This window comes from Miscanthus floridulus, chromosome 19, assembly GCF_019320115.1.
Source record: "Miscanthus floridulus cultivar M001 chromosome 19, ASM1932011v1, whole genome shotgun sequence".
Classification (NCBI taxonomy): domain Eukaryota; kingdom Viridiplantae; phylum Streptophyta; class Magnoliopsida; order Poales; family Poaceae; genus Miscanthus; species Miscanthus floridulus.
Window position 1 is genome coordinate 9,942,667 of NC_089598.1, and position 72,089 is coordinate 10,014,755.

At 44.0% G+C, this 72,089-nt stretch overlaps 3 protein-coding genes and 1 long non-coding RNA gene across 6 annotated transcripts; all 4 read left to right on the forward strand.

Annotated features, from left to right (window-relative positions):
* The first annotated feature begins 23,346 nt into the window (after positions 1 to 23,346).
* LOC136526876 (SPX domain-containing membrane protein OsI_21475) lies at positions 23,347 to 29,631 on the forward strand. Its single transcript, XM_066519448.1, has 11 exons — positions 23,347 to 23,602; positions 25,020 to 25,092; positions 25,443 to 25,563; positions 25,996 to 26,307; positions 26,449 to 26,553; positions 26,677 to 27,134; positions 27,549 to 27,850; positions 28,000 to 28,184; positions 28,567 to 28,757; positions 28,959 to 29,092; positions 29,171 to 29,631. The coding sequence occupies exons 2-11, from the start codon at positions 25,040 to 25,042 to the stop codon at positions 29,407 to 29,409; spliced, it is 2,100 nt and encodes a 699-aa protein (XP_066375545.1). The 5' UTR covers positions 23,347 to 23,602; positions 25,020 to 25,039; the 3' UTR covers positions 29,410 to 29,631.
* Positions 29,632 to 32,568: 2,937 nt separating this feature from the next.
* On the forward strand, positions 32,569 to 35,270 carry LOC136527254 (UV-stimulated scaffold protein A homolog). Of its 2 annotated transcripts, none has more exons than XM_066519905.1 (2): positions 32,569 to 33,143; positions 33,231 to 35,270. In XM_066519905.1, exons 1-2 carry the CDS (start codon positions 32,712 to 32,714, stop codon positions 35,088 to 35,090), a joined length of 2,292 nt encoding a protein of 763 aa, XP_066376002.1. In that variant the 5' UTR covers positions 32,569 to 32,711; the 3' UTR covers positions 35,091 to 35,270. The 2 variants fall into 2 exon arrangements, with proteins under 2 accessions (XP_066376002.1, XP_066376003.1); XM_066519906.1 differs by having other exon boundaries at positions 32,721 to 33,139.
* A 2,857-nt stretch (positions 35,271 to 38,127) lies between these two features.
* Positions 38,128 to 39,646, forward strand: LOC136527256 (uncharacterized). Its single transcript, XR_010776739.1, has 3 exons — positions 38,128 to 38,723; positions 38,809 to 38,991; positions 39,083 to 39,646. It is a non-coding gene; the product is annotated as an uncharacterized lncRNA (long non-coding RNA).
* A 9-nt stretch (positions 39,647 to 39,655) lies between these two features.
* LOC136527255 (zinc finger BED domain-containing protein DAYSLEEPER-like) lies at positions 39,656 to 42,131 on the forward strand. 2 transcript variants are annotated; one of them, XR_010776738.1, is made up of 4 exons: positions 39,656 to 40,485; positions 40,570 to 40,640; positions 40,729 to 41,102; positions 41,217 to 42,131. XR_010776738.1 is itself a non-coding variant. In XM_066519908.1 (3 exons), exons 1-3 carry the CDS (start codon positions 39,945 to 39,947, stop codon positions 40,741 to 40,743), a joined length of 627 nt encoding a protein of 208 aa, XP_066376005.1. In that variant the 5' UTR covers positions 39,656 to 39,944; the 3' UTR covers positions 40,744 to 41,319. The 2 variants fall into 2 exon arrangements, 1 of the variants encoding a protein (XP_066376005.1); XM_066519908.1 differs by having other exon boundaries at positions 40,729 to 41,319.
* Positions 42,132 to 72,089: the final 29,958 nt, after the last annotated feature.

Here is a 72,089-nt window from a genome sequence, read left to right on the forward strand (position 1 = left end):
ATCGTATGGCTTTACTGTAGTTTCATTGATCAACTCTACCCTCATCATAGGATCTTGTGTGAAAATTAAATCCATTTATGTTAAAGCTATTATACTTATATGCAGTCATCGTTAGCCCCTTTGCCAAAATGTTAATCTCATCTGCTGCTTCCTCACCCATTTCTTCCACCTGTATTCATGAAAACCTGCTATTAACCTAAATATAAAATCCATCTAAAGTTACATTTACTGAGATTTCTTCTTACTTACATGCAGCCTGAACCACTCATGAAAGGATGAATGATGCATGCGGTTGATGTCTCATTTATTTTGAACACCAATTGAGGATAGATATTGAGCATGCTTGCTGTGAATGTGTTATTTTATCAGTTTAGCAGGGGTTTAGCAGGCGATGGAAAATGATAAAATGAAATGTTAAATAATTGAGATGTCTTACTCCAAGTAAGGTCCTATATCAGCATAGTTGAATAGAAAGATATCTATGAGCTTGTAGCCATGTCTTGTGATTTATACTCACTCCACACTTTCTAGCCAATCCTCGACCAATGTTACGGAAGAAAGGAGTTGTGCTACAATCTTCATGATTTATAATTTGATGGTTCAATTGATTTGCACCATGTAGATAGCGAGAACAGAGTGTAAGGCACTTAGTAACGTAGACCACTCCATAATTGATCCTCAGGGTGACTTTTTTGTATGAATAGAACCCTCTAATCGCATTAGATATCTATATAAAAACAAAAGGCACATTGACAATGTTATAAACATAGTAGGTACTTAAACCTTCAACTATGTTACAATATTTAGATGTCTAAAAAGATTACCTCTCTATAGGCCACATGCTGCGAAAATAGACTGGACCAGCTATTTTTGCTTGGGCAGGAAGATGTACCATCAAGTGTACCATAATATCAAAAAAGGAAGGAAGGAATATAGTCTCAAGAAGGCTCAAGGTTTCAGCTATATCAGCCTCTAGACTTTCCATATCACTTATTCGAATGATAGGTGAGCTAAGTTTCTTGAAAAAAATTACTTATACGAATGACTGCAACACTGACCATTTCAGGCAATATCCTTCTCAAAGCAAGTGGCAGCAAGTGTTGTAGAATAATATGGCTCTCATGACTCTTTAGTCCAAATACTTTTTCTCATTAACATGTATATTATGTCATATATCAGATGCATAACCATCAGGAAACTTGACCCCTTTTAGTATTTGACAAAATATTTTTTTCTCATCCGAACTCATTGAGTATGGTGCGACTGGTAAATACATTTGGTCATCCACTTCAATAGGGTGAAGATCACTTCTAATACCTAGAGCTTGAAGGTCGAGGCAAGAATTCAGATTATCCTTAGACTGCCCATCAGTGCCCATGAATGTATTAAGTAAGCTTTCACTCACATTTTTTCCTATATGCATGAAATCAAAATTATGACGCAACATCAAATCTTTCCAATATGGAAGTAAGAACCAAATAGATCTCCTTTTGTAAATTACTAAGGGCTCCCCTTCCTTTCATCTTTTCCTGGTTGGTTACTTCCTAGATGGATCCTTGCCAAAACTATTACTAAGATCTTTAGTGCACTCCAAAAATTCCTCTCCAGAAAGTGGTTTAGGTGCTGGCCTAAACTCAATTGTACCACCAAATTTATTGGCATCAAACCTAAATGGGTGATTTTCATGCAAGAATCTTCTATGACCCATATAGCAAGTCTTGGTACCATTACCAAGTCTAAGTGAATCTGTAAAGAAGTGACAATCTAGACATGCAGCTTCACTAGATGTGACAGATCCGGACACATATCCTAGACCTGGGAAATCAGTAATAGTCCACAATACTGCTGCCCTCAACTAAAAATACTCGCCCCTTGAAGCATCATAAGTTCTAACACCATGTTCAAACATATCTAACAAGTCATAAATAAGTGGCTGACAATAGAGATCCATATCACTACCAGGAGCATTTCTACCAGGAATCAGATAAGATAGGATGAAATTTGATTGCTTCATGCACATTGAAGGTGGAAAGTTCAAGGGAATACATATACCAGGACAAACACTATAGCTAACATTCATGGTTCTAAATGGATTAAAACCATCAGTGGCGAATGCTAGACGTATGTTTGGGCTATCTGCAGCAAACTGTGGGTGGTCTTTATCAAAGGCCTCCCATAGAGGTGAATCTGCAGGATGCCTTAGTAGACCATCCTTTTTTCGGTCTTCATCGTGTCATATTGTTAGCCTTGCTGTTTTCGAGGACAAAAATAACCTTTTGAGTTGTTTCTTTATAGGAAAGTAACGGAGAATCTTCCTAGGAACCTTATGAATATGTTTCCCATCTAAACTCTTCCTTTCTGATTTTTATCGTGAAACCTTACATTTCGGACACGGATTCAGATCCACATTCCTCTTCCAATAGAGAATGCAATCATTTTCACATGCATGAATACTATTGTAACCAATTCCAATGGATTTCACCAATTTCTTAGCTTCATGAAATGGTCTAGGTAGTGCTGAGGAAGTGCATCATTAAGTAGATCTAAAAGCAGATTAATAGATCTATCAGACCATCCTCCAAGGAGTTTGATATGGAGCAATCTAATTAGGAACCTTAGTTGTGTATATTTCTTGCAATTTGGGTACAACTCCTTGTTATTTTCTGCTACCAACTTCTCAAGGGCAACTAGTTCAGGACAAGGCTCTAGAGTAGAACCGTTGTCCTCAAAATCTCCTCTATCATCCAAATCAGCAGCTAAGTCTCTAAGAAAATTAGATATATCATCATCCTCACTAGAATCCTCTATAAACTCAGCATCACCATAATTCCCATCATCATGATTCACATGATTCATTGAAGAGCTACCTTCTCCATGTAAGGTCCATGTTTTATACCCTTTTAAAAACCCATCACATATCAAGGGCTCACGGACTTCACTTGGCTCTTTCCAAAATGAGTTAACACACTTTCTACAAGGACATAATATCTTGCTGCCTACCGCTGAATTCTTAAATACAAAAGCTAAGAAACTGTTCACCCCTTACAAATATGTCTTGTTGTGCCTATATGAAAATTTTAGATTAAATTCCATTTTACCTAAAAATAGCACTCTCAGTAGTTGTGAAGTTATTATCTTTTACCTAGCATTATCATCAATCCATGTTTTATCCATCATCAACCTTTATGCAAGAGATCCAACAGCTTACAGTATTAAATAAAAAAACATATCACAAGCATTGAAATAGTTGCATACTTTGACAATATTGAAAAAACAGATGAATAGCTAGCGAAAGGGAATCCTAGTGATGGAAATAAGGAGAGCTGCTGCCACAATATCGTTCGAATGTCTTCTCGAGGTGCGCAAGTAGAACTACCTGTTGTCCAGCAGCAGCAACACCACGCTCAACACCTGCGCCCACACAATGAAAGTTGCTGAACAAGTTAAAATCATAGAACACAGGAACTACTACTCTGTAGCTGGCTATAAAATAACTTATTCTGTAGCCACTTTGAGTTACGATAATTACTATATTAATTTACGAGATTATAGTAACTCCGTACTAAGTGGTATACTATAACGTTATGGTAAATATCCCCATGTGTTATAGTAACCCAACTATCGTAAATATGTATTGATATTATCGTAAATTAGTACATAAAATTATCGTAAATGGAGGTGGCTACAGAATAACTTATTTTGTAGCTGGCTACTGAATATACTCTCCCTATATATATATATATATATATATATATATATATATATATATATATATATATATATATATATATATATATATATATATATATACCCTAACACAGCAGTTTAGTTCTAGAATTGTGACCTGAAATTACTGAAGGCTTGGTCCACAGCACATTACCCTAGCAAGCAACCCACACCACAGCACAAGCAGACTAAAAAGTGAGTTCCGACCAATGGAGAAGCTGCCCTTGCACGTCGCCAGGCAATGTCCAAGAAAGCAAAAAGATTCACGCATTTAGCTAAAACTAATTCACTCAGAACCAAAAATGAATCTTCAAGGCTGCCGAGACTAAAATGTGAAGAAAATCACCGAGTCACAAACCTTTCTTAAAGAACTCCGAGTGGCCGGCTGCTGAGATTGAAGTCCAGCACCACACGGGGTAGGAGACTGCGGCCCCCTAGCGTGGCCCTCCTGGCGGCGCGTCCCTCCGGCTGGGCGTGGCGGCGTGCCCCCCCCCCCTCCTGGCCGCAGAACCTGGGAGCGGCGGCGGCGCGTGACCCCTGCAGGGGCGGTGCGGGCCCCCTGCAGCGGCGTGGTGCCTGGGCGCAGCCCCTGCTGTGATCCCCTGGAGCGGCGGCGTTGTAGCACTGGAGCGGCGGCGATGGGAGAGGACCGTGCACCGGGCGACGATTTGGGATCGAAGGAAGGGGGTGGCGCGGTGTTTTGTTTCACGGAAGGGGATAAGGGAGCGCAAGCCAAGAAAAAGTGGCGGCCACGAATTTTTTTTACGCGCGCACTTGGGTTTCGGAGATTGGGTACCCAAATTTTGGGCGCGAATCGACAGCCTGCAGCGCGCTAGATTTTACCTCTAAATATACCGACTGTCTGTCTGACTTTATTACTGACCTATACCGACTCATGGTTCGACACTATCTATAGCGACCGATTTATAGCCGCCGAAGGCACCTTTACCGACCAATGTTTCGTTGGAATTCTTTACAGATCAATGTTGCATCGCTAAATACCTAGTTTTAGCGACCGATGTCTAACGCTAATTCTGGTGTGTGGTATAGTGTGACAGAATGATGGGACTGTCTTATCTTTGTAGGATTCAATGTTGAAACTGCTGAGTACAAGAACATTATATTCTCCGTTTGGAATTTTTTTCCATAACATCCATAGCATTATTCTGTTGTGATAAAATTTACCAAGGAATTACAGTTTCTTTATACTTTATATGTCAAACAGAAAAGCTAATGTGGAAGCACTACTTTCAGAACACACAGGACTATTTTAATAGCTCCAAAAAAGTTCCATTCTGCAAATATCCTGTCTATATGAGTAGCTTTGTTTGAGTCCATTCTGTAATATAGTAGTGTTATTTCAGCCCATTCTACAATTTATTAGTGTTATTTTAATTTAGAAGTGTTATTTCAGTAGCTCCACACGCTTGCTCATGTATATATTTATCAGTCCATTTGTAGAAACTGGTGCTAGCTATCTGAATTTTTTTGAAACACCTGCATATAATATTTTTTTTCTTTGGTACGCCAATTAGTAAATAAATTCTTTGTAAAAGGTGCAATTGCTTGTGTACATGAAAGTTGGTTCCTTCATGCGTGTATAAGTTTGTGGTAGAGTGTGTGATTGGATAACTTGTTAGTTTTAAATGGCATCTTGGAATTTTCGTTTTTACAATTATGGAGTGAAAAAGTAATGCAAATGAATTCTAACTTACACTGCACATATTTTACCTTTTATCTGGTTTATTGGTGCATCCATGAGTGTTGTTGGCAGTTTCATTTGTACATGCTTGTATGTAAAACTGAAAAATGTTGTGTTTTTCGCAGTTGCCTCATGCTTGGATATCAAGTTGTGCCTGCCCGACTTCACTGGATCTCAGGGTTCAGAGCAACTTCATGGATGCATACAGGCTGTGGGCATTCGTGAGCTCATGGACAAGTTCTTGGAACTGATTTCGTGGAGAGGTTGAAGAACCGTGTGCAATTGTTGTTTCTCGGCCAAATTAAATTATTTATGCTGCTTCAAAACATTTCACATGATTTGAGTTGCCTAAAATTTCGTCAATATCTGCCTAGACAATTACACACTCTGTTTTAACAATTAATATGTGCACTTATGCGGTGAAGTCAATACAAAATTTGTCCTAACAATATGCAATTTCCCTTCATTTATGAATTAATACTTATATCTAGCACATGTTAGTTTGTGAGTCCTGTCTTCTTGCGCAGGTGGGTCCCTAACTTCTTACGTAGGTGGCTAGAGCTCGGCTAGGGCGGTGATGGTCTTGGGGCACTCAAATCACAGCGCGGTGGAGATGGAGAGCTGGTAATACGAGGACTCAACTGATGTTTTCCGGTTTCGTTTGGATCCTTTTTTGTTTTCCCTTTCTGTCCTTTTTCTCTCCACGATTTTATTTGCAAAAAGCCTATAGTTTTCCGTCTCCAATGGTCGCAGCGGCTGTTAGGAATTGCATATCTTTGCTGCTGTCCCAGAAAGTTTGGAATAATCCTATTGGTACTACAAGGTACGGTCTGATTGTATGCTAGGAGCTTGTTTTTTTAAAGCGAAATATGCTAGGAGCTTGTAATAGGCAGGATTCGATTATATTCTTCTAAATGGAAGTCACTCATTAAGTTTGTTCTTGTGATGCGACACTGCAAACAGTTCTTCAGCTATGAGTTTATATTATGGTGCTTTTCTGCTTTGATTGTTGGTGCCTACTACTGGATTGGCATATGAAATGTCACGTATGAGGCTACTATTCGATTGGCATATGGAATATAGGTAGACTGTTGTCCTGTTTCTAGAGGATTAGGCTATGAGAAAGTGGTGGATTCTACCTTCAGAAAATGATCTCTAGCATTCTGGACCAGAGTGGTTGCTAATGCTTGTGGAGAAGTGTCTAGCCGAACTGCCTGAAGTAATCTCTAATTTCTTTATGCTTATGTAGCTGGTATTGAGTGTAATAGTGTCCTATAGTATGGAGATAAGAGATGGACAACCAAAATTAACTGGGTGGCGTGATATGTGTAACATTGCAGGGATGTTAAGGAAGCAAAAGTTGTACCATGCTTGTAGGGAATTCGGTACAAGCAGAAACAAAAGGTGCAGCGTGCTCGAGTCAAACACTCGTGAGTTTTCTTTCTTTCTTTTTTCTTTTGTTGACACGTGCAAGTACAACATAATCGCTCCTTGGTGGCATCGATCGCCCATGAGCTCAGAAGGAAGGTTGGTAGCTGCAAAGCTCAAGAATTGAGAAGTTTGGACTAGAGCGAAATAAAGTTGTGCATGAACGTTCATGTTTTGCCGATATGTTGAGTATTTTTTAGTTTTGTGTCAAGAGTCTTGTTTTGTAATGATATTGTTGAATCCGTGATAATAAAACTCTCTTTGGCAAAGACGTGGATGTTCTCATAGTAATATTGGATCGAGATCTTTTGAAACTCGGGGTGTTTGGTTCCCCGTCAACGCAAGCCACACACCACATGCTGCGGCGGCCACCGGTTGTGCGGCTGCTGCTTTGTTCTTATCAAAACTATAGTTGCCACTACTACTCAATAGCACAAAAACACGCCACACTTGTGTTGCCAAAGCCGAAATTCGGTGCCGCCGACAACGGCGTGGAGACCCACGGCCAGGACCAAAACATATTTACTTATACAGCTAAATCACTTTTGATTGTTTGATTTGCATTTCTAGATTTTACTGTAGTGTTAATACGGGCATTATATTAGTAGATTTAATTGGAATCATGTGCGCGGACGGTGCAGACGAACATGGCGGCATGCGACGCGCTGCAGATTCCATTGTCAGCAAGGCGGTTTAACTAGTTTATGTAGGAGTATGTACTACCGTGCTGCATGGCAAGCATCCCATGTCCGTATACGTGACGAGGGAGAATGTTTGTCTCTTCTTGATCTCGAGTCATTTTTTTAAAATTTCTGAGTTTTATTAAATATATAGATTATTAATATTTTTCTAATACATAATTAACATTGTAAGATTAATAGTAGAATATGTTTTTGTAATAGACTTATTTTGAGATATAAGTCATTTTTTTTAAAAAAATAACTCCTAGAAAAATGAGATGAGCGCTCTTTTTATGTAGTATATACTCCCTTCGTTCCAACAAAAAATACAGAGATATTGAATAACTTTACGCTAGTACGCCCTTTGTTCCAAAACAAAAAAAAATATAGAGATATGGTGTAACACACTCGGTGATACACCCTAAACAAATTACTAAACTATGTTATGAGCATCATGTTTACGTGATAATGTATGTGATGGAATGAATAGATAAAGTATTGCAACTTAAAATAATCAATAAAAATGCTAAACGAGAAGCTATTTCATAACTCAGGCAATTATCAAGTAGGGCTTTAAATCAATTTTTATGGAACAAAATACTATAGAACATATGTGTGATGCTTAAATAAAGTTTGAAGTACAAACTTTATAGATGACCATAAAATACTTGCCGTAGAAAAATAACATTGCTAGCTAATATTTCTAATAGCCTAAAAATAGAACTTGAAATCAAATTCAGCTCAAGACCTAGAAAAATTCTTAAGTCCAATAACAGTATGACAATGTTATGTTGGCGAATTAATTCAGGAAAACTTAGCTAAATGTCAGTGCTATGTTTTTGCTCCTTATGGTAGCCTGATGTACCTCCTTCAGCATGGTCAAGGTGGTTTAGACGCAACTGAGTTGGATTAGTGTTGAGAGACGCTTTAAAATCTGTGCACAAACACAGTCTCGGGTTGCCTAGCCTGTGCGCGCGGTCACCACGCGCGGCCACTCTGCGTCGCCGTGCCGTGCTTGCCCGCGCTGGCCAGCTGAGGCCAACCTGGCTCGGTCACGGCTTGGTTACGGTCTAGCTGCGGCAAGCCACCACGCCTACCGCTGGCCATTGCGCCCCGACGACCGCTGCTACCGTTCTGCCGATCTGCTGCCCCACCCGCTGCCGCACTGCTGCTGTGCTGCTACCCTCCCTGCCTCGCACTGTGGCACAGTCGCTGCCGCTACTACTCGCCTCACCGCACACATGGCCTTGTCCCTACTGCCGGCGTCGTCGCCTTGCCATTTATGGCACTGCGGCCGCACATGTCGTGCCCGGTTGTGGGCGCAAGCACGTTCCCTCTGGCCGTGATGGCCCGTAGCGCTTGCACGTGTGCCGACTTGCTAGTGGCCAGTCGCGCCCCGCCAAGGCGAGGACGAGCTGAGCTCTAACCTACCCCCTCCCCTCTCTCTTCTCTGCTGCCATGGTGGACTGAGCCGCGCCATTAAAACAAGGAGGGAGAAGTCACCATCGCCCGATTCGTCGCGTCTCTAGCTCTGCCATCAAGCCACCTAGCCGACTGTTCCCACCCCGCCTTGAATGGTGCCCGACCGAGCTTCAATTTTGGAGCTTTTCCCTACCACAGTGCCGATAAGGCCGAGTCCACCCATCACCGAGGGCACCTCCCATCTGACCACCTTGAGCCAATTGGCTGCACCGCTAGACTCGCCTCGAACCCCTCTTCGCCCTGCGCGCCTTAGCCGAACCTCTACCGCCTCACCGTCATCGCTGACGCGACCGTGCCACCGCGGTGCGCCGCCGCACGGCTCGATCGCACGTGGTCAGCCCTCCACCGTCGTCCTCCTCTCCAACCGTCGTTTTGGCTTGGTCCATGGTTGCCTCCTGATGCTTGCGCGCTAATCAATTAGGTCTGTAGCTGCCCCAACTCACCGGAACAGTGGCACCGTCATCGCGGATGGTCGCGCGTCGCTGCAGCCTTCCCCCGGCAAGTCATGTCACCCGCACCAACGCTTAGTGTAGCCGCTCAGGTCAAAAATAGTGACCGGCCCGTTAGGTGGGCCGGTGTAGGTCCTAGGTGGCCTACGCGGCCACGCTGTGTCGCCGCCGCCGCGCCGCCGTGCGCTGAGTCGTCGGTGGTGCACGCGGGGGAATTCCAGGGAAGCCATGGGGTTAAGTGAGAAGATTTGAGAGAGGGGGAAATAGTATTGTGGCTTAAGTGTGATTCAGAAGAAAATCGGGGACTCTTTTGCAAAAACACCAGCGCGCAGGCTTCCCCGCCGTGGGCCGACCTCACGTGGGTCGCGGAAGCGGGCCGCTGCGCACGCACGTCGCGTCTCGTGGGCCACGTGTGTGGGCCGCGCGAGAGATTGGTTTTTTTCTTTTCTAGGAATTTATGAATGGTTTTCTAAATTAATTCTGAGCTGATCTTTAGTAATTAATATAAATTTGTGTAGGTGTCCAAAAATTGTGAAATAAATTTTGTTAGGTTCCTAAAATTATAATCTATCTGTTGGTGTATTTAGTTTATGTTTATATGTGTTGACACTAGGAGCTATTAAATTATTTGGAAGTGCTTCATAATATTAAGTTAATTATTGTAGGATTTTTTGTGGTGAATTGATGATAGTTTTGATCCTGAAATTTTTACAGCAGTTTCATTGTATTATTATGTGCTCACTGTAATTTTTGTAGCTTTAGAATAGACTAAGCATTAGGGTAGTTAAATGCTCTTTGTTTCAATATACATTAAATCACTAGTAGAAATAAAGATATATCTTTAAATTGCTAAGCTAAGGGTTTGTTAGTTGAACCCAACACTTTGCTTGATGAAAATGATAATTAGCTTAGTACCTTAGTCATTAGAGCTAGTTTAGTATCTTAGTATGCATATTCTTAGTTTAAGAGTTGTTGTTGCCTAAATGCTAAGTGTTGCATCATCATCGTATGCATGTAGAGAACGAGTTGATGGAGATCGTGACCACCGACGATCACGAGTTCGAGAAGATCATCGAGGAGTATGAGGAGGAGATTCTCGTGCAAGAGGAGGCTCCGGAGCCATCACTGACTAACTCAGCTGACACCGCGTCTGCCCAAGACAAGCGCCAGTGCATAACCTCTATTTTATAATTCATCGTATATATATGTGTTGTGCATTTACGTTACTTGAATTTTATGGAAACCACATGCATAGATATACATGTCCTAAGAATCTTACTAGTGCAGGTTCGAGTAGATGCTACGCTTAGGTAATCGATAGCGTGAGTAACCTGTCGTTGCTCATAATAGGGGATTATTATTACTCTCATAATAAAAGGATGAATGAAAAAATGGAGACAGGGCAGGGATATGGTATGGGTATTGGTGGGTGTAACAGGTTGTATCCCACGGCTAACGGGGCTTAGCTTGATTATACTGTTTTCCCTATTCATGTCGATTAAGGCCCATCCGTTGCTGTGGATGGTAGTCAGGTCATAAACTTATTATCCTGAGCACATACTTACTTATGGGAGCGAGAAGGCTCGTTACGCTCTTGTCGTGGATTCTGGCTCTTTCTGGACCGACTGATTAGAGGAGGGAAAAGATGGAGGTCTAAGCACCATATTGAGACCGGGTCTCAAGTGTGGGGGCTTGGAGTCTAAGTTTGGACGGGGACTTGGACCCCGTGACAGGAGTGTAATGGGTTGGTCTTGTTTGTGCCTGAGGTACAAACGGGGCGTGTGTTTCGGGGTATCCAGCTAGGATACATTGGTTTGCTAATCGCCGTTTTCGTGAGATGATACGACTTGGCTATGGTCTAGCACCGTAGTAAGAACTGGAAGATGAAAGATGATGAAATGGTTCTCATTGCTTAACCCTTGCTTGAAAATAGAACATGTGCTTACCTAGAATAGTTAGCTAAGGAAGTAATCATGACTGCTGATAAAACTTGACTGTAAGGATAAACTATTAGTAATGCTTTCCGCAAATAAAAAGAAAACAGCAAACCCATATTGCCTATCATATCCTTAAGAGTCAAAAAACTATTTCCATTAGTTGGGTAAGTCTTGCGAGTACATTGTGTACTCAGGGTTTATTTTACCTCTGTTGTAGGTGCAACTTGAGGAGTAGCTCTTGTGTGGAGGATTCTTCTGGTGAGCACAGATGGATCCTTGTATCGTTTCCATTAGATGTTTATTTTTATTCCGTTGTTTAATTATCGCACTCTAAACTATGGTATTGTAATAAACAATTTTCAAGGACTCGTATTGTATGAAATGGACTAAGTATTATAAGCTCGTACTCATTATTGAATTCTGGATGTAAAAACATGGATTGTTTCGAGATCTCCCCTGGGGTATGCTCGACAGAACTGGCCGATGTAGCTCACTTTCGATGTGTTTAGTGTCTAGTGGAAGGCGAGCGCCTTCGAAAACGTGTTATTTCGGACGGTTCTACCACATATGGCTTCCTGATGATATATATGAAAATAGTAGCAAGTTTTTCTTATGCGTAATAAGCACCACAACATTAATAATAAATTCTATCTTGAATGTAAACTTTTTCAAAGATACAAATATTGATCTTATCTTATATAAATTAGTTAAATTTTGGTCGTACGATTACTTAGGAAGCTAGATTTCGGTTCTTTTGGGGAGGGAGGCATTAAGGGGGTGTTTGGTTCCTATAGGAAAATTTTAATCCCTGTCACATTGGATGTTTGGACACATACATGAAGTATTAAATATAGACGAAAAAATAACTAATTGCACAGATTGTGGCTAATTTGCGAGACGAATTTTTTAAGCCTAATTAGTCCATGATTTGACAATGTGGTGCTACAGTAAATATATGCTAATGGCGGATTAATTAGGCTTAATAAATTCGTCTCGTAAATTAGTCTCCATCTATGTAATTAGTTTTATAATTAACTCATATTTAGTTTTCTTAAATAACATCCGAACATCCGATGTGACATAGACTAAAATTTAGTCTATGAAACCAAACACCTTCTAATTCAAGTTCTTCTGCAGGCATACAGGCGGCATGGTGTAGACACAACACTACGATATTGCTATAATAGTGTGCTACTAGTCAAGCTCAATTCTGAATGATTGGAGGCTGGCAGCGCAATGATTTGCATCGAGATGCGGCCCCCCTATACCCCAAAAAGGCCCAGGCGAGAGGAGAGGCAGTGGCCTGTAGGCGCCGTCCCGTCCCGTCGTCTCGAAGTCTCTGTCGATCGCCACCGGCGCCGGACTCCGTGCGGCCGTGCGGGGTAGCCCACTTGGAGCGTCCAGCCAGTGCCAGTCAGCCCACGGCGCCCCGATCCCATCTCACCGAACGCCACCAACGGAGGGAGATGGACCCAGCGAGTGACGCGGTGGCGTGGCGGGTCCGGACTCCGGACACTGCGGCGCCGGAGCAGCACACGTCGGCTCCGCGGCGGGCAGCCGCACGCTTTGCTTTGTCGCCCGCCCGCCCGCCATAGCTTTCCGCCAGCGACCACCGTGTGCGCCGGCATCGCTGCCGAACCCGAAAGCCCCCATCCACTCATGCCTTGCTTTTCAGATCCAGCAATTATTCGTCCAGTTCGTTCGAGCTTATTCAGCACTACTTTTTAGTTATAAAACATTTTTTTTCTCGTAATATTTCAGCGTAAGCATCAGCATAAGCTAACTTTTAGCAAAAGTGATTGCTGTCGCGAGCCGAGACCCGATCGGATGCGACGGCCATGCGATACACATGAGGCCGGGGTTATTCAGCTGCGATGTCGGTTTCCGTGGTACGAGCGCTCGACTTTTGTCTCGTGTCGTGTCTGACTCTCTGACCAGATTATGACTAACATATGGAAGCCGCCCCCATCGCCGTCGCCGTCGTTGTCGTTGTCGTTGTCCCGGCCGGCCGGGAGCAGCTGCGGTCGCAAGTTTGCACATGAGGGAGGCGAGGTAGCTGCTGACGCGGGCAGTGCAGTGCGGTCCACGTTCCGAGATCCGTCCGATGGACGATTGACAAAATCATGGCAACTGTTAAGGCGTGCTGCAACTGTGGCGCCACGCGGGCGGCTAATCAACGAGCGCGTGGTTAATTAGAGGCAGAATCGGTCTGCTCGATCGAGTTGAGACCATCCATGATCGCGTCTCACGGGTGATAGATTTGCCGCTGATAGTGACAGAGAAGCTCGTAATGTTGCTTCCGTTTTACAGGAGGCCACACTCACTCTCGAGTTCCGGACTGAATCGATCGCCATTTGCTGTCGCTGTCCCGACCGTGCTGGCGTGCGTGCCGCTTTCGTTCCATACCATTCCATTCCAAGTCAGCACTTGGGTGTGGTGTTGGGTCCCCCCAGTCCACCGCTCGCCGACGTTGCTCTGCCTCTGCCTGGTGCCTGCCGCGCGCGGCCACCGCCGAGTCGAGTCGGCAGATGCCAGGCCAGGGGGCGGCGCCTGCCTCGCCGTGCTGCTCGAGGCTCCTCGTCTAGCTAAAATCCTCCATGCATGTCGGCACCTGGGTGAGGTGAGGAGGGATGGAACGGGAGGTCATCGAGGCGGGGGAGACTCGGGACTCGGGAGCTTTGGCGGGGCTCGCTCCAGGGGTGCCTCCTCAGTCCTCCCACCTGCAACGACAAACACGGGGCGGCGCCACCAGCCACGTGTACGGTGTACCAGGACCCTCCACTCCACGGCCAAAAAATCACTGACAAAGACTTTACTGTGCTTTTGTATATAGTACTACTTACCACATAAGAATACATAGGCCCTCATGGATATACCCAACTAAAATTTAGCTAGCTAAAATTTCATAACTAAATTTTAGTCAGCTAGTTCTTTCAGCTAAAGTTTAGCTAAGGTGTTTGAATCCTTCAGCTAATAGATTGGTTGAATTTTAGCTAGCTCTAACTGGGTTGAAGTAGCTAAATTTAGCTAAATTTTAATTGGTTTTTTAGCTGAGCCACGAGTCTAAGACCACAAGAGATAGACGACCACATCCACAACTGTAGCAGGATCACATAAACGTGACGTGACGTGTGCCATGCCCTTGGACTCTTTGCGAGAGAGTAAGTGTCGGCCCTAGGGATAGGGCACGAGGTGCGATGGTGGAGGGCTCAAGCAAAGGAGAAGCTCAAAACTAGGTATACAAATCCTCAAGTCTTATAGTCCATTAGGCATTAGCAAACTAATGAGAAGAGAAATATAGAACTGGCCAGACGGCCCAAAAAGACAACATCGGTATTTCTTTCCTAGTTTCCTTTCCCCACGGCTCTCAGGTAGAGAGGAGACAAGGAGTCACGCTGCACACAGCACACTCTGATCGTGAGTTTGCGACGTGCGCCTTACACACGCGGAGCTGGCAGGCCGCGCCGCGCCGCCGTGAAGAGCTAGACTACCGTAGACACGGACACGGCGCACGAGGACGACGACCAGGCAGGGCTCCACGACGACGACATCTTGATTCTTAGCTTCTTATGAATTGCGATCACTGATCTGTTGTTTAGGCCCAATGTATTTTCCTTTTTATTTTTAATTCAAATTAATTATTTGTATAGTATTCCAGACTTCTAATACTTTGTACCTATATAGTCATATTTTTCTTCTAATTTAGGTGTTAGAATTTTTAGAATGTTACCTAAGAAACATTTATCATGGGTGAGAAAAGAAAACGAATATATTGTTTTTTTAATCTATATTATTCCTCGATAATTATCATACATCTATAAATATGGCTCCGTTCGGCTTACCTTATAATCCGCACTATTTAGCTTGTTTTTTCAGCCGGAATAATGTTTTCTCTCATGACATTTCACCAGAACAATGTTTTTCAGCCAATTTAGTCATGTTTCAGCAAGCCGAACAAGGCCTATATTGCTTAATCTACACTGTTCCTCGATAATTATCAGACATATTAAATTTAAAATATATTATTGAATTTGCTTTCGTTTTGTAAATAAAATTAATATTTATATATTATAAAATTTTATACATGGTCAAGAGTTGTCGTTGCGACAAGATCGCTAGAGGACCCTTGAAATAGTAGGACAGGCACTGGACATAGTCACAGACTCACAGAGTACACGATGCAAGAGACAAATCACAAATGTCTCTATGCGGGATAGCTTCACCCACACCAAAGTTGGAGTACGGTACTACTGAAAAACGAAACCGAGACGTGCAGTTTCCAGTATATGGCTCTCTTTTTTCAGCTGCTAAGCTTTGGTGTGCTCAGTTTCTGAAACCTAACTGAAACAATCATTCATCCCACGTACTATCCCAGTATCCCACCCAAAAAAAAAGAAAATGAAAAAGAAAATGAGGAGAGCCACGTCATTGCCACATCAGACTAGAATTGTCCGCGACTGTCAAAGATACTGTTTCGGATTTCATCGTAAGAAAAATGCAGAAACAGAGAAACATTCTGGCGTTTCATACCGAACCTGACAGATTTCGGCTGTGCTTGTTCATCAGCGAGGGACTTTAAGGGCATGTGTTTGAATCGGTTAGCACTAAAAATTAGTTAGTTAATAGTTGCTACTCCGTATTTATTAGCTTGCTAATATTTAGCAGGAGACCGTTTGGATTCACCTGCTAATAGATATTAATAAGTGGTTAGATATTGAGTTAAAGGTACGTATAAATTATTAGCAACTACAAACCTGCTAATAAAACTAATAATTAGCTATCCTCCTACTAATAATTAGCAGGTTGGATCCATTAGTACTAATTTTAACTGCTAATTTTTAGTGTTAATGAATCTAAATAGCTCCTAAAAACTAAGCTTTCTTTGTCTTCTTGAAACAAAACATTAAACAAACAATTTTTTTAAGCTTCTGCTTTACCAGACTTTGTTTGTCAAACCAAAAATTACAAAAACAAAAGAAAAAGCTTCACTTTTGAATTTTGAGCGAGAAAACTCGAACCTGCTAGTGCTAGCTGAGTATTGCTGGCAATGTAGTGGCCTAAAGATGAGCAGCAAAGCGTGCCAAAAAAAAAAGTAAAAATAACGCGGACCACTAGTAGGCTAGCCGCCACGGTGCAACGGCACGGAACCGGATGCAGCCACGCGGTGCGCTGACGTGACCTACGGGCCTCGCCCAGAAATCGGGGGCGCGCACGGACCCGTCGCTCCCGTTTTTTTTTTTTTTTTTTTAAGTTTTTCATAAATATATCCCTAGATGTATTCTTTCAAAATATGAACCCTTATCTCGGCGTCATCGTTGATGGCGTCGAGTTTACACGTCTCGATGCTAAAGGATTTGACGCCTAAGTCTTATGCTGACATAGGCATCGATGCAGACGTAGCGATACTTGGCAGCCACCTTGGCGCCGTAAATCTTGACGCCTTAGATTTTGGCGTCGAGCTTGACGTCAAGATCATTGGCGTCGTACCCTATCTTAACTCCCTTCCTTTGTCTCTTTCTCTCTCTACCGCTCCCGAGCCAAGGCGCCGCCACCACCGTCGCACCGCTGCACCCGCCGCCCCTCCTAGCCTGCGCCCTCGTCGGCCCCCGACGTTGAAAGGTTCTAATGGCTAGAGGAGGATAAATAGTCTATTAAAATTTTCTACAACAACACTTAGCAAACCAGTTTGACAAATATGAGTCCAAACGAGTGTTGCGCTAACCTACTAAAAATACAAGCCACCTACAACAATTATAGTTTATATACTCTCTATCGACACAATGACTATGTCACTGCACAAAGTTAGTGTGCTCTCAAAGGCTAACTAAAGAGCCACACTAACCAAACTAACAAGCTTTCATGACTAGCTACACTAAAGAGCTTGACAACTAGTTTGCGGTAATATAAAGAGAGAGAGCAAGATGGTTATACCGCCGAGTCGAGAAATGAACCAATCAATCACAAGAATGAATACCAATGAAGATAAATCACATCAGAATCAAATAATGACACAATGTTTTTTTACCGAGGTTCACTTGCTTGCCGGCAAGCTAGTCCTCATTGTGGCGATTTACTCACTTGAAGGTTCATGTGCTAATTGGCATCACACGTCAAACCCTCAATAGGGTGCCGCACAATCAACACAAGATGAGGATCACACAAGGCACGAGGAATTTACTAGAGTACCGTTTGACTCCCCACCGGAGAAAAGTCAAGAACCCTCACAATCATCATGATCGGAGCCGAAGACGATCACCAACCTTCGTTCGTCGATCCTCGCTGCTCCAAGTCGTCTAGGTGGCGGTAACCACCAAGAGTACCAAGAGAATCCCGTAGCGAAACACGAACACCAAGTGCCTCTAGATGCAAACACTCAAGCAATGCGCTTGGATTCACTCCCAATCTCACAAAGATGATGAATCAATGATGAAGATGAGTGAGAGGGCTTTAGCTAAGCTCACAAGGTTGCTATATCAATGCAAATGGCCAAGAGAGTGAGCTAGAGAGGCCAAACGATATTTATAGACACCCTCAAACAATAGAGCCGTTGGCTCAATTATTGGACTGACTACGAGACGACCGAACACGTAGGTTGTGTGCACCGGACGCGTCTGATGTGGCGACCGAACGCATCCGGTCGCTACGTCTGGTCACTGCTTGCCCGCTACATGTCCCATTCAAACGAAGTAACCATTGCTGGCCAACAACCCTCTCTGATATGCTCTGACACGACGCATCGGACGCACTGCAATGGACGACTAGACGTGGGAGGGGCATCGCTCGGTCGAGTCTAGAGAGCTCCTAGAGCCGCTCAACTACAACCGGACGCGTCCAGTGTGGCCGACCGGACATAGGACGGGCAACGTTCGGTCGAGTCCAGAGAACTCCTAGAGCCGCTCAACTATGACCGAACGCGTTCGGTCACACCAGACCGGACGCTCCCAGCGTCCGATCAATTATTGCTCTGAAAAATCCTAAACTTGCTGGTTCACACCGGATGCGTCCGGTGTGGTGACCGGACCCGTCCGGTCGCTCTCTGTAATCCTGCTTCAGGCTATATCACTTTGACCTAACGCTGAACAATAACTCATCAGCGTCCAGTCACTCCACTAGGCCAGAGTCCGGTCACCTCGACAACTATGCCCGCGCCTGGCTAGAATACCGGACACGTCCGGTATCAGTATCGGACGCGTCTGATCACGTCAGGAACACTACTGCCGAGACAATACCGAACGCGTCCGGTACGCATGTCGGACGCATCCGGTCACCCCATGACCAGCGCAATCAACTCCTTTTTAACTCTATCTTCTTTACCCTTGCTCAAATATGCCAACCACCAAGTGTATCACCTTGTGCACTTGTGTTCATATATTTAGCACTTCACTAGATTCTAAATGCATAAGCAATGAGCTAGAACATCTAGTGGCACTTTAATAACTGCATTTCGATACGAATTTCACCCCTCTTAATAGTACGGTTATCAATCCTAAATGTGATTACACTGGCTAAGTATCTCGATCACTAAACCAAAAAAGCTCCTACCAAACTTCACTTTTGCCTTGAGCTTTTTGTTTTTCTTTCTTCTTTTCCAAGTCCAAGCATTTGATCATCACCATGCCATCACCATCATCATGTCATGATCTTTATTTGCTTTATCACTTGGAGTAGTGCTATCTATCTCATAATTACTTTGATAAACTAGGTTAGCACTTAGGGTTTTATCAATTCACCAAAACCAAACTAGAGCTTTCAGACACGCTGGCCACCCGTGGCCCTAGCACGCTCGCGCCGTCTCACCGCACGTTGCCCTGGCCGTCTCACGCCCGCCGTGCGCCGCCCCTCCCGGCCCCCACCGTGTCGGCCGCCAGTGGCTCCAGCCCACTCACGCATGCCTCGTACATCCTAGCTCGCCATGTGTGTCGCGCGCATAGACGCTCACTCCGGTGACCCCTGCTCCTAACGCGGCGCAACCTCGCCATCGATCCCATCCTTCGCGTCCCCGTCCTGCTCCGGTCTCGGCGTCCGCGTCCATGTCGCATCCCTGGCCTGCTCCGCTCCGCCACAACCATGACCCCTGCTCCAGTGTCCGCGAGCCTACCCCTCCTCGCCCACAAAGGAGGGGCTGGTGTCCTGCTGCAAGGCCACAACAACTACTAGAGCTCTGTTCGTCTCCAACGTCGCGTGCTCTGTTCGTTGCATTGATTTGGATAGGTAAATTTTTTTAATATGCAATGTAGGTACTTAGTTATCTTGAATTATAGTGCTACTTTGATTATTTGGTAGTTTCTAATAAATTTGATGATGTAGGTAGTTGATTTAGTTAGTGAGATAGATATAGTTAGATAGCTAGTGACATAGGTACATAGATATAGTTATTAGATAGCTAGTTGATTTAGTTAGTGAGATAAATATAGTTAGATAAGTATAGTTAGATAGCAAGTGACATAGTTATTTAGGTAGGATTTAGCTATGTAGTTAATAGATTGTATTTATATACTTACGGTGTAGTTGGTTAGTATGTATTAGAGAGGTACTATATAGCAGCTACTTTGGAGTAAACGAACTGTATTTTAATTTTTGTTTGAACTACTAGATGAACAACCTAGTGAGAATATATCATGGAGGCACCGTGGAAAAAGATCGCTATGGATATGTTGAGTTTGTTGACATACAAAGCGTGCCTGTGTTATTTAATAAGAAACCTTTATTTAGTGAGTTGGTTATAGGGGCTCGGGAGGAGCTACATTGCCTTGGAGCTAATGATGGTGGTGGCATCACAGTGGAGGGTGTACTTCACCTAGGTTCGCCTCCCAACATCCTAAGGAAGATGATCCCAATTGAGTGTGCAGACTAGGGGGAGAACTATGTGAAATCCGCTATGAAGTGTCAGTTTTAAAGTTTGGACATGGTTGTGCATCGGGTGTTAGTTGATCCCATCCCTCATGGATTTTCTCCACCAATGGGTCAACAGGCACACTTCGACCCTCCCGTCCTAGAACCTGATATGGATGTGAAGGTTACACCTATAGTTCCCGATGCTCAATCTGCCCCCAATGAGCTAGTTGGAGATGCTTGTCAGACTCATGATGTTGCGGCAGAACCTCCTAATGAGATCCCTTTGACACAGAATCATCCGAGTAAGTATCTTATCCGTATGGTTATTGGGAACTTACCTCCTTCCTTACATCCATTTTTTCATTCTTTTCTCATTTTGCTACTTATGTTGCAGGAGGCATTCCTGATAATGTGTATGTGCCCCCTGTTGCTACGCAAGTGCACTGTGGAGATGGATTCCGTGACTCTAAAAGTGTTGAAATTATGAATGATTTGGAGCCATATGAGATGGCAAGGGCTCTTGATTCTGATGCTGATCGCCCTGTTGGAGAGCTGACAGAGAGTGATATTGAGATGCTGATGCGTATCTTTCCTGGCCACCGTGATCCAAGAGTTCATGAGTTCAGTGATCTTTCTCATTCCGATCAGGCGTGTGTAGAAGAACATGATGATGAGCTCCTAGAAGCTCCTGAGGCCGGCCCTAACATGGTAATTGAGAAGGGTGGGGTATTCAAGGACCTTCCTGCATTGAAGAGGTGGTTGCAGGCGTTTGCAGTGATACGAAAGAGACCTTACAAGGTCTTGCATTCATATGTGGAGCGCCGTTACATAGTTGTGTGTGACAAGAAATGCTACCCATGGAGGGTTTGTGCAAGGAAGCAAAAGGTTACCGAAAAATGGAAGATCATAAAAGTTGTCGGGTCACACAATTGTGCTGGTCATGTGCTGACACTGAAGCATCGATAATTAACATCTACCCTCATTGCTAAGCAGTTGATGGAAATATTACAGGGAGAACCCAACATGAAGGTTAGGACAATTATCAGAACTATTGAGGCATTTGTGTGGAGGTTATGTGCTAACTTATGGTAAAGCTTGGAGGGCTAAGCAACGAGTGTGAAAGATGATATATGGGGACTGGGAGGATGGTTATGAGCAGCTGCCAGTACTTTTCAATGCAATCAAAGCGGTGAATCCAGGCATGCATTATGAGTACATCCCAAAACCAAATGCATGAAAGGATGAGAGGCATATATTCTTCCGTACTTTCTGGTGCTTCCCTCAGTGTGTCGAGGCTTTTAGGCACTGTCATCCTGCCTTCTCCATTGATGGTACGTTCTTGATTGGTAAATATCAGGGCACACTTCTTATAGTCATATCCTGTGACACGAACAACAAGTTGATTCCTTTGGTATTTGCTTTAGTTGAGAAGAAGAACAATAATAGTTGAGGATGGTTCTTGAGGCTAGTCCGGATACATGTGGTTAGGCCAAGCATGGAGGTTAGCGTCATATCTGATAGACATCAGGGCATACTTAATACTGTGTAAGAGCAGATAGAGGGGTATGCACATTTGCACCATCGTTGATGTACTCGACACCTTGCTAAGAATCTATTCCGTAAGGATGGTGTGAAGGATAACTTTGATTTATTTCAGGAGGTTGCTTGACAGCTTGAGGACAAGTAGTCTCAGAAAAAATTGGAGCAGGTCAGAACCGCATCAAATACAGAAGGTAGACAATGGCTCACATATTTGATGAGGGATTTCGAGAAATGGACAAGAGCTCATGACGCCGGTGGATAGAGGTACGAGTTTCAGTGCAGCAACATGTTAGAGTCTTTTAATAAGTTGCTATTGAGGATACGTGGTATGCCTGTGAATGCAATCGTTCAATTCACCTTTTTACAAGCTTGTTGCCTGGTTCAACGATAGACACGCCCATGCATTGAAGTTGTGGAGTGATGGAGAGATATAGGCTCCGAAACCAAAGACACACCTAGAGAATGCAAATGAAAGGGCTGGCACACATGAGGTTATATGTTTTGACCACGCCACAGAGACTTATCAGGTTGAGCATAGGGGCGGTACAACGTCCGACGACGGGTACAAAGAAGACAAAGACGATGCCAACAACAATTGTGCAAGTTCACAGGAGACACTCTGCAATGATCCATATTGAACCTGCCCTAATCACAAGAACAAGAGGCCTCCGCCGTCACCCCCGCCACCACCATCACTAATAATGTGAGGCTACTGTGGAGAAGATGCAAGATGTCATATAACACAAAATAATTATTACAAAACATCAATTTCTCACAATCTTGCTAATGCGGCGCTGACGAAGTATAGGCTTAAACGCAAAATTAGAACACATCCAATACCTCTGCCTATACGTGCCCTCTTCATCGGACTTGGCTACCTTGCAAGGATCGCCGCAAAAGCACATGGATACTGAAACACCACTAGGCAAAGGCAATAGATCGAAAGCATTTTTGTCATCCGGCCATAACTACAATTTAGCAATTTTCGTTATAAGAACCAAAAGCAATTAACAATAAATCATACACCTAGGGTTTTTCATTGAATTCACAACAATGAACCCATAACATAACAACGTGCGCTGATGTTACCTTAGTTTGCTAGCTTTTTCACGTCTTGGCATCCTACGGTTGTATAATATAAATATTAAAATTCAATGAAACCCTAAGTAACGACGGTTCTTAAGTTGAAAAATTCGACTAATATATACCGAATCCATGTGAAAAAATTAGAAGAAAGCGAGGATACCTTGCTCTCGAAGATCTACGGATCAAATCAAAAATTTTAAGGTTTAATATGTTGATTCGTGAGGTAGGGCGAAGTGGGGAGAAAAAATGCAAGAGGGAGGAGAAAGAAAAGGAAGAAGGCTAGGACAGCAAGATTGGACGTCGAATTAAAACACCACCTCGCCGCCACCAACGATGACGTCGAGTTAATGATCTAGATTTTAAAAGCATACCTCTGTAAGCATATTTGTGAATAACTTAAAAAAATAAATGGGCCAAAAAATAAAAAATTCGGCGGTCACTCAACCCGACCCGACCCGACCCGACAATCCGCGGTGCGAACGGCACGCCGCACGCGCACGGTCACCGCCAGCGACCCGCGCCGCCTCCTCGCCGGGGGCGTCTCACAGCTCACGGCTGCTTGCTGCCACCCCGCGTCCGTCTCTCTTCCAGCTCTCTCGCCTGGCTATAAAAACCCGCCTCCCGTGGCTCTCGCGCGCCCTCCATCCCTGCCGACGGCCTCCCCATCCCCTGCCACTCGCCATCCGCCTCTGGCCCAGCGCGCCCGCCCGCGGCTCTCCGGTCCGATCCTCCTAGGTAACGACGAGGCTCACCGCTCACTCGCCCCACCCGTGAATTCGTGATTTCCCACCTTCCTTTCAGCACCGCTCGCTCGCTCGCCCGCTCTCCCGTGAATCCGTGATCTCTTGCCGTCCTTTTTGGTATGCCGTTTGGTTCGATCAGTACTTCAATTTGGGCGGGTGGGTTGCGCTGAGATGCCGGTGGGCTTCTGTGGATGATTTAGACGACAACTACCTGCGTTGATGCGTTGAGGAGTTTCAGCGCCTCCGGGATGATTTCTGTGCGGATCGTCTGATACCTGGGTCCGGCGGCGGCAGGCTTGCTTTGTTGGCGAACGAAGCCTTCCTGTGTTACAGAGAGTTTCGACGTTTGTGGGTTGGGTCTGGGGTTAGAATTGGTATGGAGATCCCATCCCCTGTTGCGAGACATTGCTCCAGACTTTAGTTTGAGCGAGATTTCCTGTTATGTGTGTTTCAGAGCTGAAACCAGTTGTGAAATTTGTTTCACCTCTATCCTTAATTTCACCTTCAGCTTCAGGTTTGTTTGTTTTTGGTAGGATGTTTCAATTTGATTGAATTTGAGGTAGGGTGTCTCAGGATGGGGTCTGCGATTATGTGCGAGCTGTAACTTTTACCCAATTTAGATCTGATTCTGGCCTGAACTTCAACTTCAATCATCAAGGTTGTAGTTTTCAGTAGTTCTAGCCTTCACTGTACCCAAACTGCTTTGGGTGGTTTTGAGATTATAGATTTCAATATAGCTGCATGAGACCTTTATGCTCACTCTTCTGCTGTCAGCTGCATGTGCATCACAAGTTGATGCAAAGAAAAAGAATAAGGGTAATCGATCACATGATTGGTTGTGAAATTGTCATTCAGTAAGACAAAATGGACTTTGGTGGTGACTTGTTGTCATCTTTTGCCCCTAGAGACTGCGACACAAAAATCAAGTTGCGGTTGCCAAAGTTTATTTGTGGTCCTCAGTAATTGATTCTCTCTTTTGTCTAGATAATAAGGCTGTGGCTGTGCCTTGTTTTGGTCGGTAATGATATCTAAGTGCTCTGTTGCTATAGATATAAATGGTGCTTTAGGTTATTTGCACATGGAGTAGCGTGCACATATGCGATCATCTCAAGATGGATTGTACTCGTGTTGTCTTGGGATTATTAGTAGCTTTTGTGTTGGGGCGTTTCTCATCTTAGGGTGGTAGCTTCCTTGCGTTGCCTTATTATGTCTGTTGCTTTGTCCCATGTAAAGCGGTACTGAGTTTTACAGCTGACTTTACACTAAACTGAAAACATATGTCCAGAGAGAGAACCTTGCTCGTTGACATTTTTATTTCTTTTTATGGCACTCACATCTCAGCAACTATCATTAATATCTTTTTCCTTTGTTCGTTTGTGCTGCTGACACAATGCTACTTTCATTGGCAGATTAGTATTTAAAAATCAAGATGGTTAACTTCGGGAAGAAATTGATGGCAGATCAAATTCCAGAATGGAAAGGGTACTATTCATATTTGTATAAGATTCTGTTTATACTTTACAGTGAACCAATCTATATTACTTTAATGTTATGTGTTCTCTGAATAGCATCAACATCCAATTCATTCAGTGGCTTACCTTTTCTTTTCGAATTTAAATTATCTTACGTAACATTACTGAACAAATTGATAACCTGCTATTGAAGCATTGGCATTGTTCAACCTTGATTGCCTTGTAATGGCATTCATGGCCATGCTGCCTTGTAGTTTTGACACATCGTGCTTTGTTGGTCTCTGTTTAGTATACTAAAGATTTCATGCTGGCATCCTTAGTTACCAAGCTTGACCGTTGTCTCCATCTCAATGTTTTCAGATATTATATCAATTACAAGTTGATGAAGAAGAAAGTCAAACAGTATGGCCAGCAGCTCCAGCAGGGTGAGAAAGATCGTCGTCGGGTTCTGAAGGATTTCTCGAAGATGCTTGATGATCAGGTAATGCTATTAAATAGAAATCTGGGCAAAGTCATTAGTTCAAACTCCCTGATCTGCTTTAACTTGCAGACTTTAGCTTCTTTCTGGATATTTAACTTGCTGATTGTAGCATCGACATGGTGAGCATGCATTATCCATATCTGACCTCTGTATGCACTTGCATGTTCAGCAAGACGGTGCTATTTATGTAGTTGGCTAGTTCAGAAATACAATGCTACATAAATACTATAAGAAGTGTTGACAATTTCTTCAGAAACTTACTTTGTGTGTTTTTTATTTGAAGTTGCAGCTTTGGTATATAATTCATGTACTTTTATATGAACTAATTTGTAGTTCAGCTGGCATCATTCTTGGGTTGATATTGGTGTGAGTAATTATATCCAATCGTTCCTACTGGGGTCAGTGTATTAATCTCATTCTCTGTTTACTCAGATAGAGAAGATTGTCCTGTTTCTGTTGGAACAACAAGGAATATTGGCAAGCAGGATTGAGAAGTTAGGAAAGCAAAGGGCAATACTACAAGAGCAGCCAGATATAGCTGGCATTGCTGAGTTACGAGAAGCTTATAGGGAAGTTGGTATCGACCTCATCAAACTTCTCAAGTTCGTTGATCTTAATGCAACTGGCATTCGGAAAATTTTGAAGAAGTTTGATAAGCGTTTTGGCTATAGATTTACTGATTACTATGTGACAAGTAGATCAAATCACCCGTACTCTCAGCTGCAACAGGTCTTTAAGCATGTGGTAATGCACTAACTCCAGATTTAGTATCATTCAAATCTGTTGCAAGTTTATTTGTACTTGATATGTTCTCCTCTTGCTATGGCCTTGCCTTTACAATCCATGGAAACTCGTCAGTATACCTTACCTGTTCTATGCAACCAGGGTGTAGGAGCTGTTGTAGGAGCTTTGTCACGTAACCTTGTTGAACTCCAAGAACGTCAAGGAAGCTACTTATCTATTTATGATCAGCCATCTTCTGCGCTTAAGGTTTATTTCTCTTGTAAACTACTGATGTGATATCATTTTAAGAATATTTTCCTGCTCATTCGGTAGAGTAGGTGCTATACTCGAGACTTGCAGCTGACCATTTTTGGTTTTGATCCCCTGCAGGACCCCATCATTGATATGATAAATTCCTCAGTTGATAAGTTGACAAGGTCAACTAATTTTCTTCGCTTTTTGGGGCAACATGCTATGATTGTGGATGAGGAGTCTCCTAGCACTGCAGGAGAGGAAGAAATAGAAGATCAGAAATACCATTTCATGTCCCTTATGCTGAACCTGGTGAACACATTCCTTTACATGGTCAACACGTACATCATTGTGCCAACTGCAGATGACTATTCAGTGAGCCTTGGGGCAGCTTCTACTGTTTGTGGTGTGGTCATTGGTTCAATGGCTGTTGCGCAAATATTTTCCTCTGTTTACTTCAGTGCATGGTCCAACAAGTCATATTTCAAACCGCTTGTTTTCAGTAGCATTGTTTTGTTCTTGGGGAATGTATGCTACGCAATGGCATATGATATGAAGTCCCTAACAGTCCTTATTATCGGCCGTTTACTCTGTGGGTAAGTATCCTGGCACAGATCGCAGTTGAGTGCTTCAACTATACAGTTTGACTAGTGGGCTTCTGATTATTGGCTATATCCATTCTTGCATAAGGGCTTTGGTTTAATGGTTAATTGTAAATTGTAGTGGAAGATTGAACAGAAGGAAAATGGTTTCTTCTCTCTTCAGTAAACATTGTCCATTTTCAGAATTGAGTTCTTAAGTAGCAAGTGCACTCTTTCATACTAGCGCTGAACATTACGATACAATTGCAAAGATCTCAAGTAATGTGATTTCTTATGACCATTTTTATAATGACAAAAAGAATCTTGCACTAAATATTTCACTTGACTTTCAACCCTGATTTTGCGTTTACATCTTTTCAGAACTGCTCTATGTTTTCACGTTCTAATGTGTTCAATATTTTGATACAGGTTGGGTTCTGCAAGAGCTGTCAATCGCCGATACATTAGTGATTGTGTCCCTGCAAGAATACGCATGCAAGCTTCGGCAGGATTTGTTAGTGCAAGTGCACTTGGAATGGCCTGTGGGCCAGCGCTAGCTGGTTTACTTCAGTGGAAATTCAAGATCTACATGGTTACTTTCAATCAATCGACTCTACCTGGTTGGGTGATGGCAGTTGCATGGCTATTGTATTTGATTTGGCTATGGGTCTCATTCAAAGAACCGAACCGTGCTACCGAAGTGAATGAAGCCCCACAAAATCCTGCTTCTGGTAAGTCGAAAATCTGATGTGTTAATTGCCTTTCATTACTCTATGTTGTTCACTTTTAAGTAGAATTTTCTGATCTAATAATTCAGGAAGGTGTCTGATGATATGATCCATTCTCTTGTGATTTAATTGTATGTTTATCTTGATTACAGGACAAACGGTTGATATTGGACGACTAGAGAATGGACTTGCACAGCCTCTGCTCACGGATTCTGTAGATAAACAAAATGACGATGAAGATGAAGAAGTTGATGATAGTGAAGAAGCTGCAGATGATTCTCGCAAACCTGCAACATCAATTGGCTCAGCATACCGATTGCTTACCCCGTCAGTAAAGGTAGCAGGGTGTTGTTACGCCAAATAACAGCTTCTCTTGATTTATTTGGATCCCAGTAAATTACTGAGGGATTGGAAATAAGCTAGATATGTTTTAGTTTCCCTAGTTCTTGCACTACAGACGGTCTGTATAGCTTTTGATTTCTACAGTTGCCTACACAAGTTTTCCTTACATTAGATAAGGCAAGGGGTTTGGAACTCTAATTTGTTTCAAAAAGAAACTAAAGCCACTATTTGAGGATCAAAGAAAAACCTTTTTTCTTACCCATACCCATGTGAGGGTTTTCGAATTTCGACCACCTCATTCAAGCAAAGCACGATGTTATGCTGTTGTAATCTTCTACTTCTGGACGTCTTGACTCAGTTGGACTTTGCTCATACAGGTCCAGCTGTTGATATACTTCATGCTTAAATACGCAATGGAGATTTTGCTTTCAGAGTCAAGTGTTATCACCAATCACTATTTCAGTTGGAATACAAGCGCAGTGGCAATATTTCTAGCAATCCTTGGGTTGACAGTCCTTCCTGTTAATGCTGTTGTTGGAACATACATCAGCAATATGTTTGAGGACAGGTTTGTGGATTTTTCATGCCTCAGTACAAGCATGGCTTATGACCTTTTCATTTTTGTTTTATTGGGTATATTACCATTGGTCAGTGACAAACGGACAATTTGCTCACTACTGTTACATAGACACCTGGAACTCTGCCCTTTTTGTATTTTCGAGGGAAACCTACAGCTCTGCCTTAACAAATTTGTTGATGTTTTTGCCAGGCAACTCCTCATGGTATCGCAAATTACATTGCTAGTAGGCATTATTTTCAGCTTCAAAGTTACGAGTACATACTCTGTTGTCCAGTATGTTGTGTCAGCACTTATCACATTTGTTTCTGCAGAAGTTCTTGAAGGTAAACAAAAATCCATTTTTTTTAAGAATGTTTCTCCTTGGCATTGAACCAAATCTCTGATCTTATTGGCAAACGCAGGCGTGAACCTTTCCCTCCTATCAAGCGTGATGTCGTCCCGCCTCTCCCGTGGCACATACAACGGTGGTCTCCTCTCGACGGAGGCTGGGACCCTGGCGAGGGTGGTTGCCGACTGCACCATCACCGCGGCAGGGTACCTGGGCGTGGGGATGCTCCTCAACGTCACCCTGCTACCATCCCTGGTGATATGTGTTGCGTCCATTGCCTGCACCTTCCTGACGTATAACTCACTTTTCTGATGAAGGTTGACAATGTATTTGTGTCTATCATGATTCGTTCCATATTGACGCAAATCAAGGCAGCTGGGAGATCGCCATTGCCATTGCCCGAAGGGGCTGTTGTATTATTACTATTACTATTACTATTACTATTTTTTTATTGCTGTAAAGTGATAAATCGATTGCAGCTACTGAACCTGGCCTTGTCCTGCAAAATTTTGATCGCTTTTATCCTTGCCGTTATCTTCAGCGTATACATGTCCAAATTATGGTACTCTCGACTGGTCTGGTCGCCGTTGCGAGATGATTTTTACGAGAGTATGAATTGGTTTAAATCAGGGCAAAAGCCAGTTAAAGACTTCAACCATGCATGGAAAAATTAAAGAAATCGAAGTGTTATTCCAATAGTCATGGAAAAGTTGAATAATTTAGAACACTGGTATAATAATTAGCACTAGTGGAAAATTGCAATTTATACTAAGTAAATAGTTAGCTGTCTTATTGAAATTTTAATTTTAATACTTTAGACATGACTCCACTTTAATTTTTTCACTATTTAAATTTCAACAATTTTGGCAATGGTCCCTCTTTTTGAAATGTCCTATTAAAATTTAAATTTCAACAATTTAGACAATGGTCCCTTCTTTTGAAATATGTCCTAAAATTACAATAATTCAAACAATGACCCTGTGGACAAGTTCGTATTGAAGTACGGAGTAACATTTAATAATTTCGTATTGGAGTAACATGGGGAATGACTCCACATACGTGAGTTTTGGTTAATAGAATATCCTTATCGCCATATGATAAGCACCCTTACTGCAACACAATAGGCCAATGATGATCATCAACATCTAGTTTCAGTTGCCTCTAAAATCTCAAACAACATGCATGGCTACTACAAAAGGATTCTATAGAGGCAAATGACCTAGCCGCCTATAATTTTCGCATCTGCGTGCCAATGGTAATCATCAACAACATCTAGTTTTTAGTTGCCTCTAAAATCTCAAACAACATGCATGACCACTAAAAAAGGTTAATAATTTTTCGTCCCTACAAATCGGATTTTTAGAGGTGACTGAAAACATGAGACACCTATAGAAATTGATTTTTAGAGGTGGCTCGGAATACAATTGCCTCTACAAATCGTTTACCGGAAATCACAAATTTAGACAAAAAAATATCATTTTTTATCTAGAAAGATCCCACCAGGTAGCCCCCATAATACACGTTATGTGGAACTTCTAATGTAGGGCAAATGACTTCCGACACCTCTGATGGTCCAGCACATTCCTATATTAGAGCATGACCAATGCAACCATATAACCACAACGGTCTCATTCAACACATTGCAATTGCCGGAAATACTAAGCTTACTAAAGGTACGAAAATAGAGGGTAAGTTAGATCTGTCATAGAATATGTGTCTCAATTCAAATTTACTATTTCTATCTATTCGAAATATATCTTAAGATTCTTATGATATAATTAAGTATATCTATTATAAGGAATATTGACTATTGTATTTTTTAGTTTACAAAATAAAGATTTTTTATAGAATAATATTTTTTTATAGATATAGAATAAAAAAGTATTCTATAAAAAAAATGAATGGAATTGAAAATAAGAAAATTGCAAAAAAGGGGAGCCATAATAATTTATAAGCACTAGAAAATTTTACTTTAGTTCGATTTAGAATAGCACGCTTAGTTTCTTTTTCAAAAATAAATAATTTGAAGGGTCTTTTTTGTTTCGTAGTAGTAGAATTGCTAGAAAATAAAGGATTTCGTTGTAGAATCCAAAAATAAAGATAAAGTACTTTATTTTTGAAATACTTTCTCTAATTCCATAATATTCAAAAATATTATAGAAAAATATTATAGATAGGTACACATCAATATATAATAGAAAAAGTTAGGTTTTTTTGATTTTGACTTTCTTAAAAAAGAAAAATAAATATATAGTCAAGAAAGAAGATCTAGAATATATCAAAATTCAATATTTATATAAAATGTAATCCTTCCTTTTTTTGAATCTCCTTTTTTTTATTCTTATTGAATCGTGGTAAAGTATTCTAATCCAATAAGGATTTCGCGGGCGAATATTTACTCTTTCCTGTCTTATTTGTTAATTTAGAACCTTATCAAATAAAGCAATTTTTTTGGTTTGTTTCGCCATCCCACCCAATGAAGTGTTAGGATTCCCACTTGGGACTTGTCAAGAACTTCAAAAGTAGAAAACTTTTCCCAAAGCCAAAGGTAGTAAATAACACATAATAACATCAAAAAAGAATCTAAAAATTATCTTATCCTCCTTTTAAAAAAGAATAAGTCTTTCAGAACTTTTTTTTTACATTTTAAACTCATGTTCATGGTCTGTTTTATTCCCAATTGTTGCCCGTGTGAAAAGAAAGAAGAGAAATTGCTAGAAGGGCACGCAGTCCTTTTTCCAATGCCAAATGGACGACCTATGTATAAAAAAAAGAGAAATTTTTTGGATTTGAAGAAAAAATAAAAGGAATTCTATCAATTTTTATTTTCCATTTATTTAGTTTGTTTTTCTTAATGAAATTGAAATTATTAACTAACAGAGCAAGCAAAATACATCTTAGGTAGTGTTTAGTTCCCAAAATTTTTTAAAATTCTCCGTCATATCGAATCTTTGGACGCATGCATGAAACATTAAATATAAATAAAAAATAAAACTAATTACACAGTTTAAACGAAATTCACGAGACGAATCTTTTAAGCCTAATTAGACTATGATTGGACACTAATTGCCAAATAACAACGAAAGTGCTACAGTACCATTTCTCAAAAAAATTCGCCAACTAAACAGGCCCTTAGACAACAACCAAACTTTTAAGCTCACAGCACATGCACCCATGTGCTGGACCACAACTTCTGTCTACGCTCAAACAAAAGTGCAACAATTCTTTTCTCTCCCTCTCACAAGCCTTGTTCTGCATGCTACTAACTTTTTCATGGCTCTTCTCCACGGTATTTCTTGTCTGATGTGGCATAATGAGACCACCACCCACGCTGAAGCTTTAGGGCCTGTTCGGCTGGTATTAAAGTCGGTGAAGCTGTTTTGTTATGAGAGAAAAATACTATAGATTAGCTGATAAGTCGTCTGATAAGTTCCAAAGTGTTGGCCTTAGGAGTCTGAAACAGACCTATAGTCGTGATATCTTTTGATCACTTTCCGTTAGATACGTGCGAACCGAACTGAATTGAAACTAAACTTTGCGAAGGGATATATCAACTGAAAACCATAGGGAAAGATTTTCTCGTAGGCTATTGAAGTCACTCTGAAAATGGGCATATGCTAGCATCAAATGAACCGACATCAATCCGGTTCGGGCCCACAAGCCAGAGAGGAAATCTGGTCCAAAATCCTGGCTTCATCGCCTGCCCAGAAGTCGCACCCAGCACGGCGATCGATTTCCTCTTGTCCGCCTGGCCAAGCGAATCGCCGCCATGCCGAGCCCGACGGCCTCCTCCTCCTTCGCCAGGCGCCGGGCGCAGCCGCGGCCAACGGCCGGAGCTGAGCTGGGTTCCGACCCCTCCTCATCGTCACCAGCGGCGGATTCCTCCATGGCGTCCCTTATCGAGCGCGCCACCTCCACCACGGCGCCCGCCGTCGACCCGGTCCTCCTCCGCGCCATCAAATCCTCGGCCCGTGCCTCTGACGCCGCCATCCGGGACGCGTTCCGCCTCATCCTCTCCCTCATGTCCAAGCCCCACTCCCACGTGCGTAAGCCTTCCAACACCGCCCTCTTCCCCTGCACCAGTCCCCAAATTTTCACCAAACCCTAACGCTCTGATCCCCTCCTCGGTGCAGGTGCGGCTCCTCGCCTTCAGCATCGCCGACGAGCTGTTCATGCGCTCCAAGCTCTTTCGCTCCCTCCTTGCTGACTCGCTCGACGGCTTCCTCCCGCTCGCCGTCGGGTTCCGCCGAGCAAACCCGCTCCCGCCGCCGACCGCGTCCGCTGCCTTACTCCGGAAGGCCGCCGTCCAGGCGCTCGAGCGCTGGCACCATCTCTTTGGTGCGCACTACCGCCAGCTCCGCCTGGCTGTCGAGTACCTCAAGGAGTCCGCACGCGTCCATTTCTCTGGTCTACGGGCCACCGTTGATGCTCGTGCAGCTCGTGAGGCTCGCATGCAGGAGATCTATGCTGCCAAGGTTGAGCAATTGCGTGAAAATCTTGCGTCAATCAAGGCGGAAATTCGGTCCACGATGGATGAGATTCGCAATGGATTGGAGATCATCCATGCTGAATATAAGAAATTTGAGGGTTATGTGAATGACGAGGATGTGGAGGAGGAGATTGCATCCTTGTCAATGCGGAGCATTAGAATGGCATCTTTGATGGCTGGGGAGTGGGTGCCTGAGACTAAGGAGAATGAGGCAGTTTTTGATGCACTGAGGGAAGCACAACGGTTGCTTGTGTCCAGGCATTTGGTCACAATACAGGAGTGGATAACTGTGCTTGTGAGGGTCAACCTTCCAGACAACCGTTTCCGAGATTCTGCATTGAAGGATTTTATTGATGTTAAGAATGAGATAAGGGCTGTGAGAGATCGTTGCAATGAGCTTGGTCTTGACCTTTATAATGTTCACAGGCGGACGGGTGACCAAGAGGAAGAGGACAATGAGTTTTGGGTGGAGGGAAACATAGAGGCACCAAATCGTGCCGGAGTCCAGAGCTGCTTAGATGTTGCGAGCACTAGCAAGGACACCGGGAAGGGAAAGGGGGTGGTGGGTGGAGTGTCAGACATTGGCAAGGCACCAGTTGCAGCTAATGGAACGAGAAATCTTGATCCAGAAAAATCAGAGCTCTTTGCTAAAGCCCCTGTGCTGCCATGGAGCTCTGTCTTGGATAGCTGGGGCTTAAGTGGGGATGTACACGTAAACCAGAGGGGACTTGAGGTCGAGAGTCATTGGGGAAGAGTGGATAATGATGCCACTATACCTGCAGCAAAGATTGCAGAGTTGAATGTTCATTGCACAATTTATAGAGAAGCCCCAGTTGAGATCCTACCATGTCATGCCCCTCTAAAAAAAGGAGGACTTTGCCAGAGAAGGGATCTTAAGGTATGTCCTTTCCATGGACTGATTGTCCCACGTGACGCAGAAGGAAATCCAATTGAGCAGAACAGTGGTAGTTCTGATGCAGAAGTAAATCCTGTTGAGCACTTAAACATAGGAGGACATTCAAATGAGCTTAACGGAAACAGTGATGGTGATTTTATGGAGGAAACCTCTTCAAGAATGACAGGTGTCAATAATGATTATGGTGACATAGCTGGAACTCGCGATCTAGGTAAAATTACTGCAGAGCAGTTAGCAAGACAAGCAATTAAAAATGTCCGGAAAAGAGAAATGGATCGCAAGGCACAGGAAAGGGCCCAACGCGCAAGAATCCGTCAGCACAATGAAGATGTTCTGCGAGATGCAGCTCTTGCTTCAACTTCCCGTTCTGCGGCAGCCTATGAGCAGCCTCCAGGAGTACAGGGTCGACGAGGACACCGAGGTAAGGCAAAGGCACCAACGCTGGCATCAATGCTGAAAAAGAAAGTTACCACCAAAGACAGAATTGCAGAGAGGCTTCTGAACACTCGAGCCACAGATGCCACAAAAAGAGAGGTTTCTCATAATGAAGATATGAGCTACAGGGAAGCATTTCCAAATCAGTGGTAGCTGAAGCAGTTGAGTTATTCTTGTATAGACTGGATAAACACGATAGGAATGAAATCAATGTTGTTTATTGGTTCATAATTATCAGCTAAATAATACGTATTCTGTTCCTACCTAGATCAGCACAAAACTGTGAGTATGTTTTCTGATATTCTGTTCTTGTACAGTTGGTAGGATAAATTCCTTGAACATCTTGCCAACACTCTCATGGTGCAACTGGTTAGCACAACACGCCAAAGAAGCGGTTGGCTGAGTCAGCCCGGGTTCGAGTCACGGCACCAGCTTCTTAAGACGAAAATCAGGGGGACATCTCTCCCCCTGGTCAAATTTTTTTTTTAATTCCTTGTACATTTCCTGGTGTTCAGTCTTACTATGTCTTCTCGAACTGATACTACTCTTGCATTTCAAAGTGAACTTGTTTGTAAAACCTGTAAACCGTGCCCTGTTAATATGTACTCTACACGAACCAAGTAATCAAATTGGCAATGATTGAACAGCAGGCACTCAATGACTCCTCATTATCAACTTCCAATTCATTCAGTGGCTTACCTTTTTCTTTTCGAATTTAAATTATCTTACGTGCATTTACTGAACAAATTGATAACCTGGTAATGAAGCATGAGGAGTCTCCTAGCACCGCAGGAGAGGAAGAAATAGAAGATCAGAAATACCATTTCATTTCCCTTATGCTGAACCTGGTGAACACATTCCTTTACATGGTCAACACGTACATCATTGTGATGACTATTCAGTGAGCCTTGGGTAGCTTCTACTGTTTGTGGTGTGGTCGTTGGTTCAATGGCTGTTGTGCAAATATTTTCCTCTGTTTACTGCAGTGCATGGTCCAACAAGTCATATTTCAAACTGCTTGTTTTCAGTAGCATTGTTTTGTTCTTGGGGAATGTATACTATGCAATGGCACATGATATGAAGTCCCTAACAGTCCTTATTATCGGCCGTTTACTCTGTGGGCAAGTATCCTGGCACAGAATCACAGTTGAGAACTTCAACTATACAGTTTGACTAGTGGGCTTCTGATTATTTGGCTATTCCTTTCTTGCATAAGGCCTTTGGTTTAATGGTTAATTGTAAATTGTAGTGGATGATTGAACAGAAGGAAAATGGTTTCTTCTCTCTTCAGTAGCCAGTGTCCTTCATTTTCAGAATTGAGTTCTTAAGTAGCAAGTGTACTACTGTTATATATAGACACATAGAACTCTGCTCTTTTTGAATTTTTGAGGGAAACCTACAGCTCTGCCTTAACAATTTGGTTGATGTTTTTTTCCAGGCAACTCCTGATGGTATCTCAAATTACGTTGATAGTAGGCATTATTTCCAGCTTCAAAGCTACGAGTACATACTCTGTTGTCCTGTGTATCAGTCTCAGCACTCTATTTGTTTCTGCCGAAGTTCTTGAAGGTAAACAAAAAATCCTTTCACATGGCACTTCGTAGTATGTTTGTCCTTGGCATTGAACCAAATCTCCAATCTTATTGCCAAACGGAGACGTGAACCTTTCCTTCCTATCAAGCGTGATGTCGTGCCACCTCTCCCGTGACACAGAGAATGGTGGCCTCCTCTTGACCGAGGCCGGGACCCTGGCGAGGGTGGTCGCCGACTGCACCATCACCGTGGCGGGGTACCTGGGTGTGGGGAAGCTCGTCAACGTCACCCTACTACCATTGCTGGTGATATGCGCTGCATCCATCGGCTGCACCTTCCTGACGGACAATCAGGGGCGGATCCAAAAAATTGAGTCATTGATGTCATAGTGTAATAATCTTACTAAAATCATAGGATCATCTCTTGCACAATCAGTGTTTACAAGGTAATTTGTCCAAGTTCATATGCTTGAACTGTGGCTCCGCCCCTGCGTACAACCCGCTTTTCTGATGGAGATTCAAGATGTATTTGTCTCATCATGATTCATACCATTTTAGCGGAAATCAAGGCAGCTTATGTATTGTATTATATGTGCCTCGATTTAATTGTTGTAAATTGATAAATTGATTGCAACAACTGAACATAGCCTTGCCTTGCAAAATTTTGATTGCATTTATCCTCGCCGTTATCTTCATGGTATGTCTTGTTCTGAAACTAGATTTTGAGAATGGAACCCTAGTATCGGCGGTTATGAACCATGATGGTTAAAATCAGGGCAAAAACTAGTTAAAAAAGTTTTACGAGGGAAAAAAATTTAAATTGAAGTGGTATTTCAATAGCAGTTGGAAAAAGTTTAAGAATTCAGAGTACTGATAACAATTTGTAACACTGGAAAATTGCAATTTACACCATTGTAATTGCGTAATTTGTAATAGTGGGAAATTGCAATTTACATCATCGTAATAGCGGAAAAATTGCAATTTATATTGACCAACTGTAAGATGTCAAATTCAGACAATGACTATAATAGACGATTCCGACTACAATAGACGAGTTCCTATTGAAATTTGCATTACTGAAGTTTCAATAATTCATTCAGTCAACTTTGCCTATTTCAGACAATGACTACAATAGATGAGTTCCGAACACAATACAATAGACGAGTTTCTACAGTGACCACAATAGACGAGTTCCTATTGAAGTCAAGTTTCAACAGTTCATTCAGGCCGTAGACAAATTCATATTGAAGTTGCATGGTGAATGACTCCATAAATATGAGTTTTGTTAACATAATATCTTCATTGCCATATGAGAAGTTATTGATGAGCACCCTTACTGCAACATGATAAACTAGTTTCAGTTGACTCTAAAATCTCAAGCAACATACATAGTTTTTGTTATTTTGTTCTAGAACAGGCGAAATAGTAGCTCAGCATGATAGATTAGGAGCATAGTTGCGCTAGCACATATGTTTTGTTGCAAAAAAACTGTCATCTTGTCATCGGTATTGTTGTGATTTATATATACATAAATCATGTGGTCTGCAAGCATGACAACCAGGTGAGAAGACAATGCCTTTCACATAAGAAAATCAAGAGGGCAAAGGAATCTAGTTATAGTGAGGGCTAAATTTTAGTTGAACACCTAGTACAAAATGTATGATGGTGATTGGAACAACTCATCGCTTACGAGCAGTCCGGGGCCATCATGCAAGATGAAAGTCGGTTTTGCATGAGAAAAAGAAGCAAGGAATGAGCAATGCTATCAACCAGCATGATCATAAAGCAGCAATCGCATGAAGAAAATGAACACAATAATATGCGCATATATATTGATTCGAAGACCCTTTGTCATCGTCTGCCCTGTGACTGTGATTTGTAAAAAGAAAGAAAAATGACTTCCTGCACAGACCACAGGCATCATCTGCTAAGTGTGTTCCATTCATCTTTCTTGTAGCGCTATCCCTTAATCCGGCAAAGAATCCAAGATAGGATATTTTTCTTCTAGACATTGTCCTTATTATACATCATCGTTTGGACTCAGAATATGTTAGCAGGGGGGAAACTTAGGAAGGAAGAAGAACAGCAGGAGGCGAAGTAGGATTGGCGATATCAGGATTACGAAGTTTCAGAATTTTATTTACAAAATATGCATACCCTCCTCGATAGCTCTCAGCTACCTTAAGTACTCTATGCCACGGCTAAATCCACTCTGGGCCTATTACATTCGAGTTGGGCCGGCGTTCACGCTTGAGTGTGTACTGTACTACTGTTTTCCCTTGATGTGTGCTGTTCAATTCTGTTCTGATCTTTTCTGAACTGTTGCTATGTCATTGCAGGAAGCACATCATTGACCAATATGAGTTGGAGAAGAAGAAAGCCATTGAATACATGGCTAGGATTAAATCTAGGGTGGCTATCACAAGTGACATGTGGACCTTAGACAACCAAAAGAGAGGATACATGGCTGTCACAGCTCACTTTATTGATGAATCATGGAGCCTTAGGAACATTATCATGAGGTGACCACTTATCACTTATGGATCTAGACTTATTTTTGTCATATTGATTGCATTTACTTGTCTGGTCATAACATTTCCTATTCTTGTATAGGTTTATTTATGTTCCAAGTCCTCATACTCATGAAGTCATCGGTGATGAACTTAATGAGGCACTGGTTGATTGGAATCTTGATGAGAAGGTATCTACTATCACTCTGGACAACTGCACCACAAATGACTCAGCAATTCCTGATCTTGTGAGAAAGATTGGCAAAACCAAGCTTATGTCTGGTGGGAAATTCTTGCATATGCGTTGCTGTCTCATATCCTTAATTTGATAGTTAAGGATGGATTAGAAAACCTAAAAGATGCTATTGAAAACCTTCCTGATAGTGTAGCTTATTGGACAGCCACACCAAAAAATATGAGAAGTTTGAGGAGATAGCTAAGTATGTAAATGTTACCATTACGAAGAAGATAGCACTTGATTGCAAGACAAGATGGAACTCAACTTATAAAATGCTTAGTACTGCACTGCCCTACAAATCTGTTTTCATGAGAGCAAGTCATGTAGATAAGCAGTACACTTGCTGCCCTATTGAGGAAGAATGGAAATTTGCTGCTGATGTTGTAGAAAGGCTTAAGATGTTTAATGACATATCTGACATATTCTCTGGTACTGTTCTTCTACAAAGTTTGTGAGATTAGATGTAACATTAGGGAATGGTGAACCTGTGGCAATCCATTGATAGAAGCAATGTCTTGTAACATGGAAGCCAAGTTTAAGAAATAGAGCGTACCCAGTGCAGAGAGCTCCCGCTCTGTGCGGGGTCTGGGGAAGGGTGTTAGTGGCAAGCCTTACCCTCGCCTGTGCAATGCGAGGAGACCGCGACTCGAACCCGGGACCTTCCGGTCACAGACGGTAAGACTCTACCGCTTGCACCAGGCCCGACTGGACTGATATTCAGGGGCTGATGGGTATTGCTACTTTGCTTGATCCTCGATTCAAACATTACATGTTGCTTCATTGCTTTGAGGTGTTACTTGGTACAATTGGATCAGACTGTTTGTATGAGGTTGCAAAAGTGAAGGACTATTTGAGTGATCTGATGAGTCAGTACCATTCCGATGAGGATGAAGGTAACCCTAGTAGCAGCAAAGCAACTCCAGTATTCAATTCAGGCTTATTGTCTTCCTTTAGTGCCCGTGTTGCAAGTACTGTGCCATCAGCCATGAGGTTTAGGTCTGAATTGGATCGCTACTTGGAGGATGAGATGGTTGACATTCATACTAAGGGATTTGATGTCTTGGACTGGTGGAAGGTTGCTGGAACACGGTATCCTACATTGAGAATGATAGCAAGGGATATTTTTACAATTCCCATGACCACTGTTGCCTCAGAATCTGCATTCAGCACCAGTGGTCGAGTCCTCAGTGAACATCGCAGCAGGCTGACTTCTCAATTGTTGGAAGCTCTAATGTGCTCGCAGGACTGGATCTGCAACAGATACAAAGGTATAACTCTTATGCAATTCATAGTTCATATTTCATACTTCAAACCTCCAAATTTTAGCCGAAATTAATACTTTTAAAATGTAGGCATGGTTACTGATGAAGGGCGACCTGCAAGCTTCTGGTCTGTTCTCCGAGAAGTTCAAGAAGGCCTTCAGGTGAGTTATCAAATAACATCAACAGAGTTCAGATTTGGCTTTTGTCTTGTCACATAATAACAAGTTTCTCGTTTGTGTATCCATGTAGGAACTTACAATTTAGAAGTGCAGACTGTTAGCTGACTAGGATCAAGATGGCGTGCTTGTGCAATGTGCTCACAACTCACTCAGCTTAACTGTTAACATAAGTATTAACTATTTATGTAACCTTTTGTTGTAATGACTGATGTGTGATGACACCACTACCTTGCTCTTGCTGATTTTGCTGGCTTGCTGGAAGCCGAGGCCGCCATAAACTGGTTGCCGATTTCAAATCGTTGCTGGTCATTTTGTAGGACTTGTAATCTGTAGTGGTACTGGAGAATTGAGACTCTGGCTGTGAAGCCTGTGATGTTACTAGAGATTTATGAACTAGCTGAAGTGCTGAACTATTAATTTGAGATGTTTATGTGCTGATTGAAGGTGAACTCTATTTATTTGCAGTTCCCAGTCTGTGGAGACCTGTTTATTTGTGTTAAATTTACATCTCAAAAATGTGCAATTCATATTATACTTCTCTTGTTTTATTGCTGCTAGGTGATATGTTTGCTGGGGATTTATCGGGGATGGGACACCCGACGGGTATGAAATCCCCGAACGGGGACGGGGGCGGGGAAAATCTGTCCCCGAGAGCGGGGACGGGGACGGGGAGCGGGGAATTTTGGTTCAGCTGGGGAGCAGAACGTTCCATCAAAACCCAGCGGGGATAGCCCCGTTGCCATTTTGAGTCCTGATGCTCCCCTAAAAAAAAAGTTCCAAGTCCTGATGCTCCACTGCATCGTCTGCTGTCGGACTGGGAACAGGAGAAGCTTCAGCTGTAACAGAATACCAAATCTGCATACCTGGGTCAGCCGAAAAGCACCACACCACGCACAGGATGGCCTGAGGCAAATTTTCTGTAGATATGAATGTTGGACATATACGACTTCTGCAGCGATATCTGCCACACCTTCATCATGTTTGTAGGTGCTGGAGTTCTTGCGCACAGATTTGTCTCCACGGACCGACGAGCTCTGACCTAGAAAACTACACAGAGCAATCGACGGTGGAGATCTTCATGTCGTGGAACCCCACTTGCATTGAGCTGAGGCGGTCACCATCTTCAATTCCTACATGGTGACACATCCAGGGGCTCAACACTCGACGGAGACTGGCCGCTGCTCAGCGACATGCCGACATGGTCCGTGACAATCACACAACCACCACAATCCAAACTCCAAAGCAAGCGATGCACATTCTGAAGCATGCCGACATGGTGCTCGTTGCTCATGCTTTGCTTTTCCAGTTGTACCTGCTAATACTCTGCTCATCTTTTTCCAATGCTGCATATTCTGAAGCACTAAACATATATGAAACTGCAACAAGTTCATTTTCACCGCTTCGTGAAGTATTTTCCAGTTAACTGTAAAATGTATGTGTAAAGTGTAATGTAACGCTGTTTTGATTGACTTCAGGCAAAGCTTGGATGAGGCTCTGCAGCTCTGTCTGAACTTGTGAATGCTCAAAAGGGAGAGTGATCTTGTCAGTAGTTAGTTCCGTTTTGTGGAGTCTGTTTGTCAGTGTTATATGGTTCTTGGATAAGAGGGGCAGCTCTGTTCTGCTACTGACTAGTGAGCAGGGAGCTCTATAGTGAGCAAGTTTGTACGTATGGAGTAGTATTTTATTTTCAAAGACCTTGCATTGGTTGGTTTAGTTTTAGTTGGAGCTGGTAAAGTTCTCTTTGTATTCTCTTTGCTTTGCTGAATCTCTATATCTGTATAGTTCTGTCTCACTTCCTCTCTTTCTCGTCTCATAATATTAATGTAGCAGGAGAATAATGTTGGCATCTGCTTAACATAACATTTATCCACCAGTTAAGTTATCTGCTTGACATGATTAGGGAAGGAAGGATTAACATGTTTGGTTTCGGTGTCATCCATCCGGCCACTACATACGTTCGTGAAGGTTGATCCATTAATGTTTCAACTTTAAAGACGCGTTGAATTGCTGCTGCTCGTTTGATTGGCACATGTAGAACAATTGCCCTGTAAGGCTGTAACACGTTCTATCATCTGCCTGCTGCAATACACCTATTCGCATATACTGAATGAAAACGGACCAACCGGCCAACCCCCAACCATCCACAACTCGACAACACATATATTGAATTAGAGCTTATTAGCATCTCAAAAATAACTCCGGTACTCCTTTTTAAAAAAATAGCACGTCTCAAAGCAACTAATTAAAGAAATTGATTATTTTACATTATATTGCAACTGGGTCCCTCCTGGGCCAGGCCCGTCCAAACCCAGCCCCGTATCCAGACCTAACGCTCTGCTCCGTTACTCCGTCTCAGACGCCGTCGCCAAACATACCGCGATGCGCGAGTACCTCCTCCATTACCGAGCAGCGGCGGCACCTCCTCCAGTCCCTTGCCCCGGCGATTCCCGAGCAGCGGAGGCCTCTAAACTCTAAGTCATGGGAATAGCTTAATTTTTTTTAGGAAGAGCCCTTATAGGCAAGCAATAAAACAGACAAGGTACATGCATTTGAAACAAGATAAAAGACAAAAAGTTCATTTAAATAAACACCATAGCATGCAGGTATCGTCATGAGAAAAATGTGATAAACACAAAATCTACATTACTGATGTAGTTCACTATCATGAAAAACCAAGCGAGAAGAGAGTATGACATTTTCATATAGAAGAAGCAACAAATCTTCAAATCCTCTATAACTTTGTCTTCAAAACGATACATAAGCAAGTAGGTCACTAGATTAATTGATGTCACTGTAAAATAAAATTATAACTCATAATGGTATTAAAGTTAAGAACCATAGAATATATCAAACCTCCTCTAGGATTACAAAATTACTTATGCATTGTATTTAGTCCTAAGTCGACCGATATATCTTCAGTTTTTATTTCGGCCAAAGTTGTAGGCTCTGTTCGGCAGGACTTATTGCTGCTACGGCTGATTTATGAGAGAAAAACATTGTTCCATAGCTGAAAAAGTAGGACTGATTCTGGCTTATAAGCTCAAGCGAACAGAACCGTAGTTTAGATTGATCATGGCCAAGTACTTTACATAGTTCGGTGTCCAAGCATTATTGTTCAGCACAAGTTTGCTTGAACAAAAGATTTATTTCATCGTCATATAGCACTGCTTCTGCTACAATATCTTCAAGATCACATGGATACTCTCGCGCGTGCCTATGGACATAGCCTAATTTTGACAATCAATACAACAAACTCCATTTGCAACATCGAGTTTCAGTTGCCTCTAAAATCTTAGGATATGGGCTAACATAATGTTGTTCTAGGGTAGCGAAAATAGAAGCTCAATAGGATTCATTGGGGGCAGAGCTATTGGAAGTAAGCATTACATTTGAAACTAGGGAGAGGCCAAAAGTTCAGTTAAATAAATAATGTGGTAGGTATCATCATGAGAAAAGCATAATAATAAACACACAAACTACATGAATGTTTGGTACATTATCATGACTAGCAAATATACCTGGGCGTTGCAACGTGAGAAAAAACCGTTCGACTTGTTTGCTTTAGCTAGCATGCTGCACAGCTGCAGCGACTGTGATAGCTTAATTTTTATAGGTGACTTGATGTTGTGAGTGGTTGCTGCAACAATTACAAACGAACAGGTCAGTTATTGGAAACAAGGATGCCAATGTTAAATATTTATGTATTATTCTTTTTATAAAATTTTAAAGATATACTTTATTGTATGATGATCATTGTATCCAAACAATATAAGTTAATATTGGCAATAATATGTCAATGTTGTATTAATTATGTATTGAATTAAATTACAACCTAAATAGGATTTTTTTCTTTAATCATGGGGCACTAAAATATTTTCTCACAAATGTATCATAACTTTAATTTTCATACTATCCATGTGTTGGTAGAGTTATATATCAAAGTTCAATGACTTATTTTGAGAATCCATAAAAATATGTAATTTTAATATCTTATTAAAGTCGGCATGGGTTGATCGTCATCGTGTCTCGATTTTCACATGTCAGCACTTGTCGAGAGTTGCACTGGTATATGCGGATAACTTAAAGATTTGCACTGATATGCAGATAACTCGGAGAAACATTTATTTTGATTAGATTGAATGAAAATTTGCTTAATATTTCAGTTTATGATTTAATTGGTTGGACCATTGACCGCTTCATATTATAGTAATAATTTATATTTAATTAAAACCAACAATTTAGTAATAGAAATATTTATTTATTAAGGGTCAGAGTTTCAAACGTAATACTGTATTTATTTTTACCTTTATCTTTATATTAAAAAAAGCATAGTACTTTATTAGAAATGAAAAAACAAAATAAAATCACGGACACCACCGTGCATGAGCGGGGCAATACATCCAGGATGAGACACCCCGATGGACAATACGGAACATGTACGAGCCGGAGAAGGAAAAAAAGCAGAGATTGAAATAGAAAAAGGCACGAATAGGTCGTTGGTAACGCGGACAAAACACGGATTATGTTGGACGAAAATTTAAAGTTGGTAGAAATTTTGTCTCTTTAGTATTATAGCAATAGCAATAGCAAATATGCCCATGCACTGTGATGGGAGAGAAAAAAATATCAAATTTTAATAGAAAATATTAATTTTATATATTTATTTTTTATCCTTTCTAGAAAATTTAGTAGCTATAAGTTATTCTTTGATCACTATGGCATCCATAATATAAGGGTGCACATATTTGGTACGGCTCTGTGCCAAGTGCTTGTTGTCAGAGTTGGAGCCGCAGTTGAAGGTCTTCAGGAAGAGCCAACGTTTGGCGCTCCAACTTTGGCGACTGAAACAGTTTTGGCTCCATGTATGGGAGGGTAGAAGCATTTCTCACTACAATTTCGTTTGATGTGGCTTCGCTTACTTTGGTGCTAGAGCCATTAATATTGCCAATAATATAATAATATTCTATAAGTTAATATTGGTAATAATATGACGATGTCCTATCAAGTTTATATTGAATTAAACTGCAACCTGATAGATCTTTTTCCTCCATTGTAAGGCACAAAAATATTTACTCGGATATATATCACCATTTTATTTCATGTGTGCCTTGTCGTGAAATGATGAGATCGAATGTCAATCAAGGAGGTTAAGGAAGTTGCAGTCCGATCTGTGTTTTGGCTTTATTTGTTTAGAAAGCCTAAGCGCGTGTTTAGTTTCATGAGGTTGGAATTTAGGGCTACTGTAGCACTTTTATTTTTATTTGGTAATTAGTGTTTAATCATGGACTAATTAGGCTCAAAACGTTCGTCTCGTAATTTCCCACCAAACTGTGCAATTAGTTTTGTTTTTCGTCTATATTTAATGCTCCATGCACGGACCGCAAATATTCGATGTGATAGGTATCGTAGCACTTTTTGAGAATTTAAGGTGGAACTAAACAAGACGTAAATATCATGATTAGTATCCTTTGCGGATTATATTATTATTTCTATTCTTGGTTTGCATGCCATATCTTTACTATAAGGCCCAATTAAAATTACGCTTATCTACCTAAGAATTTGCTCCTCCCAAAAATAACCTCTACTCCATTTAACCCAGAATTTACATCCAGAAAAACCTCCGCTTGCAAACTAACGACACAGATCTACTCTCAGAAGGCTTCACCACGACCGTGTGGCCATCGAGAATTCTAGGCTTCAACGCAAGCTTCAACGCCTGCCTCGCTCGTGCGATCCCCGCACCGCGCCCCAAGCAAAACTTCCCCTCCCGATCTCGCGCGTCGCCCTCTCCTGATTTTCGGTTTCCAAAAAGAAATCTCTCCACTTCCTGATTTTCGGTTCCCAGAAGGGCGTCAGCTTCACGGTCACCGAGTTCGACGCTATCAAGGAGTGCAAGGCCCTTGCGGGAGTTCCTGGACCAGGCCAACAGCGTCCACACCGCCGGTGGTTGCACAGCCGTGGAGTACCGCGAGCGCGGCGTGTTCAACGCTAGCGAGATGGTGGCGCAGATCTGGGAGGTGGAGGCGCTGGGGAACGACCTCTTCGTCGTGGGCAAGGTGCCAGGACTGCCAGCGCTGCTCCGCCTCTGCTTGGCCTCTCCCAGGCCGCTGCTGCTCCCGATGCCCGCGCTGGTGGAGGTGAGGGATGGAGGCGCTGGTGGGATGGGTGGGGCGGAAGGCATTCCCGGGCTTCGGCACGTGAGCGTCATGGAGTTGTACTGACACCTACGTGGGCGCCGTGGAGTCATACGACGCCGATTCGGGCTACTTCCACGAAGGCTATCCGGCCGCTCGCCTCCATCCCACGCAGCAGCTGCTGCCAACGCCGACCCGGGGCATCTCGACCACGCCGCATAAGGTAAGCGCTAGCTGCAGCAGAAATGGTGTTGTTGGCGACTGGATTCCGTGCTGGATGATGGATGTTTTCCGTTGTTTTGATTGCGTTTTATGCTTTTTCATTTTTTCGGTATATGTTTGGATTTAGGTTCTAGAAGGGTCTAAAGAGGAAGCCGATGCCTCTCGTCAAGAGGCTACGCATGGGGGTAATGCATTCCCTTCCTCTCTGCGATTTTGTTTCATAGATTGCCTGGTTGTCATGCCCATTGCGTTCTGCAAGTTTAATGCTGGGATGCTAGAATGTGCGATTTTTTTGTAGTCTAGATGTTCAGTGTGTCCTGCAGCTAAGACCTAAGGATGATATGAACATGTGGAGAAGAAGAGAACACAACACACAGAAGAGAACACAACACACAGAAAACCAAATCAATAATCAACCAATACATACGGCGGTCAAATCATGTCGACCACCGCCATTATTGATGTGCATGCATCATGTGTAGGTAGCTAAGCTAGTAGCTAGGTCGTCGTGCAGCTAGCTAATCTAGTTCCCCTGCCCGGGGCTTGGTACGGACCCCAACACCCGCGACGCCGCATTCCAACGCGCCGCCATCCTCCTGCCGCCGAACTCCAGCGATCCTCGGAGCCCGGTCGTCGTCTCCGTCAATGTCGCCGCTGCCGTGGAACCATCTCCTTTCTTGGCTGCATCCTCCGCGTAGTACGGTGGCGCCTCCTCCCCGCCGGCGCGTGGTAGGTCGGTAACAGGCAGCACCGTTGACGGCGTCGCTGCGGCTGCGCACGGGTCCGACGCCACAAGCATTACAGCGAGGGTGAAGAAGAGAAGGACGAGCACCGCCACTCTGCAGCTGCACGCGGCCATCTTTATCTCTTGCTTGCTCTCGATCGTACGTATTTATCTTCTTTGTCTTTCACGAAGAAATGGGCTGTGGCTGTGGAATAATCTGCTGACCTCTTGGGCGTGTTTTGTTTTAGTCCAAGGCAGCAGCGCGAGGATTTCGAGGGGACTAGGGGAGGGTTTATATAACGCGATCGAGGGCGGCAGCGTACGTGGTTGCTGCGGCCGTGGGCGGTGTGCGTGCATGGTGCCGCCAGCTGCGCGCCTGCGCAGCGTGGGAGAACGCCGTGGCACGCGCGTACGGTGGCAAACCAGGCGAGAGCTGGGTAAAACCAGTTAATTAATAAGTAGCCACACGGTTAATTAATAAGTAGCCATCTAATATCAACTAGCTAACTGTTAGCTGGCAACTTATGACTCTGGTTGAGTGTTGTTTGAATCGGTGGATGGATTGGTAGTAAATGGACGTTTCTTTTTCTTACTATCTCCATTCTCTTTTACAAGGTACTCCCACCGTCCCTAAATAATTGTCGCCGTTGAAGTGTGTGCCATAAGTTTAAATCAATTTGTAGAAAATGTGTGCAACATTTGTATCTTCAAATGAATTTATTAAAAAATTAGATTCAAAGATCTTTCTAATGATACTAATTATATACCATAAATATTAATATTTTTTAATATATATTTAGTCAAAGTTGTTTCTCAAGAAGCGAAAATGACAGATATTTAGGGATAGAGGGAGTACACACGTGTATTAATATTGAAATTTGAAAAAATCTCATACCAACAATTTAGTTAATAATCTCTAATTATTATAATATAAATTTGATATGGTTAGATAAATTTGATATGGTTAGATTTGTGATTAAATATACTATAAATTTATATGTATAAACAATATAATTTAAAATAAATAAATGATCAAAGTGTAGTTGGAAAGATCGTGCCATGTTAAGCCACAATTTAGAAAAAATGAAGGTAGTAATTACTATTGGCCGGTACGTCTACTGAGGTAGGTAGAAGGGTAATAATACTATTCTATTAATCAATTAGCTGATATTAAGTAGATTTGAACAACTAATGATATATATACTTTCTTCATTCTAAATTATAAGACATTTAGGTTTTTTTCTATATACATATTTTTTTATTATGTACTTAGATATACACTATGTCTAGTTATGTAGAAAAAAGTAATGTATTAAAAAACCCAAAACGTCTTGTGATTTAGATCGGAGGGAGTACTTGTTAGCTAGATGCCTAGCTAATAATTACCTGATTTGTTAGTAGCTATACTCCCTCCGTTTTCCAAATTATAAATCGCTTTAACTGTTTTAGTACATTTAATTTACTATGTATGTAGACATACATTATATCTAGATACATTATATCTAGATACATATTAAATTGAATATACCAAAAAATCAAACGATATAATTTAGAAGGAAGGGAGTATGTACGTTGGATAACTCATTTTTAACAACTAACTATTAGCTGAGTGAATCCAAGTGGCCAATCAAACGAAGTCAAGATCCTGCGATGACATCAAAAAGAGTTGATTAGGGCCGAGACGCTACAGGTCCTTGTGCAAGAAGATTAGGTCGTGTTTGGTTGCCCGTATAGGGTCCGGCGTGTCCCATCTCATACACCGAGCGGCTGTTTGGTTACCTGCACCGTCGTTTGGGCCTACCCCTGCGCATGCGATTTTTATTTTTTATTTTTAACACTTTTTATAAACTAATTTTAAATCTAACACTATTTTTTTTCTTCAAAACTAACACTTTTGGCCGCGTCTAGGCGCGGCGAAACGCATGTGCCGCGCCATGCATGGTGGCACGGCGGGAGGATGACATGGCGTCATCGTGGCAGGGTCTGCCGTGCCACCCATTTTGGCGTGGCTGTGACGCGCCATCTCTGGTGGCGCGGCAAGGCCCAAGTAAAGCCCGCGACGCCCCCACTGCGCCCGTCCTCGCCCTCGAACGCCACCGCCGCCTGCCCCCCCCCCCAGCGCCGCCTCCTCGCCTGCGCCAGCTGCCGCTGCCTCCTCACCTGCCAGTGCCGCCTCCTCTCCTTCGGCTCATATCAAGGTAGCTACCTCTCTCGATTTCTTGTTATTATGAATGTTATTTTAGTTAGGGTTAGTGATTTAGGATAGTTAGGGTTAGTGATTTAGTATAGTTAGGTTAGTGAATTTATTTATTTAGGTAGGTAGTTTTTAGGGTTTACGTTGTGTGTTGTAGTATAGTTAAGGTTTGGTTAGGTAGTTAGGGTTTAAGTTACTATTAGTTAGGCCTTTGGGTTTAGGGATTGATTAGGTATTTATTATTTAGTTAGTTTATAGTAGTAAAGGTTGTCAGTATAGATACTAGTTTTCAAGTGTTGGTATTTAGTAGTGCGTGATACGGCGATTTGGAATAGTTTGATGAACCTCCTAACTTCAATGACGTTTGTGTCCGTTTGAATACGTAGAAGTTGCTTATTTTTCTAGTGAAGTTGTTTAATATGTCTGTTAATGTTACTTTGAATATATACATGTGCTTTCATATTGTAATCCTATTGCATAACAAGTAGTTCAAATTTTGCAATGCTACATAATATTAATTTGAATATTGTTAATTTGAACAATCTAACCCTTTGTTTATCAATTTGTAACATGATGGCTCCCACGTAACACCCGTTATACCCCCTTCTTGAGGTGGAGTACGACGAGACGCACCGAGCACACTTATTGAGTGACACCGATGCAGAGGTGCCCTTGCCTCCTTTGAGGCCCCACACGCACACCAGGGCGTACTAGTGGGACGAGCGTTACGTGTTGTACATACGGCGTGCCAGCTTTCTTGAGCTTGTCCGTGTTGTCAACTACGGTCTTCCGCCCCTTGACCCAACACTACTTACTGCAGCTGTAGGCAGGTGCGAGTGCCTTCATTGTACGTAAACATTCTTATAACAAATTTAAGGCAACTAACAGTCGTTCTATTCTTATAACAGGTGGAGGCCTGAGAACCACATGTTCCACCTACCTTGCAGCGAGATGACCTTGACCATTTAGGACGTGAAGGCTATCTTTGGCCTTCGATTGGGGGGACTTCCAGTGACAAGTATAGTTGACAACGATCATTGGAGGGAGTTGGTGGCTCAGTTCACTGGCTTTCTTCCACCGGACGACGAGGTTTCCAAGAAAAATAAGTGAGCAATTCAAGCCTATTTAATACTTGCATTGCTTTCCTGCAGCCATCAGGTCTCTTTTTCTTTGGTGAATTTCAGGAAAAGTTCTAGTGTTTCGTCGTCGTGGATCATAGGACGCTTTGTTTACTTGGACCCACAGGCTGATGAGGCTCAGATCGACAGGTTCACTAGAGTGTGGCTCTGGCACTTCCTTGGTGCTTTCCTCTTCCTAAATGCCTCGGGCAACACCATCAGCTGGATCTTCCTTGACATAAACTGCCAGCCGTGGGATAACATAGCGACGTACAACTGGGGCAGCGCAGTCCTGACATAGATGTATCGGCAGCTATGCGTTGCCTGCCGTCGTACCTCAGGGTATGCGAACCTTGGGGGTTGCTCCTACCTACTCCAGATTTAGTGTAGGGCACAATGGCCCGTTAGGAGGCCTCTTGCTACTGGTTTACCGGTAAGTACTTCGGTTCACTATATTCTTCGAGGCAGTTAGATATGATTAAATTATTAATAGCTAATTCATTATCGTGTTCAATGCAGCATTGGAAGGGGCAGGATACACTCCCTACAGCTCTGTATATCTAGACGCAAGCAGAGTTAGTTAGAGGGAATGCGAGGCACAAGTACAGGGAGTACACGGACGGTCTCGACATCCTAACACAACACCAGGTTACGCTCTATTTACTATCATACATATGTCTTGTTTGATGTACACTATATCATAACCTAACTCAATTATGAAATGTTCAGGTGCATTGGTGTCCTTAGGATGCTCCAGAGCTCGAGTACTATCTGAGTCATGTCACTAGGGATGAGTCAAACAAGTATCGCTGCAATGTCCCTCTTATTTTCTTCCACGTGGTCGAGATTCACTTGCCCATCAGGGTTTGTAGGCAGTTTGGAAGAATGACAGGCTACCCACCACCACTTTACTCCACCAACCAAGAATTGCACGGGTGCGTTATCGATTAATAACAAAGCTACAATTCAGAGGTATGTATGGGACAACTAACAAATGCTTTGTTGCAGGTATGACCGTAGGAAGAGGTACAAGACCAAGGATTGGCGCGTGACACACAACGCGTACATCCAGTTGTGGCAGAATAGGGACCGGCAGCCAGTTGATGTGGGTCCCCCACACAACCAGCACACCTTCAACGAGTAACTACGATGGCTTCACAGGTCTACGAGGACACATATCAAGCCCTCGTACACTGAGGAGGTGATTGACAAGGACGACGAGAAAGATGTGATCGAAGATGTGTATGACGTTGCCACTAGGAACGACACACAACTACAGAGAGCCCCACTTCAAAGATATGTGGTAAGATACTCGAATGGTATAATTTGTTATCCAGTTGGTATTAAGTATGTGTACTAAAACTGTCCAACCGCATTTCTGTACCTAGGCGACATAATTGTCAAGGCTATCCAACGAAGCAACGTTTTGGCTTCACGAGTCTAGAGGGCTGGGGCCAGGCGTTCTCGATGCTTTTGTGGAGGTAAACATAAACTTTTCCGTTCCGAAAATATTTCTTTAGTGTATATGCGTTTGGGAAATGCACTAACTTTAACGTCTATTTATGCAGAAGGTGAAGCGAAGCTGTAGGAAGCTAGCTTAGAAGTTGAGCTGCATGGACACTCCTTGGGTGGAATCGATAGTCCCGGCGCGGTTGGGTGGCACGTCTTCTGGGTCTTTGAGGACACCAGCCAACTTTTATCAGCCGATGACAGGTGCCACTTCCGCAGTGCGTATACCACCAAATCATAGCGCTGGGAAGGACCCTGCAACCAAGGACGATAACCCCTGGGCTTCCGTAGGCAGTTACATATGATTAAATTATTAATAGCTAATTCATTATCATGTTCAATGCAGCATTGGAAGGGGTAGGATACACTCTCTATAGCTCTGTATATCTAGACGTAAGCAGAGTTAGTTAGAGGGAATGCGAGGCACAAGTACAGGGAGTACACGGACGGTCTCGACATCCTAACACAACACCAGGTTACGCTCTATTTACTATCATACATGTGTCTTGTTCGATGTACACTATATCATAACCTAACTCAATTATGAAATGTTCAGGTGCATTGGTGTTCTTAGGATGCTCCAGAGCTCGAGTACTATCTGAGTCATGTCACTAGGGATGAGTCAAACGAGTATCGCTGCCATGTCCCTCTTATTTTCTTCCACGTGGTCGAGATTCACAGCACCACCAGGGTTTGCAGGCAGTTTGGAAGAATGACAGGCTACCCACCACTGCTTTACTCCACCAACCAAGAATTGCATGGGTGCGTTATCGATTAATAACAAAGCTATAATTTAGAGGTGTGTATGGTACAACTAACAAACGCTTTGTTGCAGGTATGACCGTAGGAAGAGGTACAAGACCAAGGATTGGCGCGTGACACACAACGCGTACATCAAGTTGTGGTAGAAGAGGGATCGATAGCCGATCAATGCGGGTCCCCCACATGACCAGCACACCTTCGACGAGTACCTGCGGTGGCTTCATAGGTCTACGAGGACACATATCAAGCCCTCATACACTGAGGAGGCGATTGACGAGGACGATGAGGAAGAAGTGATCGAAGATGTGTACGACATTGCCACTAGGGACGACACACAACTACAGAGAGCCCCACTTCAAAGATACGTGGTAAAATACTCGAATGGTACAATTTGTTATCCATTTGGTATTGCGTATGTGTACTAAAACTGTCCAACCGCGTTTCTGTACCTAGGCGACACAATTGTCAAGGTTGTCCAACGAAGCAGTGTTTCGGCTTCACGAGTCTAGAGGGCTGGGGCCAGGCATTCTCGAGGCTTTTGTGGAGGTAAACATAATCTTTTCTGTTCTGAAAATGTTTCTTTAGTGTATATGCGTTTAGGAAATGCACTAACTTTAACGTCTATTTATGCAGAAGGTGAAGCGGAGCTGCAGGAAGCTAGCTCAGAAGCTGAGCTGCATGGACACTCCTTGGGTGGAATCGACAGTCCCAGTGTGGTCGGGTGGCACGTCTTCTAGCTCTTTGAGGACACTAGCCGGCTCTTCTCAGTCGATGATAGGTGCCACCTCCGCAGTGCGTATACCACCAAATCATAGCACTAGGAAGGACCCTACAACCGAGGACGACGATGACGACGACCCCCCAGGCTTCTGTAGATAGCACCACTAGTGGGACGATTGGCCACAGGATGAGATCGGCATGTCTCAGCTAGGTGGTGCCCTGCTTGGTACCCAAGGAGCCTCACATGTAGTAACAAAAGTAGTTTCTTTAAATACGTAGGCTCCATGAACTAATGATCTTAAAGATTATAAGTAATCGTGCATATCATATACTTGCAGGGTACGAGCCGTACGCACTGGCAACGCGACCATACCGATGTTGGCTACACTCCCAATGTGTTGCCTACAAATCCGAAGAGACAGAGGCATCCGAGGGATCCTTACACTCCTAGGACTTAGTTTGTTATGTCCAACTTATGTCGAACAAATATTGTTGTTCGAAACTTGCAGACTCATGAACCAATAAAAATGTTATGTGGCAACTTGTCAACTTGCACATAGGCTCCATTTATTTGCTTCATATTCCTTTCAATGCGTCGCGGCAGCACTTGTAGTTGTTTACAGCACCAACAATAGCATCTACACGCACGTCGTCTTAGACTATAAAAAGTTGGATCCGATTAGACGGTATGACCAATCTTGCATAAGAGAGCAAAGCGGCATGGCCTATAGTTCAGGGCTACAAAACTGGAGTCAGCAACGCAGTGCTATGTCAAGTCATGATAAATCGATAAGATGGGATACAGTATATGCAGCGGCATTGAAACAAGAGATAAAATCAAATAGGACAAGTACAATGACATAGAAGCGAGATGCAACATTGGAATGGACAGGATACACTCCCTACAGCTCTGTATATCTAGACGTAAGCAGAGTTAGGTAGAGGGAATGCGAGGCACAAGTACATGGACGGTCTCGACATCCTGACACAACACCAGGTTACGCTCTCTTTACTATCATACATGTGCCTTGTTCGATGTACACTATATCATAACCAAACTCAATTATGAAATGTTCAGATGCATTGGTGTCCTTGAGATGTTCTGGAGCTCGAGTACTATCTAAGTCATGTCACTAGGGATGAGTCAAACGAGTATTGCTGCAATGTCCCTCTTATTTTCTTCCACGTGGTCGAGATTCACTTGCCCATCAGGGTTTGCAGGCAGTTTGGAAGAATGATAGGCTACCCACCACCGCTTTACTCCACCAACCAAGAATTGCATGGGTGCGTTATTGATTAATAACAAAGCTACAATTTAGAGGTGTGTATGGTACAACTAACAAAGGCTTTGTTGCAGGTATGACCGCAGGAAGAGGTACAAGACCAAGGATTGGCGCGTGACACACAACGCGTACATCTAGTTGTGGTAGAACAGGGACCGACAGCCGGTCGATGTGGGTCCCCCACACAACCAGCACACCTTCGGCGAGTACCTACGGTGGCTTCATAGGTCTATGAGGACATATATCAAGCCCCCGTATACTAAGGAGGCGATTGACGAGGACGACGAGGAAGATGTGATCAAAGATGTGTACGACGTTGCCACTAGGGACAACACACAACTACAGAGAGCCCCGCTTCAAAGATACGTGGTAAGATACTCGAATGGTACAATTCGTTATCCATTTGGTATTAAGTATGTGTACTAAAACTGTCCAACCGCGTTTCTGTACCCAGGCAACACAATTGTTAAGCTTGTCCAACGAAGCAGCGTTTTGGCTTCACGAGTCTAGAGGGCTAGGGCCAGGCTTTCTCGAGGCTTTTGTGGAGGTAAACATAATCTTTTCCGTTCCAAAAATGTTTCTTTAGTGTATATGCGTTTAGGAAATGCACTAACTTTAACGTCTATTTATGCAGAAGGTGAAGCGGAGCTGCAGGAAGCTAGCTTAGAAGCTGAGCTGCATGGACACTCCTTGGGTGGAATCGGCAGTCCCGGCGCAGTCGGGTGGCATGTCTTCTAGCTCTTTGAGGACACCAGCCGACTCTTCTCAGCCAGTGATAGGTGCCACCTCCGCAGTGCGTATACCATCAAATCATAGCACCGGGAAGGACCCTACAACCAAGGACGACAATGACGATGACCCCCCGGGCTTCCGCAGACAGCACCACCAGTGGGACAATTGGCCGCAGGACGAGATCGACATGTCTCAGTTAGGTGGTGCCCCGCTTGGTACCCAAGGAGCCTCACATGTAGTAACAAAGGTAGTTTCTTTAAATACATAGGCTCCATGAACTAACGACTATAAAGATTATAAGTAATCGTGCATATCATATACTTGCAGGGTACGAGCCGTACGCACCGGCAACGTGACCATACCAATGTTGGCTACACTCCCAATGTGTTGCCTACAAATCCAAAGAGACAGAGGCATTCGAGAGATCCTTATACTTCTAGGACTTAGTTTGTTATGTCCAACTTATGTCGAACAAATATTATCGTCCGAAACTTGCAGACTCATGAACCAATAAAAATGTTATGTGACAACTTGTCAACTTGCGCATGGACTCCATTTATTTGATTCATATTCATTTCAATGCGTCGCTGTAGCACTTGTAGTTGTTTACAACACCGACAGCAACATCTACACGCACGTCATCTCAGACTACAAAAAGTTGGATCCGATTAGACGGTATGACCAGTCTTGCATAACAGAGCAAAGCGGCATGGCCTATAGTTTAGGGCTATGAAACTAGAGTCAGCAACGCAGTGCTATATCAAGTCATGATAAATCGATAAGATGGGATACAGTATATGCAGCGGTATTAAAACAAGAGATAAAATTTAATAGGACAAGTACAACGACATAGAAGTGAGATACAAAGTTTGAAACAAGAGATAAAATCTAATAGGACAAGTACAACAACATTGAATGGAGAACTGGCCATCATTACGGCAAGGCAGAACACATCTGACAAACGGACACGCCGTGGGCCAAGGTGTGGCTGTGCTGCGCCATGCATGGCGGCGTGGCAGCTCCTGCCACGTCAGCGGCCATGGCGCGTGGAAGTGCCACGTCATCCTCCCGCCGTGCCACCATGCATGGCGTGGCACAGGCGTTTCGCCGCGCCATGGCAATAGGCGCGGCCAAAAGTGTTAGTTTTGAAAAAAAAAACAGTGCTATATTTAAAATTAGTTTACAAAAAGTGTTAAAAATAATAAAAAAATTATGCATGCAACCCCCGGCAACCATGCCCGACAGGGACAAGCAAATCTGCCGTTTGTGCCGGCCTGATTAATGATGTTATTAGTGACAGTTGGTAGTTGATCTTTATCAGCGACAGTTGTTCTTTTCAGCTCTATCAGATGGCTCGTGTCAAGAATGTTAGAGGAGATCCCGATGATGAGGATCCGAGGCCCCGCCTCACCAGCCTACAGATACAAAAGGCAAGGCAACGAAGAAGCTAGCAATGAGGAAGCGCAAGTACCCTGATGCAGATACAGCGAGAGCAGCCGCAGTTGCAGAGGCCGTAGAGCGCGCAGAGAGACGTGGTGTTGTTATTGCAGATCAACTTTCTCCATCTACGAGAGCTGCACTTGAGCAGGTTGAGCGTCGTCATGGTGGTCCAACTTGGACTATCATGGTTGGAGGACGACGTGTGGCTATTGATGAGAGTCAGCCTCAGGGGGAGTCACAGCAGCAGCCACAGTCAACAGAGCAGACTCAGGAGGGAGAGTAGGCCGAGGAGACAGAACAGGCACCTCAGCCACAGCTTCGCCGCTCTGGTCGTACCCGTGCTCCAGTCACACCGAGGTCAGAGACACAGCGGAGGGGTTCTCGTCCACCGCCTAGACCACAGGGTCAGCCTCTAGTGACTCATCTAGATATGAGGACCGCCATGGCCAAGCAGGTGCAACAGCTCAGATTTGTGGACTTTGAGCGGTGATTCCCACCGAGGAGCATTGACCCTAAGTGGTCGAGGTGGAAATGACTACACGTTGAGGTGATGACAGCTATAGGAGTATATGGTGGTCGTCATCATTTTAGTCTTTCAAGAAACTACTGATCAATTTAGTCAAAAATAATTTTAGAGGTTAGTATATATATTTCCAATTATATATGTGGTTGTATGGTAATTATTAGAGTTACAATGTAATTATTTATAAAAGAAAACATTGGAATGTAACTAGAGAGTACCAGTTTGTGATATCTTTTGGTGGTTTTAAATTGCACTCCAAATATTGCCGTGGCATTAGCACTGGCATGCTACTAGTAAAGATAGTGGACAGAAGGTAATATCCACAGCTTGCAAATCAATTCAAAGACTGAGTTCAGACCTCGAGTAAAAACAGATAATTTTACCAAATTATATTTATTGTTTTGGATTTGGTAAAATAAAATTGAAAAGTGCAACTAATGAGCAGGCTGCAATGCCAAACCTGTGTAAGTTATATACAGTAGCTATCATGAAGAATTGGCACTGTGTTAGACTGTTTTGGAGCTCTAGCACATAAATAATGCAAGAGATACGTGCATGGCAACTACAGCCAGGCTCAGAATTTGTAGATTAGCACAAAAATAAAGTGTATATTAGAACAAAAAATTATGTGCCTGTACCTTAATCTAAATTTTGCAGAATATAAGCTCTCAACTGATTCCGAGTTTGAATCTTACCATGAAGACACAATGTTTACTAATTCTGACTTAGTCAATCTTGATGCATGCTGCTGCACGTGCCAGTAAGTTAAGGGAGATAAGCATTATGCACGACTAATCAAAATTACTTATCTTTGCTCTGTGTCATTTACTTAATTGTATTCTGAGTTTGAATCTTTGTTTTTGGCCACATAGCTCTAAAATCATAATCTTTGACCATCAAACTATGAGTAACGGAGAAATTTCCCCATCTAGTCAGTTTCAAGTGTGGTTTTTTTTTATTTCCAAAAATAATAAAAACTAGTTTATTTTCTAAAAATTCTTTATTTTAAATCAGTAGTTTTTTCTAAAAAATATAATGTGCCTATTGGTTCTATATATATCCGGAGATATAATATGAAATCAGCACTAGCTTAGCATCCTTGCTTCTAAATCATCATCCTTGGTTCTATATATATCTCACAAGGCTCCATTAATTGAATCCAAAACGTATATATTTCTCATAAACTAAACCTGTAGCTAGATTCAAAACAGCCTGCAACTAGCTAGGCAAGTAACGAGCAGTGACCTGGGTTTCAGGGAACATATTCCTTGGTCTCAAAGAATAGTGTACAGTGCAGCAGAAACTTCGAGTCTGGGTTTCAAAGAGAAAATTGGCTATTTGCCATTGCAAAGAATGGGTTTCGCAAAATTATCATCCGAAAGATTGACTTTATAAATTTATCAGCCTAAGCATGTATACTTTGTTTTTGTTGCCATAATCTCTATTTAACTCCTTTATTTCTTTTTCTTTTGGATTGTCCTCTACGCGAAAAGACATTACTACCCTTGACTGCTGAGAGACGTCAGGCAGATCACCGTTCGCACCTCGGCTACTGGGAGACGTCAGGCATATCAACGTTCGCACCTCAGTTGCGTCAGACGTAAGGCAGATCAGCTCTTCATATCCAAATCAAATGGCCTGCATGCTACTGTATGAGCTACTGTGCATGCATTTGGCCATTTTTTTTTTTAAAATGAGGTGGACAATATAATTAGAATACATGCATGCATATGTCTATCACTCCGAGGTCGCTCCAAGTTCCTCCATGGTCATGCCGACGGCCACCGTGGTCGTGGCAAGCGCGGGTGATGGCATGGCGGCGTTGAGCACGGGTGGTTGTGTGGCGGCGGCGAGTGCGGTAGCCGGCGGTGCCGCGTCGCAGCCGCCGTGCATCGCGGCCGTCGTGCATCGCGTACGTCTAGGGCACGCAAGCGCCGGCGGCGGCTCTCGTTTGCGAGCAGCTTCAAACGATGGGAATAGTTTCATCTCTTCACGTCAAATAAGCATAAGGGCAACAATGTCTTTTTGCGTGGAAAGGATTCCAAAAAATATTAACAAATGAACTAAATATGGATTATGGCAACAAAATCAAGGTACACATGTTTAGACTGGTAATTTTGCAAAGTCAATCTTTCGGATGACAATTTTGCGAATTCTTTGCAATGGCAAATAGCCAATCTTCTCCTTTTCAAAACGCAGCAGCATTGGGGCGTCGTGCGTGTGTGTGTGTAACAGTGTGACGACGGCCTTCTCGCTGGGCTGGCGCGTCCTGCAGTCTGCAGATCAAGTCGTGCACGCTGTCGGCATCTCAGATTTCAGATGCAACAATTGCCGCCGGAGAGAGGAAACCGTAGGCCACATTACCCAGGCTAGCTCTCGAGAAGGAGGGCGGAGGCCGACGGATTGGCGGCGAGCGCCGAATGACACCGGCCGGAGCAGAGAATCGCGCGTGCGTCTCTGGTGTCCTTGCCGAATGTCCTTTCCTTTTAGCTCGAAACAGTGAAAACATAGGTGCCCTTGCCGTTGCAAGTACTGACGATGGCCACCAGAATGCCACTTGTCAGGAGGCGCTGCCCTGAATTTTGTCTCATCCTGGCGTTCCCTCCAACGATGATGGAGCTAGGAAAGTCATTGATTTGACCGGACACCGGAGGAAGATGAAGACAAACTTTGGTCTGTCGCGCTCGAGGAGATGGCGAAAACCAGGTGTATGTGCCAAGGAGGACGTTACTTCTCAAAACCGATGATGTGATCACACTGTTCTAGACTTGTTAGCAACAAATCACAAGAATTGTTCCTACTATGCAGGGTGACATGCATGAACAATGGGCATGGATGTTGTGAGTTATTAACTGGAATCGTTCAAAGCAATAGTCACGTTTTAATTCACCAGGCATGAAGTGAAAGATGTATGCAATGGACACTTTGAATGCATGCTCAAATTACAGGTTCAAGCAAATGTCATGTTACTTTTTCTTTATTTGCAAATGCCATATTACTTGTCCTTGTGTGTTTATATATTGCTATTTGAAAGCATCTAGGCCCCTTGTTGGGTTTCGGTGATTAATGATAATACGTGATTACTGTGACTAACGTGTGTTTTGCAGAGGCAATTAAGTTAGGTCACGGTAATGAAGATCGATTGGGCTATCATGGTGGTCATGCCCCTACGGTGGAAATCGTTTCGGTTTTCAAAGGATGGAAGACTAGTTCTAAGTGTCGTTTGGTGTTGAGGAGATACTTAGAGTAGTTTAGGACTTTGTTTTTCCTTTGGCCGTACTATTAAGGGGGGTATGGATGGGTAGCTTGACTTAGGTGAGTCTAGTGAGTTAGGTATGGTGCACACTTGCTAAATCTAGCACTAGGTAGCTCCTAAAAAGCTCTTAGATCCATTGGAGCAAACTTTATTCACGTATGATCGAGAGTTGGAAGTGAATGGAAGGTCAAATGCTGACCGGATGCTGGTTCCGGAGTGATCGGACGCTGGCGCTGAGTCCGGTCAGTTCATTTGATCAAGGTGAAATCGTCTAGATGTGACCAGACGCTGAGAGGTGAGTGACCGGACGCTGGGTGCCAGCGTCCGATCGACTCCAGTAAGGTTTCAGAGAGGGAAAATCGTGACCGGACGCGTCTGGTCACAACTTAAACACTGGAGTTTGGAGAGAACTGACCGGAACGTCCGGTCAACATGACCGGAGCGTCCGGTCACCCCGCAGAGGCACATAACGGTTCGTTTTTCAACCAAGGTTATAAATACTTCCTCCATTCGTGTGAGGGGGTACTTTTGCTCATTCCAACAGCTGAGAAACACCTTTGAGAGTGCCAAGAAGAGCAAGGTCCTAGTGAGGTGATTGAGATTTGAGAATCCCAAAGAGAGCCCTCATTAGTGAAAGCAAGAGTAGCAAAGTGTGCATCCACCCTTCTCATTAGGCTTGTCGTGGTCAAGTGAGAGTTCATGCTTATTACTCTTGGTGATCGCCATCACCTAGATGGCTTAGTGGTGATTGGGAGTTTGGTGATCATCTGGCGGAGCTTGTGGATGACCCAACTCAAGTTGTGAGCGGTTGTGGGTGATTCACCATGACGGAGTGTCAAAGAATCAACCCATAGAGAGCACTTAATCCTTGCGCGGATCAAGGGGGAGCTACACCCTTGCGCGGGTACTCCAACGAGGACTAATGGGGAGTGGCGACTCTCCGATACCTCGGCAAAACATCGCCACGTTCCTCCTTCTCTCTTTACTTTGTGCATTTACTTTGAGCAATTCCATTCTTGTCATTTACATTCATAGAATTGCCATGCTAGAGTAGGATTAGAACATATGTTGCTAAACTTTTGTGCGATAGATCAATAGAAACACTTTCTAGGCACAAGGGGTTAATTGGGCTAACCATATGACTTAATTATTGCAAAAAAATTTAGAATTAGCTCAATTCACCCTTCTCTTAGGCATCTTGATCCTTTCACTATTGCTAGATCATATTGGAATCCACATATTATCAGGTCAATGTGGTGAGAAAGACATGGATGTTTCAGTGAGCTAATAACAACCATTTTGTTATTACGGTTTGAGAAGTTGGAGGGAAACAAAACATAGTTCCCATTATGTGCCATCTGCGATGACCACATTGAACTTACATTTAGTGAGCAAGTTTGATACTTGAAAGTGAAGTTTGAATTTGATTTATATCTAGCTATACCAAGATCGTAGCAGCTACCATAGCACGATGGAAACCAGACTTGGAATAAAAAACTACCAACTATTTGTTTACCATATCACACTATAAAGAGTAAATTACACGGCCGGTCCTTAAAGTATTGGGCTGATTTCGTCTGGGTCCCCAAACTATGAAATCGCACTCTTGGCTCCTCAATCTACTTAATTTTGTCCATGTAGGTCCTAAACAGCCCACGCGGTGTCAAATGGCTGTCCACGTACGTAATGACAACGAGCGCGCTGAAGCACCAGTCCTCCGGTGGGGCCAGCGCCGCCTCCTGGCGTCCCTGCGCCCGCCGGGCCACGCGGGGCTGCTCCCTGCTCACTGAACTCTCTGCTACCTGCTGGCCTGCCCTGCTGGAACTCTCTCGACTGAGCTAGAGAACACCGCGTAGAGCGCGGCCAGCGCCAGCGCCGGGAGCTTCCCGACGACGAGGCCACCGCTACCAGCGTCAGGAGAGCAGAGCGAGGCAGTGTCGCTGCCTCCGTTGTCGGACTCGCACTTGCCGCAGCTCAGCCTAGGCGACTCCGCCCCCTCGTGGATCGGCGAGACGGATCCGCGCCCACGCCCGCGGCGCGAATCCACCTCTTCCTTCGTCTTCGGCCGCCGAGGACGAGCGGTCCTGACGGACTCGATCCACGATTGCGCCACCGACGCGAGCGTGTCCACTATCTCCAGGATGGCACCGGTGCTCCTACCGCTGCCACTGCCGCCGCCGCGTCGTGATCCACCGAAAGCTCGCGCCTTTGCTAGGGCACAACGAGTGTCGGCTCCGTGGCAGCGGTGGGCGGCGGGTCAGCGCCGAGGGCGCGGTGCCGCCGTCTGGGGTTCCTAAGGCGATTGTGGTTCTTGACGACGATGTCGGCGAGGGAGGTTGGGAAGCCAGTCTGCACTGGGAGCGGCCCCGCGCGCGATCTGCAGCATCACGTCGACGACGACGGCGAGCGGGAAGGGCTTCAACATCCGGCCGGGGCTCGCCATGGAGGTGAGCAGCGTGGCCTCGGCGCCCACGGCGTCGGTGTCGACGAAGTGCTTCACCGCGAAGGCCTCCCCCATCCACTGCACGTCCTTGAGGTTGCCCACCAGCCACCTCCGGACGTGGAAGTCGCCCTGCAGGAGCACAGACGCCGGGTGCACCTTCCCGCGTCAGCGGCTCCGGTGAGCCTGGGCTCCTCCGTTCATCAAGGTGCTGCGACAGGAGCCACCGGTCCTCCTTCCACGCCGCGTCCATCCTGGCGGTGAGCTCATGCGTCGCCAGGTACTACACGTCGAGCCTCTGCCGGAACAGCCTCGGCTCCAGCATGTCCCTGTCGTAGTCCTTGGCGAACAGCAGCCGCCGCTGGGCGAGCTTGTCCGGGTTGGACCCTGTGACCTCCGAGACAAGCTCGACGGCCTCCAGCACCACGGCGACGCTCTAGAGCAGGCTATGCATGTGCTGCTCCACACAGTCGGTGTCGTGCGTGGCCATGGCGGCGTGCGCCCACCAGCACCACGGAGAGCGAGGACGACTCGACGGACGCCCGCACACGCGCCGCGCAGGGCTGCGCGAGGGGCCGCTCTGCCATAGCCACGCGAGGACCTGCTGTATCCGGCCACGCGAGGGGCCGTTGTGCCTGCTGCATCCGTCCGCGTGAGGAGCCACGCCACCGGGGCCATGCCATAGCAGAAGAGGCTGCAGACGCTTACCGTTGCAGAAGAAGAAAAGGGCGCATGTGAGCGTAGCGCGGGCGAGCGCGTACGGCAGCGCATGTGGGCGGGCGAGCAGGGCGGAGCCCATGCGGTCGCTCGCAGGCGAAGCGCATGGGGGTGGGCGGGCTGTGCGCGGGCGAGCGGAGTGCATGCGGACGGGCGAAGCGCGGGCGAGCGTACGATAGCGCTTGCGGGCTGTGTGCGTCGCGGGCACGAGCTGCGCCTGCAGCGCCAGTCTTGAGCCCTGCTGCCGCGCAGGAGGCGCTGGCTTTTCGTGCGGGGGGCTTTTTGGCTAAAAAGCCAGTAACTGCCGAGGGTCACGTGTGCCTCATGTACGTACGTGGGCAGCCACGTCGACTGCTTGACACCGCCTAGGCGGTTTAGGACCTAAATGAACCGAATTAAGTAGATTGGGGAGCCAAGAGTGCGATTTCATAGTTTGGGGACCCAGACAAAACCAGCTCAATACTTTAAGGACCGATCGTGCAATTTACTCGACTATAAAAGAGCAAGTTTTTTTAGGGAAGGACATCCCTCTGTAATACTCTTAGATCTAGACATGGTCACATCCAAGCCTTCCATCATCCAAGAGATGTAAGATTGTAAGATTTTAACACTCAGAAACTTACGATTTTACCCTTTATTTGTTTAAGTCATATATATAGTATTCAAAATAAACAACGAAGCCCATCTATAACACTAGTCCGAAGCAAATAAATCTGATGATGCAGTTCAGATTGAGCTCCTAGCTATTGGCCTCCATTTTGGTTGTTTTTTTTTCTCTCTTCTTTTACTATGCTCTAGTATAGTATCCACGTGCGTATGTTTGGACCTAGCAAACACCTCGAGGAGTTTCATTTTATTGCACTGATCTTATTTTTTTAGTAAATATAAAGATATTCATCTCTCCTGTATATTCTTGACAAAAAAGATCATCATATTGCATAGTTGGTGTAGTATATTATTTCAATATGTAATTGTTAAAATTTTGGTTTCAATAAAATATTTAATTTGTTTTGAGGGTCCAATGTTTTTTGACATGAAGCATGCACAATCTTATTTCTCAACTAAAAGAATAACGTAATTTTCAATAATCTTATTATATAAGCCTCAATGGAGCATCTTCCATGTTAATACTTAACGGGTTAAAAAAGATAAATCATGATTTAAAATAGTGATTAATGTGTAGCATCCTAGGCTAGTGAACACCTCCCACCTAAGACCAGAGAGCCAACGATGGAAATGGGGTGATGAGCACGATTGTCCTCACGTATCCACAACGAATCTATCGCTTGCTGGTATAGCGAGCTTGCCCTAAGTTATCATTGATCAGTGCATCATATTTTCATCGCCCAATAAGGAGAAATGGTGCTGATTGCTGCAAACACATTTTGAATTAAATAAGGTATGGTTAAGAACAAATGCAACAACTGAAAGTCTTGTCTGCCATGATGTGAAAGACGCAACCGCCATCAGTGTCGGGGAAGAATTGAGAAGCCAATTGCAGGAAGGAGGAAGACGGGCTTATTATTAATACTAGCAAACATACCCGTGCATTGCAACGGGATCCAATACAAAAGAAACAAAACAAAGAAATTCTACCGTTCTTTCCTCTTTATTAGATTTATATTCTTATATTTTTGCATTTGGATTAAGATTCCTATTCCGGTTACTCGGAGTTGGAGATATCTAATTGGATTAAGATAAGATTTCCTAGTTGTCCATATTATTATTTTTCCTACTTGGATTATGATTCCTATTCACCCAAATCGGAGAGATCTAATTAGATTAGGATTCCTAGTTATATAAAGAGAAAGACTATAGACGGTTTTCCATATTCACAAAGTTAGTTAAGGGATGGCCGGACCAAAAAATAGGTGGAGAGAAATTTTTCCTCTTTATTATTAGATATAGATACGGTGATTGTCAATCATGACTGGAAATAAGATTCTTTATGCTAAAAAAACTTTTTTGACCACCCAACTTTTGTTTGAATTTTTTCACTATGTAACTCTAAACCATACATCTTTGACCATCCAGTTATCAATACTGGACAAATTTGGCCATCTAGTGGGTTCAAAGGTGTTTTTCTATTTTCTAAAAAAATAAAAATGGTTTTGTTTTATAAAAATTCATAACAAATTTATTCAAATAAAAAAAATATGAAACCAATCAATTTTTTTGTAAAGATAATATAATGTGCTTATTGGTGCTATATTTGTAGTTATTTGGATCTTATTTGTAGTTGTTCCTAGTGTGTTATTTCTCGTGATCATGCCTGATATTTATTTGAATCATGATTTTGTGGTATATTAATTATTAAACCAAGAGAGTGATCATGGTTGCAATGGCACCTACGATGTTGGTGTCATTTTCCAAATCTTTACTCGTAGCCTGCTATATAGATTCTTTTGGTCAATCTCGAGTATAATATAGTGCAAAATGATGATCCAAATAAGTAACAAACATGACTATGAGCAATGAAACACTACGAATAGGAATTGATAAAATACACCAATAGCTCCAAATAGAGAACCAACAAATAAGTTGTATTTCTAAAAATATTTTGGTACTAGTTTCATGTTTTTATAATTTATAAAACGAATTAGTTATAATTTTTAACAAAAACAAACCAGATTTTATTATTTTTAGAAAATAAAAAATCACCTTTGAAACCATCTATATGGCCCCATTTGTCCAGTTGTCCGGTGTTGATAGTTCGGTGGTGAAAAGTTTCTAGTTTTAAAGTTGTATGTATATGACTGAAAACAAATTTAAATGCCTGTCACTTTTTGGAGAAAAAAAACTGTCTTGTATGGCAGTTGTTAATTGCTATCCAAATTGCGGGTGCACTTTGAAATTATCCAAGCCCGTGTAATTTTCATTAAACTTTTAATTGGCATCGTGATGATAGTTGTCATCCAAAACAGCGTCTAATCTGTCAAACTCCAGATCGGCCAACAACGCATCCCTTGCATTGGTCTGTAAGATTAAGCCGAGCGCTAGTAATAATTGCATGCAACAAAAAGGCTGCCCAATTAGACGATGCAGACAAGATGTTCGTAATGTTCTTTCAGAACCTTCAAACAGGGACATGAGTCATCAGATGGATGGCACTTCTGAGTTCTGACTGACTTTACGTGATCTCTATATTATGGTTTTAACACTGAAAACAGAACATTAGCTTCGCATTCAGACAAGGAAGTCTGAATGCCTGTCCGAGTTTCTCCGGGGAAATGCATTCAGGACAGCAGGAGGCGTCCGTCCAGCGCGCGAGAGCCATTATGCAAGATTTTTCTGCGTTATAGCAAGGATATGAGGAGGCCAGGAGGGAACGCAATGCATGAACCAGTTCAACGCAACCATGGAAAGACAGACAAATGTACACAACAACAACGACAGGTAAGGTAGCTTAGCGGCAAATGGAATTGGAGGCAAGATGCTTGACAGGCCACGAGCGATGCAGCACAGCAGCTAGCAAGGAGGCCATCTCAATCGGCTTCCCGGTCGACAGTGGCTGGACGCTGAGCGCGACCGGCCCGATCGGCCCCGGGATTCTCCATATCGACGGAGGCCTCATCGTGGCCGGGGAATAGGATAAAGTTGATGGTCGCAGAGGAATCCGGACGAGGGATATCCATGGTACAAACCATGGGACTAAAGTCGCAGCGCATCATGCATCGGTCGAGATCTCTGAGTCTCATATCCCATCCTGCACCACGGCATATGCCGCCGCCGACCTGATCGATGGGCTGCTCCGTTCGGTCCTGGACCTCTATAAGAGGAGCGCGGATGCCACGAGGAAGAAGCAGAGGAGCTAGGAAGAGGTGCTAGCTATCATCATATCATCCATGGAGCACAGCTGATGGTTTTCTGCCGACGACGACGACTGCAGGACTAGCATGCAGCTGAAGACAGTTGTAGGCAACTCTCCTCTGGCAGGCGCGGTCATCGTCGTCGTCACCGACGGCTGGCTCTGTGTTCATCCATCGTGCTAGCTAGCCGTGCACACGCACGTACGTCGTCGTCCTGCCAAAGGAGAGTTGCCCTGCGACTGTCTCCAGCTTCGTTCACTCAAACAAGATCAACCGGCCGGCCGACGTGGTGAGGAACCCTGGCCCGGCCAGGAATGACCTCCATTATGTTGGGCGTACGTAGCCATCAGGTAAGAGTACGCTACAACACTACTACTACGTACGTTGTTGCTTCAGTTCTTGGAAAGCTAGTAGCAAAGTACACATGCCCGCTACTGAAACTTCTTCAAAAGCTACTAGCAAAGTACTCCCTCCGGTTCTCTAAAGCAAGTCGTTTTGGACATCGACACGGTCTTTAAGAAACGACTTTGATCGTAACTTTTTGCTATAAAATATTTATAAAATATAGTCAATATATACTTTTATGAAACTACATTTCGAGATAAATCTACTTACATTAGTTTCATATTTTCAAACTCAACCCAAAAGAAATTATTTGTAGTCAAAGTTTAAAATATTTGACTTAAGACAATCTCAAAACGACTTGTTTTAGAGAACCGGAGGGAGTACACATGTCTGCTACTGAAACTTCTTTGAAAGGTAGTAGCAAAGTACACATGTCTGCTACGGAAACTTCTAGCCTTTTGTTGAGGGTAACCAAGTGATGGTCGTAATCCTCCGTGTCAAATGCCGATTGTTGCATCAAACAATCTGCAGTGACATAGAGGCCATCACTACCGTACCGATTTGTGTCTCCATTTAATTTGGCAGCGATGACATCTCCACCTATTCAAATAGTTTCTTCCAACCTCTTTTTAATTTGAGGCGCCAATAATCAAGGGGTTTCAAATGAAGGCCATGAGCCTGATGAAGCTGAAAGAGCTAGTAGGTTACAAATACCATTCCATCATATAGAGTATGCACGTACCTGAAAATCCGAATTTGTTATCTTTGACCACCGTTAGTCTGGTTATATGAAAAGTTCATACTATAAAAATGGCTACATTAGATTAATTTGTAATTAATTAGATATACTTGTCAGGAACCAATACTATGGTACCCGAAGAGGAGGAGCGAATAGTCATCAACATTAATTCATCGGAGCAGTCATGAGCGTGACTACAACTCCAACCGACCCCTAGGTGCGCGGTCTCCGCCTCGCTCGACCCTTTGGGTGCGGGCTCCGTCTTGCTCGATCCCAAGGCCGTGGGGGTCTCACCCAAGGCCGCGGGCTCCGTCTTGCCTGACCACAAGGACGCGGGCTCCATCTCGTCCGATCCCTCGGGTGCGGGCTTCGTCTCGCCCGATCCCAAGGACGCGGGCTCCATCTCGCCCGACATCAAGGCCACGTGCTCCGTCTCGCTCGACCCCTTGGGTTCGTGCTCCGTCTCGCCCAACGGGGATCCATACCGTCGCCAACCACTCTAGGTCCAAGCATATGGGCTTAGGTCAAAACTCTAACACCAGAGAAGAGACTAGCACGACTCGATGTAACCCATGGCCATGACGGGCCATACCTGAGGATTCACATCAAGAACAGCGTCGGGCATGCCGGTGCTATTTTGCCAAACCCTCGTACGAACGCTGACAGGCGTGTTAGTTCACCACGACGTCCGTCGGGATGGAATGGAACGCCATGACCGGCAGACGACACATGCGCATGGCGCCAGTGACGAATAGGGCCGCGACATAGAGCCATCCCTGTTGACATCTACAAGATCGATGGGATCTACGTGAAGAAAAAGGACCCGGCGATCCTAAATGCCTTCTTCTCTCTCTCATTTTTCTCTTTTCCTCCGCTGTAACACGTGCTTTCCCTTAGTCTATAAAAGGGAAAGCAAGGCGTCCCATGAAGGGGATCCAATTCAAGCCAGATCGACCCATCGAGACCCGATCAGATCCAGATCTGCACAAGAGCACGACATGAACACACGGCTGAGCAACGATCAAGCTCTCAGTACCCGTCCACTCCTTCCACCAGAGACTTGGGATTATTTTTCTCTCTCGCCCGTTTGTAACCCCTACTATAAACTTTCAATGCTAGGAACATGAGCAGTAGCGACGAACTGGACGTAGGGACTTTCTGCCCGAACCAGTATAAACCTCGTGTCCTTTAAAGCACACCATCCGAGCCAGACGTGCAATACTAGAAATTTACTCATCGATAGTAACTCAAAACACCAACAGTTGGCGCGCCAGGTAGGGGCTTTTTGCGCGTCTCGACATCTATATCAGATATCGGATGGCTAGTCACGGTGTCAGCTGGGTCCCGGGCATGCACGTGCACTTCGAAAACCTGGACTTCATCGTCATAATGGAGGGAGAGTTGGCGCAGACTCCCGCCGCCACACAACCTCTCCACTCCGCCGATCTCGATGTGATCGCCGAGGCGCTTGAGGAACTACAGCTGCACACACCGGAGGCCCGTGCCCCCGGGAGCGACTAGCTCCTCGGCTTTGACTATGGGAGGTTAGAGTGCCAGCTCGGTGCCTTTCTAGGACCCCAACCATCCCGGGAGGACCTGGGCTGTCTCACCTTCTCGTTCACCAACGTCATGACACAGCTTGCCGGAGGAGAGCCGCTCTCTCTAGAATACCTCATCCGGAGCTCCCCGACAGTGCTCCCGTTCAGTATGCACAACGCCATAGAAACCATTGACCACCTTGTGGGGCAGCGCACGCCCCCATCCCTTACGGACGGCGAGTTCGTGGGGATGACCGAATATGTTGTGAAATCTTTCCACGACCTCCTCGCAGGAGAATCGGAGTCACCCTCCAGCTCTGACTCCAGCAGGGGGAGCCATCATCCCTCTCATGAATGTTTCATGGCAGGTACCCCCGAGGGACACGTTGAAAGCATCCACAAGGGAGAGGCTACCCAACGAACGACTTCAACGATGAGGTTGAGAGGGATGCAGGGGCCCCACCTCGCCTACGAGTGGAGCAGCTAAAGGCCCGGCACCAAGAGCTCGAGGAAGCACGACTCCAGCTCGAGCTAGAACACGCGGAGCTCGAGCGCCATGGAGACGGTGGGCATGCGCGTGCCTTGGCCCACGACGTGAACCGGAGGATCATCGAGGATGATGAAGCCCTCCCACATTTCACCCAAACGAGCCAGAACATCGCTGCTGTGGCGATCTTACTTCGGGGGCTTCTGGGGCCTACGACATCTGAGGATGTTGGGCCCATCGCAAGATTTGAACGTTACTCGAGCGTGCGGCGGCGCAGCAGGCCGAGAGCTCGCTGCCCCGATGACGTGAGCTCAATGCCAGCCAGTGCACACCCTCAGAGCGACCCAAAAAGGATGTGTCAGTCCACTAGGCGCAGCAAGGCGGCAGGCCACGCACTGTGGTCCCAGAGCATAAGCGTCTCGGCCTCCACCGAGACGCACACGACACCCTCAATGCCCGCAGGCGTACCCATGGTGATGCGAGGGAGGGGGCTAGCCGTGGCTACCACCCACGTCATGGTAGATGCTACTATAGTGGCGAGGACCGGAGCCCGAGCCCTCCTGACCTACCGGGACCTTAGGCCTTCGGCCGACACATCCTCAACGCCGTCTTCCCACCACGGTACCGACCATCGGCCAACATCTCGAAATACTCTAGGGAAATGAACCTCGAACTGTGTTTCAAGGATTATCGGCTTGCTTGTCAAGCCGGTGGAGCGAATAATGACGATTTCATTATT

Bases quoted from the DNA above. Each gene is read 5' to 3' on its own strand.
- LOC136527254 (XM_066519905.1), top strand. From the start codon at position 32,712: ATGCTAGCATCAAATGAACCGACATCAATCCGGTTCGGGCCCACAAGC. The intron at 33,144-33,230 runs GTAAGCCTTCCA...TCCTCGGTGCAG, and splicing joins CAAGCCCCACTCCCACGTGC to GTGCGGCTCCTCGCCTTCAG.
- LOC136527255 (XM_066519908.1), top strand. From the start codon at position 39,945: ATGGGTATTGCTACTTTGCTTGATCCTCGATTCAAACATTACATGTTG. The intron at 40,486-40,569 runs GTATAACTCTTA...TTTAAAATGTAG, and splicing joins GATCTGCAACAGATACAAAG to GCATGGTTACTGATGAAGGG.
- LOC136526876 (XM_066519448.1), top strand. From the start codon at position 25,040: ATGGTTAACTTCGGGAAGAAATTGATGGCAGATCAAATTCCAGAATGG. The intron at 28,185-28,566 runs GTAGCAGGGTGT...TTGCTCATACAG, and splicing joins TGCTTACCCCGTCAGTAAAG to GTCCAGCTGTTGATATACTT. The intron at 29,093-29,170 runs GTAAACAAAAAT...TGGCAAACGCAG, and splicing joins TTCTGCAGAAGTTCTTGAAG to GCGTGAACCTTTCCCTCCTA.